This window comes from Nicotiana tabacum, chromosome 1, assembly GCF_000715075.1.
Source record: "Nicotiana tabacum cultivar K326 chromosome 1, ASM71507v2, whole genome shotgun sequence".
NCBI classification, from domain to species: Eukaryota; Viridiplantae; Streptophyta; class Magnoliopsida; order Solanales; family Solanaceae; genus Nicotiana; species Nicotiana tabacum.
The window spans coordinates 200,651,325-200,722,832 of NC_134080.1; the positions used below are offsets into that span (position 1 = coordinate 200,651,325).

Sequence of the window (71,508 nt, forward strand, 5' to 3'; positions counted from 1 at the left end):
GTATTTGACCTAGAAAGTAATACTACATTGGTTATATTATCTAAAAGAAACAAGTTTATCCACATCTTAATAACACAGCAAGATCATTGGAACATAATTAGCTATCCATAAGTTAATTTCCCACACGTAACATATTTTCCTTTCTACCGTTTTAAAGATATCATTCACTATTTTGTTTGTTTAACCATTTGATATCCGCAACTTAGTGGACGGGGTATCCTTAATTTTTGTCCCCATTTTAAAGTTTTGCAACTATGTATCATGTATTAAAGCTTGTCCTCCTTCTCATTCTTGTTCTTCTAATACTAATAAATTATGAGCACACAATTAAAATCAGAAAAGAATAATTTATGTATTGCACAATTGAAGACTCGTTGCTTATTTGTGATTGGAATTAACTGAGTAATGTTCCATTCAACTTTTATTGACTATCCCAAATAATCTGGATTGATTTGGTTGACGAAAAATTAAACAACATTATTATTGGATTCTGTTGAGTATAAAAAAAAACCCACAAAGCGTGTATTGACTTTTGAAAGTTCAGGTTGAATCTAACCACTATAATTGGAATTTTTATTAGACGTTTGATAGCAAATTTGGAATTGATTCAGACCACAATGGATTAACTTTGAAGTGAAAATAGGTTAATAAAATTTCTACACATGCAAGTTATGACAATCCCGTTAGAATTGCTGAACAAGTTTTACAAAAATTATGACCCAATTTGTACTATAGTCATGAGGATCTGTTAGTCCCAATAGGCACCCTACTGAAATTATGAGAACAATCAATTATTTCCAACTAGCAGAGCCATACCACCACAGACGCCAGTATTTTTAGAGAGCAATTTTAATAGAAATCAAGCAAAATACAATGTTCAAAGAAAAAACAGACAAATCTCTCAGGTATAGATCTCAGAGCCATAAATATACATAATGTGCATACCAGCAATTGAATCTGTTCTCCGGATCTCTGAACTGAAGCAGCCTCCAATTGAAGAATTTTAGGGGCATCCTTTTTATTCTGCATTTGTCGTTGAAAATAAAAATTTGTAATCACCGTCCATTACTATTTATGTAGTCTTCTTCTATTCCAACAAAGTAGCAGCTCCTTAGGAGATTCTGGCTTGCACCATTTAACTTCAAGCAAATTCAAAAACATGTGTCAAATCTTATTTGTGATTCTGCAGTGGGTCAAATTTGAGCAAAAGTTAAAATGGATTCGGTCAATAAACGGGTTTGACCGAACTGCCAAAAATCTACTTCGGCTAAGAAGGCTTGGATCCAGATGGGCTAAAGAATGGGTCATAGCTCAACCCGCCCAACTTGACCCAAGAGAAATTGCAGAAGCTGAAACCCTGAAGTCATCATTTTGAGGTGAGAGGAAAAGTGACTGGAGATAGGAAAACGACATCACATGTGCAAAAACCTTAAAAGATTACAAGCAACTCCTCTTATGAATAAACTGGTGCTTTGGAAGTTCTTCAAACAAAAGCCAACAGATTCAGATTTTTTTTGTTCTTCTGTATGTCAACAAGTGAAAGCACAAATACAAACAAATACATGGAGAATACAATTAAATCTTTCATGACCAGTTGATGAAAGACTCTAAACAATCAAACAAGAATAACGATTATCTTGTTCCAACATTGATGAAAATCTTTCAAAGTTTTAGACCTCCATGCTCAATGAACTTAAACATAAGCTCAAATATACTTTTGTACAGAAATTTCAAAACTGCTCCAATCGGGTAATATATGAAGTAGCCCTAAAAAGAACTAAGACAAAAAAGTAATAAATGAATCCTCACATACAGGTCATCTTTGACTACTGTTCACTACCAATAGGCACACCGATGACAAAATTCTTACTACACTGCTCACTAACAGCATTCAACATGTATGCCAGTGAGACCAAGAGTAAAGGCACCAAATTCACATGAGTTAAATATTTGCCCATGTCAGCTTGTTTGCATTATGCATTCTGCATTCCACCACTATTCTCCATTACGTAATCTTGTCAAGAAGACAAATATTAAGAACAGGATTACACTGCTTGATAATAAAAAGTCGAACCTGAATTAACAGCATTCACAGAAAACGCAACTTCGAGCTCAACCTTTCCAACGCCCAGGAAACACGAAATCGCACAACTGCACACAAATGATCAAATAGGTATCTAGTTTTCTCATTAGTCATAAAGTCTAAAACTTGAATTCCCCCATCCATCTTTCCATCATAGCAGAAAGAGTAAATAGAACTCAAATCCACCTCAAACTGCTACAAATAAATCCTCTTCTCAGTGGAGCTGCGAATGTGCTGGAGTTAAATAAAAACAATGCCAGGAAAAATTGGCAAAGAATTGGCTAAGTCAAATAAATGGCAGCTAATAAAAGTTTTGATTAGATGCCTTACGGTGAGATCGGATTCTCCTTAAAAAGAATAAAAGGAGTATAAATGCCCAACCAGCAAGAAGACACTTGCATGCCAATATCAGGCTTTGACCTTTCTGGGGAAGAACAGGGTACAGAATTGATCTGCAGTTTGCATTAGTATAAGAAGTTAACATAGCTGGCCAAGTTTTGAGAAAAACTCTATGCGTATTGGACTTTCAAAATTAAGGGATGTATATTGGACAATGAAAAGAAATTCTACCATACTAATATCAAAAGCAGCAAGACAAAAGTGGACCACTTTCTTTCATAATTTGGTGATACAGTAGCTCAGTAATACTTCACATGAGCAAAATATTAGGAGGCTATAACTCATACTCACATAGCTCTTTGTTTTGTTCATCTAAGATTCTTAATGTTTCGTATATCATTCTTCGCTGTGGATGAGAATAGTCACCAGCAGCAAATACGTTTTTCTTCTGTTCCACTTCAATCCAACTGCAACCAACTGGCTTTTTAAGATCTCTCGTTTTCATAGACTTCCTTATCTCTAGGACATCATCCCATCTTGCATTCGCAGCATACAGATTTGACATAACTATATAATTCCCAATATCATTAGCATTGACTTGAAGCAGGTGACCTGCCACAGTACGGCCTATATCAACCTCCTGATGGGTTTTACAGGCACCCAGAAGTGTTCCCCATATATTGGCGTCGGCTTTAAAGGGCATCCGGGTCACAAAGGAAAATGCATCTTTAATTCTGCCTCCACGTGCAAGTAGATCCACCACGCACGCATAATGCTCCATGCTAGGTTTGACTTGATGCGTCTTTTCCATTGAATCAAAGATCTTCAACCCTTCATCCACAAGGCCAGCATGACTACAAGCAGATAGCACTGTAGTTATTATAACATGATCTGGTTTGAAGTCCAGCTCAAGCATATGATAGAATATCCCAAGTGCTTCTTCTCCCATTCCATGCATAGCATACCCTCCAACCATTGCTGTAAATATAACAAGATCTTTGGCAGGAGATGATTGGAAAAGCTTGTATGCATATCCTAGAGTAGCACATTTCGAATATACATCTATGAGAGCTCCAACCAGATAAACGTCATCAAGGAAAGACCTAATCACATATGCATGACACTGCTTCAGCAGGTTGCTTGAGGCCGTTTGACCGCAAACAGGAAGGAGGCTCAAAATGGTCATGGCATCAGGCCTCATTTTGTGATGCTGTAACTCAGTGAACAGACTCACTGCTTGATCAGGACAATCATTTTCAGCATAAGCTCTAACCATCAGATTCCACGTGGTAAGATCCCTCTCGGTCATCCTCTTGAATATACCATGTGCGTCTTCATGTAAACCATAATTCACAAACCCTGATATCATCGAGTTGCACGTGACTACATTCTTGTTTCCTGATAAACTCTCAAATATTCTGTTAGCATAGTTCAAATTGCAACACTTTGCATATGCATCAAGTAAGGCATTAACGAGAGTAGGTTCAGTATCACTTAGCAAGATACCAGATCTTATTGAAAAACCATGTGCTTCTTTGACCTTATCCATTCTGGAAATGTTAGCAAAATAGCGCACCACAGCCAATAATGTGATGGAGTCAGCTTCCATCCCCTCTACAAACATCACCTTTAACAAGTTAATAAATTCTTCGTGAAGTTGGGTTTCTGCTAAGGCATCAAGCATAGTGTTCCATGATATCACGTCTTTGTTAGAAGTCAACGAAAATGTGTGAAACGCCTCTTTGATGTTTCCACATTTTGTATAAAAGCTTGTAAGGGCATTAATCACCGAGGTATCTTGATGGAGGAAACGGTGACGAATTACATAGCCATGGATCTGCTTCCCAATCAACACGTTATTGAGCTGTGGACATGCAGGAAGAATGCTCACAAGAGTAACAGAGTCTGGTCCACTCATCTTCTCTTTAGTGAATTCACGGAAAAAATCCAGTGTCTTCAACCATTTACCACTCGCTGCACATCCAGCAATTATTGAGTTCCAAGATACCAGATCTTTACTTTTCATATTCCGGAACAAAAACTCTGCTCCTTCAAAATTTCCAACCCTCAAGTAGCAGCTCAAAAGAGCATTGATGACGGTAACTTCTGATAGCAGATCAGCCCGTCGAAAAACATAACAATGTATCTGCCTTCCCAAGTGGTAACCAGCTATCCCTTCTAAACTAGGACAGATAGGAAGAATATTTGCAATAGTTGCATAATTAGGTAGAATGGAAGCTCTCAACATCAACCTGAACAATTCAAAAGCCCTGTCCGTAAGCTTATTCTCGATGAAACCTGCAATCATTGCATTCCATGAAACAACATCTTTGTCAGAAATTCCATGAAAAATAGCAGCTGCATCTGAAATATTCCCTGATTTTGCATACATGGATAAGAAAGCATTTCCTACCAGTGTTTTACAATCCAATCCGTGCTTTATCGCATAACAATGAACACTTTTTCCAGCAACCAAAGCTCCAGCACGGGCAAGCACAGGAATAACAATAGCAATAGTGACAGAACTTGGCTTAGGATAATGCGCTCTTTGCATTGAATTGAACAGCCTTATCATCTCTGTTTCATGAAACCGCGAACCAGCAAAGCCAGACAACACAATATTCCATGTCACTGTGTCACTGTATTTAATCTGGCTGAAAAGCTTTTGACATTCATCAAGATCTTTACATTTAGCATACATATTAAGCAAAGCCTTTGTAACAAATTGACAAGAATGATGGCCTAACTTAATGACAGAACTATGCAAAGCTTTCCCCAATATTCTATCTGATATGGCAGCACAAGATTTGAGAACATTTGCCAAGACTTGGTAATCAGCAACTGTTGGATTTTGGATTTTTTGGATAATGCCAGATAGTACTTCATTCTTCATGCTAAAAGATTCCAGTAGTAATTCTTTAGTCAATGCATATCGACTTTCATAATCCAAAACATACTCTCATTCTTCACGGAGTTACTGAATTATTCCAAGAATCAACTTTAACACTCCAACTGTACTTTCCCATAGGGCCTGTGATAATTCAGTCAATTCAGCGACAAAATTGTAAGTCTGCAGGAAGTACAAAACATAGAGAGACTTGTTAGCAAAATCGGAAGAATCAAGAAAACTAACCGAAGACCATATTAAAGGATATATGATGTATCTGTTATACATATGTTGGTTATTAGATAAGTACTTGGAGTCCAAATGAATCACAAATACTTCCTGTGTGTTTGCTCTATATATATGCTGATACTGGGCAATGAATTAATGAAGTGTTCTGCCAATTTTTATCTTCTCAGATAGTTATAGGCATCAAGGTACTAAGGTGTTGTCACGACCCGAAATTCCTACCTTCGGGACCGTGATGGCGCCTAACATTTTACTTGCTAGGCAAGCCAACATTAGAGGATCTTTAAGCCAATTTAATCAATTTCAATAAGTAAAATCAATTAAGCCAAAATGAAACTAAAATTGAGTGCGGAATGACATAAAAACCAATAATATCTAAGTACAACCCTGATACGTAGGCACAATTCACGAGCTTCTAGAGCTTCTACATACAGAATTTGAAATAAGCACAACTGTCTCGAATGATAAGAACATCAAATAGGGGGAAAGTGGAAGGGGACTTCAAGGTCTGCGGACGCCAGCAGATCTACCTCGAGTCTCCAAAAGCAAATCCGAGCTGAAACGCCTCACGGACAGTTGGGACCAGTACCAAAATCTGCACAAGAAGTGTAGAGTCTAGTATGAGTACAACCGACCCAATATACTCCATAAGTGTCGAGCCTAACCTCAACGAGGTAGTGACGAGGTTATGACAGGACGCTCACGTAAATAAACCTGTACAGACGGAAATATAGGAGCAACATAACAACAAACAAAGAATTAACAAGTACTATTGGGAGGGGACATGCGAAAGGGGTGTAAGAGAGCAAACTAAACCATAGATACGAAAGTTTCCCTACAAAGGGGCTGGCTTCAACAACCCATAAGGGACGGCTTGCCAAGCTACACAAACGGTTAATTTGCTTATAGTCGCAAAAGTTTTCCTACAAAGGGACTGGCTTCAACAACCTATAAGGGACGATAATAACAATAGGGAATGATAATAAGAGACAGTCAATAAGCCTTTAACCAACACGATGAACAAACATAATGAATAAAACTGCACGGCATCACCCTTCGTGCTTTTACTCTCAACCTCGCCATGGAACAGTAATAATGGCACGGCATCACCCTTCGGGCATTAACTCACAAATATGGCACGGTATCACCCTTTGTGCATTAACACTCAATCATGGCACGGCATCACCCTTCGTGCATTAACTCTCAAATATGGCACGGCATCACCCTTCGTACGTTAACTCTCAAATATGGCACGGCATCATCCTTCGTGCATTAACACTCTCCCTTACCATACAACAATGAACATATAACAAAAGGGAGATAAAATAAGCAAGAACAGGCCTTACATCAACAGTGGTTCCATAATACCAACCTCAACTTCGGAAACAATACTCAATTATCATAGGTAGCTCATAAATGCAAAAAAAAACGATCAATTTAGTAATTAACTAGTCTAAGCATGGATATCATGATCAAAGAAAGGAATAAATTACAAGAAACAAGATCCACCTGCATGCTTTAACCCAACAACAACGCATAAGTAGTCGTCACCTCACATATATGTTGTACCCAACAATTAGACATGTAGCAAATAGACAAACAAGTCCTAATCCTTCAAGTCAAGGCTAACCACGATACTTACCTCGCTCCAAAGACCAACTCAAAGCTCGACCACGGCTTTGCCTTACGAACAAGCCTCCGAACCAACCAAATCTAGCAAATTATCAACCAAACGATTCAAAATAAGCCTTACGAACTACCCACGAATGAAAAAGGTTCAATTTAGGTCATTATTGAAAAAGTCACTAAAAGACAACTCTCGGGCCCGCTTGGTCCAAACTTGAAATTCGGACCAAAACCAGATTACCCATTCACCCCCGAGTCCGGTTATTTAATTTGTTTTGAAATCCGACCTCAATTTGAGGTCCAATTCCAATTTTACAAAAATCCCTAATTCTTCCCAAACCCCCAATTTCCACCATGAAAATCCTAAATTTTAGGTTGAAATCTTATGAAATGTAATGGAAGATTGAAAGAAAATAGGTTAGAATCACTTACCAATGAATTGAGTAAGAAGGGATCTTGAGAAAATCGCCTCTAGGGTTCTTTAGGTTTGAAATTTGAGAGAATGAACCAAAATCCCGTTTTTCCCATCTTAAGTCCAGGTGCAGATGTCGCAATTGCGACCTGGGGTTCGCAATTGCAAACCCCGCAAATGCGAAAAATCTTTCACAAATGCGAAGTCTTCACACTTCTGCTGCCATCGCAATTGCGATGGTTTGTTCGCAAATGCGAACTTGGACTCCTCGGAATTGCGCCCATATTGATCGCAATTGCGAATTCTGTTAGACACAGCCCCACTTCATTTTCTCCGCAATTGCGATCATGACAGGCTTCGCTTTTGCGAACACTGACCTCGCAATTGCGAGGTCAGAGGCCTGCACCAGAATTGAAGCACACCAGCATTGATTCTAAGTCCAAACTCACACTGTAGCCTATCTGAAACTCACCCAAACCCTCGGGGCTCTAAACCAAGCATGCATACAAGTCCAAAAACATCATATGAACTTGCTCGCGCGATCAAATCGCCAAACTATCACATAGAACTATGAATCGGACACCAAAATCAAATGAAATTTTCAAGAAAACTTTAGAACTTCTATTTCAACCACCGGATGTCCGAATCATGTCAAACCAACTCCATTTTTAAACAAATTTGACAGATAAGTCATAAATATAGTAATGGACCTATACCGGGTTCCGGAACCAAAATACTGACTCGGTATCAACAAAGTCAAACATTGGTCAAACCTTCCAAGTCATTAAGCCTTTTACTATCAAATTTCGACAAAAAGCGATAACTCGAGCTAGGTACCTCCGAATTCGATTCCGAGCATACGCCCAAGTCCCAAATCACGATACGGAACCACCGGGACCGTGAAAATACGGATCCGAGTTCGTTTGCTCAAAACGTTGACTAAGTCTACTCAAATGAATTTTTAAGGCAGAATTTCATATTTTATCACTTTCCGGAAAACACCCAGACTGCGCGCGCAAATCGAAAAAGGCTTAAAGAAGCTATTGGAGGCTTTGAAACACAAATTTAAGGTTTAAACTCTAGATGACTAATTGGGTCATAGGTGTATGCACCTTCACCGATGAGTTTTGTTTTTGGGGCTCAACATCATATATATATATATAGAGCTTATTTATAATTTGTCCATTCTTTTGTTCAAATAATCATTGTTTGCATATCTAGTTTCATTTTCTTGCATTACATATCTATTTTTTTTATTTTTCTTCAGTGGCGATTTTCTTCGCTATAGCCCACACTTTAATTGTGTGTTGCGCTAAAAGCGAGGAAGTGTTACTTGTATGGATTCGAGTAGAGAAATATGCTTGGATCTTGAGGAAAGGTTTAGACAAGGCAATGCTCCAAGAATTCATCAAATTAAGTGTGAACTTGCACCGCTAAACCAAGAGCGAATGACTATGTTCTTGTGGTGCGGCAGAAGAGCAAATGCAATATCATGAGCATGAGAAATTTCATCAATTTCTTATGGGCTGAGTTTACAGGCTTATGGGTCAATCATAACTTAAATTTTTAACATGGATCATTTGCAAGGGTGGATTCAAGATTTGAACTTTATCGGTTATGGATTCTAGGACAGAATCTCAAGTGCTAGTAACTGGGTTATGAATTTAATTTTCATACATATTTAATGGATTTTTTAACACATATACGTGTTTTGGGCCAAAGCTACTGGGTTCGAAGCCTACACCCACCTCTGATCCTTTGCCAGTCTAGTGCAAAACCGTTGAAAGTCTGATTCGTGAAGAGACACAAAGAATGGTTGCGAGAACGCAAGAACCAATACATGAAGGGGCAACTTTCCATGTAGCAGGCACAAAAGGAAGGAACAGAGGGCAAAACAAGGTACTTTGCACTCACTGAGTCACTGTAACAAAGTGGGTCATGAAAGGGATAATTTTTATGAGCTCAATGGGCAGAGCTGGCCTAGGTGCACGCGCTGCAACATAATGGTCATGAAAATGAGGGTTTCTATAAGATTATAGGGCTATCCGTCAAAGTAGGAAAGAAGGAGGCCAAATCAAGAATGGAACAACAAAGGGAATACTGGTGGCACGGCACTCCATGCTACTATAAGGATGGAGAAAAGAAAAGATGGCAACATTAGTTTGAGTAATGCTGCAGGATCTACTCAAACACAGGTTGATCAACTTCATGTCGTCTTCAAGGAGAAACAAGCACAAAAAACCATGTGTGGTAAGGTTTTCAATTCATATGTGCTAGATTGGGTTTTGGATAGTGGTGCATCACATCACATACACCGCACATTTGAGTCATGCACAATGTGAGAAGGTTAAATGATTCGTTGGCCATTGTTGTCTTGTGACAAATGGTGAGATCTTCTAGGTGAATCTGGTGGGAAGGGTTCATTTTGGGGCTCATATGACTTAGCAATTTGTTGTTAGGTCCAAACTCCAAATGTAATTTTATTTCAATTCGGCAGTTAACAAGTGACACAAAGTGCATGGTAACATATTTCTCTAATCGTTTTGTTATCCAGGACCTCAACACAAAGAAGCTGATTGACAGGGGTAACTTGCGAGGAGGGGTTTACGAATGGGGCTTTCGGAATAAGTGCAGTTGTGAAGAGTCAAGAGAAGGTGAACTTATGGCATGCAAGAATATGGCACAGTTCATATGAAAATATGTCAAAGTTGACTGAAATTCTTGGGCTACAAACTAGTAGTTTTGTTTCTAGGAGCTGTGATATTTGTCACAGGGCTAAGCAAGCTCTTATTTCCTATCCAATAAGTTTCAATAAAGCAAGTGATCCTTTTGACCTTGTCCAAGTGATTTATGGGAAAGATATAGTACACCTTTAACAGTGGGTGCACATTACTTTCTTACTATATAGCAGCAGCATAACTTGTCACAAACCTCAGAAGTTAAAAATTTAAGATGCAACTAGTTATCACCTTCTTGTTGGCAAATTAAATTATTTGATGAGAACAAGACCTGAAATTACATATTGTGTTAACATATTGAGTCAATTGATGCAGGATCCACACCAAGATCATAGGCATGCAGCTATGCGAGTTTTGAGGTACTTGAAATCGAGTCTGTTTCAACGCATACCACTTCCAGCTGATAACAAGTTGATTCTTGAGGGGTTTTCGTGATTCATATGGGCATCATGTGCCATGATTGAAAATCAGTGACCAGTTATTTCATTAACTTGGAAAAGCACCAGTGCTTTGGAAGACTAAGAAACATTCCACTGTGGCAAGGTCTGAGTAAAGAGCGAAGGCAAATGCAACCAGCAAGATAATGCGGTTAAGAAGTTTGTCGGACTGTCTTGGTGAAACCCAGAACCACCCAAAAGTACACAACTAAATTGTGACAATCAAGTTGGTCCTCACAAAGCAACTAAAATGGCCACTCTATAAGAGAGAAGATTCAAATTGGTGTGATCATTGTTGAAGACATAATTAAATAAATAAAAAAAGTATGCTCTCTATAACAGCTTAAACTTTTTTATGAGGTCACACACTTCAACATGGTATTAGAGCAGGCAGAGTTCCTCATTTTGAATCTCACCGCCACCTATTATTAAAAAATTTCACGTGTTTGGCCCATGAAAAAGAATCCGGCCTGCATGTGAGGGGGCGTGTTGAAGACATAATCAAATGAATAAAAGTGTGTCTCTCTAAAAGTTTAAGCTTTTAGATATGATGGTTCACACACTTCATCAATCACTACAAGCTATGTTCCTACTAGAGAGCAAAAGGCAGATATCTTTATTAGGGCCAACAGAAAATTCAATGAATCTCAAGAAAGTTGGGCAAATTGGGGGTGCGGTGTTGTATTAAAGGATATATGTTTTATATATTATAGATAAGACTGAGATAGAGTACAAGTAGAGTAAGGATAAGTTTAGTTGCTTATTAAACAAGTATTTGGAGTCCAAATGAATCAAGAAAATTGGCAATGAATTAAGGAAGTGCTCAGTCAATATTTATCTTCTTCACAATTATTTATCAACTATGGTCTTCGGTTAGTTTCCTTACTTAAGAACCCAATTTCGGTAAAATAATGTAATCCTTTTTTGTAAGAAGATAATGTGAATCAATGAAATGAAAAGAGAGAAGAAAGGGAGAATGAACTTACAGAGAACATGAAGGAGTTCGCACAGGCGCGAAGCAGTGAAAGCTTGTGTGAGAAATGGAGTTTTTTATGTTCATGATATCTTGAGGAGAAAAAATTCAAAATAGTCCTTAATTATGAATATAAAAGTATTTTGGTCCCCTACGTATAGCAATGAACACAAAATATCCATTATATTTGCAAATGTGGACAATTTTGGTCTTATCTTTAACGTAACCCTTCAAATTAAAGGAAAAGCACATTTTAAGTTAAAATTAACGGACCTCTCTAACTAACATTGAGCATAGTTAATCTGAAATTCTTAGAAACGTTTCTCTAATGTAGAAGCTAGGAACCCTAATCAACCACAGGTATATATTTCATCAATGGGTTGTTAAACTGAGTTGGTGTTCACTTTCTCTCGTGAAGCATCATCTTCGAACGTTACTGTAGGTGTGATAATATCATATTATGTTACTCATAGAAAACACCAAATTCAGATTATTTTAGAACCCTTAATTGACAAAGGTGACAGCATACTCTCATCATGTACACACGAGATCCATATATACCTAGCCAATCAATTTAAGATTGGATAGACCAACAAACGCATGCACTTGCTTAGACTCTTAGAGAATTGATTTGTAAGTTTCTCCAAACAGAATTACAAACATATGCATAAGAAGAAAAATAAAGATATATTTTCACTATACATTTACTTTTACTCGATCTATAGAATAGCCTTTTATTTTCTAACTCATGTCCCAACTATGGATAGGTATCATTTACTGGTCAATAGACTCACTCCTTACTTTTATGTTTTCACAAATATAATGTTAGTTCTGGAGACAATAAGTGCGTCATAGTTTTACCTTCCTTTTCTTGTCTAAGATTAATTATAGTATTTAAACATTTTGTTGGGCGTGGTGATTTAGCCTATGTTTGTTATAAAGGAAAATAAATGGCATTCTTACTTATTTATGATTTTTGGTTAGTTAGCAGAAAATAATTTTTTGAAAAATATATAATCTAGGCAAATACTATGGAAGACGAAATAGGTGGCGGAGGGGAGGGGAAGGAGCAGGCCAGTCGGAGTTTGGGATAGGGTTCGGGGTCAGGTCAGGATAAGGTCGAGATTAATAATAAGGGGTCGAGTGTCGGTGTTCGAAGTCGAGGGTCAAAGGTACGACCTCGGCCCCTAGACCCCAAACATCGATCTTGACCGCGGACCTCGACCTTGATCTCAAACTCGAACCATGACACCAACCTCGACCCTAGAATAGACCCTGAAACCAGATCTTGACCCCAAACCTCGACCTTAAACCCCAACACTAAACCTTGACTTTGAACCCAAACCATGACTCTTGATCCCAATCCCGACCTTGGCCATGAATCTCGACCACAAACCTCGATCCTAACTCGACTCCCGAATTCGACCTCTGTCTAAACCTCTACACCAGCCCGACTGTGAATCCTAACCACGAACCTTGACCTCGGCCTCGACCCCGACACCTGATTTCGACCTAGATCCTGACCTATGTTCTTGACCTGATCGTGACTGTCACGACCCATTTTTTGAACAAGCCGTGACCGGCACGCGATCACTAAACTTGACCGAGCGAACCATTTGCGCTTATCAAATCTATTATAACTTCAAACTTTATATGCAATAAGATAATACTTTAACCAAATACTTTCAATTAATTTAAATATCTAAAATAAACCAACTCCAAAACTTTATCGTAGTAACCACTGAAATACTACTAAGTTATTATCGAAGACATTAGAATCTTAACACATCAACTGTGTCTATGAAACCTCTATTGATAAACCGATGCACTGCTCAGGACATGAGTTCCTGGCTAATTCTCCAAGTAAATAAAAAAATAACTAAATAAAGATGACTCAAAGGAATACTCCACGAACAAAAGTGGAGCTCACCAATAGCACTGGAAGGGAGCGAAGTCCTAACCAGTAGCCTGCTCGCCTGCAAAACAGGTTCCTACGTTGTACCGCAGACCAACATAGGTTCCCAAAAGAGAACGTCAGTACCATCCATTGTACTCAGTGAGTCTCAACGATAGAGGATGAACTTTAATAAAATATACATTACGAGCAAAGATTCTAAATGCATGGAAAACATAGAGCTTCTAAGAACAATTCTAAAATAATTGCATAATAGCAGTTTATGAATATTCTAAAAGAAATTCTTTTCTTTTTTTTTTCTTAAAGAAAAATAATATATTTCACTTTATACTTCGGGAGTTCCAACTATCCTTACCTATTTCTATCTTAGTCACCGTGTGATCGGCACGGGTTCGAACCCAACCTGATCGAATAGGCCCAATCCACGAGGTGTCACTCGCTTCATGGTTCTCAACGCTCATGTATCATACCTTAGCTTGGCTAAGTAAATTCTCAGCAACGAGATCCTCGGCTCGTGTGCTTCCTACTTTGGCACAAGTAGTTCAGGAAGTCAACACCTTGGTCAGGACCCTCGGCCTGGACGATGACCCCTTCTTAGAATAGAGGATACTCCCACAAATCTTTTTTTCTAAAACTTCTTCTTGTGACTCTTCAAGTCTAAATCTTTTCTAGAACATCCTATACATACTCATACTAGTATCCTTAAATGTAAAGCATGGCATAAGAATGAAATAAACATTAAAAAGTATTTCTAAAGATTCTTGCTTCTTCATGAATTTTCAACATGAAAATTGCATATAAGAATAACATAAAAATCTGAAAATTTATGCACATATATTGATAAGTGGGGATTTTGACGATTTATTAGCGTCTTTTAGCTTTCGTTTTAGTCCAAAAGTATTTAATTGTATTCCCAAAAACTGATGAAATATGCGTAATTGTAGGAGTATTGGAAAATGAGCCACTAAGATGAAATCCAACTCAAAAAGGAGTAATTTGAACTCAAGGACAAAATCAAGCACAAAAGCTCAAGTGCGGACCGCAAATTTCCATCTGTGGCCGTAAAATGTGAAGGAAATTACCAGAATCCTAGTGCAAATTGCGTACCATACAATTATTGTGCGGCCGCAGAAGCTATGCAAGAACTAAAGTTCAGAGAGTCTCATTTCAAGCTCAAAAGGAAATGCGGACTGCACAATAATTGTGCGACCGCAGAAATCAGCTACGCGGCAGCACTTAGAAATGTGCGGTCCGCACAAGAGCCCTGTGCAGCCGCATGAAGAATTATGCAGACCTCAGAACATGAGAGATGCGGCTGCATTTCAGAATTGTGCGGCCATAGATTCAACTCCTGTCAAAACTGAAGCAAAGTGCGGAACCCATATGGAATTGTGTGGCCGTAGAACCTCCGAAAGGGTATTTTGTACGAAAATTCTAGCTTTGTATAAATAGGATAGTTTCACAAAATTAGGTCAAGTTTTGAATATTCAAAGTGTTGTAGCCGTTTTTCCTTGCTTCTTTAGGCAATTTTAGCTCATTTTGGTGATTCAATATTGGATTTTTATATTTTAAGCTTTCAATAAGAGTTTTATCATCTTTTCTTCTTTAATTTCTTCTATACCCACTATGAGTAGCTAGATTCTCACTAGGGTTGTGACCCAACCCTAGAGTGTAAACTTAACGGATGTTTGATTTTTGGCTTGTTTATGGGTTGATGTTCATTATTTAGCTTTGTTCTTGCTTTTAATTATAGAATTAATGGTTGCAAACATAAGTTCATGCCTATTTGACTTGGTCTCTACTTAAGAAAGAGAGATTTAGTCTAGAAAAACTTGGCTAACAAGAATTTGGGACAAACTCAAGAGATTGATCGTTCCAATTAAAGGGTTGAACCTAGAGATAGTAAAACCCGACTTGAGCATTTTATCAGCTATTTTGTTCAGTACCCATTTGGACTTGAGAAAGTCAAATTGGGAAAAATCACTCTCTTATCTAGAAGTATTGAGTGGGTATGTGAGCGTTGATAGCTATAATACACCTCAACCAATGAAACAAGCTTTAAAGTTTACAACCCATTAGGCAAACACCTAGGTAAAGATTATAGCCCTAGGCCTTTTACATTATTTGAAAACAACAACAAAAATAATTTCTTAGTTTTAATTATTTATCTTGCAATCTTAGTATAAATTAGACCTAGAATCAACCAAATTTTGTGGAAGTGTAATTTAAGATAGTTCAAGCTCATTCACCACAATATATACTTCTAAATCTCATTCATATAGCTCCTTGTGGAATTCGACCCCGACTCTCTATTGGGTATTACTATTGCATCGACCGTTTTATAACCTCAAATAGAGGTGTGACTTTGATGAGATTAATTTTTGGCACCGTTGCAGGGGAAGCTAAAAATGGATTTAGCTATATATTTGGTTTTGTGTGTGAATTGTCTTCTTTTCCTTCCATGTTATTAATCTTTTTTGTGAAATAATTATAGGTGAAACAATGGCTCTCAACAACAGTGATCCTCTTAGAAACATTCCTATAGGGGATGTGGACGTGGAAGATGAGTAAGTTGAAGAGGTTCCTCTTGAACCTCAAGCAAATAGATGAGGCCGACCGCCTTAAGAAAACGTTCCCGTTCCACCCCCACCTCCACCAAGAGGGGCTCCACACTGTGTGTTGCCGAATGAAGGGTATGCAAGTGCCATAGTCCCGCCCTGCATTAGGGCGGGCAACTTTCAAATAACAAATGTTATGCTCACATTGCTAGAGCAACGGGGATTCTTCACCGGGGCTTCGAATCAAAATGCATACAGACACTTGAAGGGGTTTGTGGACACTTGTTGGGAGTAAACAGACAAACGTCTCCAAGGATGCTTTGAGGTTGACGCTATTTCCTTTCTCTTTACGGGGGAAAGCCTTGGATTGGTTAGAGAGATTGCCAAACCATTCTATCCATGCATGAGATGAATTGGCGGAGAAATTTATTTCCAATGTCTTTTCTCCTGGGCATATGGCTACTCTTAGAGACGAGATTCTAGTAATCAAACAAGAACCCAATGAGCTGTTGCATGAAATATAGGAGAGGTACCGAAATATGATGAAAGATTGCCCAAACAATGACATGACGGAGGCTATGATTCAACAAACTTTCTATCGGAGGATCAATACTACCAATCAATGCGTGGTCAACCAACTTGCTGGTGGAAATTTTATGACAACGCCATATGCGGAAGCTTGTGAGACCTTAGACGAAATGGCGGATACTTCATCGACATGGCAAAGTAGAACAAATGTTCCTTAAGGTGATCCAAACGTTATTCACATACATAAAGAATTGCATAATCATGGGCAAGCCATTGCCAAGTTGACCACCACGATGAATTAATTAGCAAAAGCTCAACTTCAATAAGTGCAAAGTCCTAAGCAAGTCAATGCAATGTAGGGAGTTAATATGATGGTAAACAAGAGAAGGCAAAAGGGTCCTCAAGTGCAAAATCGTGCGGAACATTATGTGTAAGAAGATAGTGGGTTTGATCAAGATGAATCTTATAATGAACAAGAGGAGGAAGTACAATATGTGAAAAAATTCCAAGGGCAAAGAAACAACTCTCAAGGCTCGAATCAACAGCAATGGTGACCTCATGGTAATCAAGGGAATTGGAATTCTAGCAACCAAGGTAATTGGAATAGTGGTAACAACCAAGGGAATTGGAACAATCAAAACAATCAAGAAAATTAGAATGGTCAAAATAACCAAGGCAATTGGAGTGGCAATAGTCAAGGATTGAGGAGGCAACAACCAAGGGGGATGGAATAATAACCAAGGCAATGGGGGACGGGTTTTCAAAGGCCCCAGATGTATCAACAATTGAGCAATCCCCTTCTTATCCTTCCCATGGTCCAATTTCTTCCAGCAATGAGATGGGACGAATTGAGAACATGTTTAAACAAATGATGGAGAAGAATGCCGACTCCGATATTCAATTGGGGCAAATCTCTCAAGTCCTCAACACTCGTCCTAAGGGAGCACTACCAAGTGACAGATGGTGAACCCAAAGGGTGGGAACAACACGGGACATGCAATGGTCGTTACTATAAGGAGTGGAAAAGGTAGGAATGCACCCACCTCGAATCAAATGAAATTTGTGGATGACGAGCAAATGGTTAAATCAAATGAGACCCCAGACAATGTGGTAGAATCAAATGAAAAAGTGTGGATAGATATTGATGATAATGTGGAGGAAACTCAAGAGGAAGTGAACCCGTCTAGGGATCACATTATTGACATACCGGAACCGGTAGTGCAAAAGGCTAAGGTACCAATGCCTAGGCCTCCTCCTTCATATACTCAAAGGCTTGCAAAGAAAAATGCCGAGAATCAATTCAAAAAATTCATTGACATGATGAAGAGCCTATCCATAAATGTGTCATTGGTTGAAGCGTTGGAGCAAATGCCCGGCTATGCAAAGTTCATGAAGGATTTGGTGACAAAGAAGCGATCGATGAATTGTGAAACTATAAAAATGACTCATCAAGTGAGTTCAATTGTACATTCCATGGCTCCCAAATTGGAAGATCCCGATGCTTTCATAATCCCTCGTACCATTGTAAGTGTTGATTTTGCAAAAGTGTGTGATCTTGGGGCAAGTATCAACTTAATGCCATATTCGGTTTTCAAAACTTTGGTAATCGGGAAACCAAGACCCATATCTATGAGGTTGCAAACCGATCGTACCATGAAAAGACCATTGGGAGTGATTGAGGATGTATTGGTTCGTGTTGATAAATTCATTCTTCCGGCGGATTTTGTCATTCTTGATTGTGAAGTTGATTACGAGGTGCCGATTATTCTTGGTAGACCATTCCTTGCTACGGGAAAGGCTCTAGTTGATGTTGAAGCCCAAGAACTTACTTTCCGGGTTGGTGATGAAAAAGTGGTTTTCCATGTGTGCAAATCTATGAGGCAACCCAATAGCAATGAGGTGTGCTCGTTCGTGGATTTGGTGACCGATGTAATCGTGGATGAATCAAGTGTTGTGATGAATGTTGATGATACATTGGAGGTCGTCTAGCTCAACTTTGATGATGACGAGATGGATGGCTTCATGGAATGTGTGAACTCATTGCAAGGAATGGGGGCGTACACTTATGAGCCCCGCAAATTGTCCTTGTATCTTGAAAATAAGCCAACTCCTCCAACAAAGCCCTCAATCGAGGAGCCTCCTATCTTGGAGTTGAAGCCATTGCTTCCACATCTTCGGTATGAAATTCTTGGCCCTACTTCTACTTTACCAGTTATTCTTTCCTCTTGTTTGACTAACGTACGGGTAGATTCTACATTGGCGGTGCTACAAAAGAGGAAGAAGGCTATTGGATGGACATTGGCGGATATTCGGGGAATAAGCCCCGTATTTTGCATGCACAAGATTAACTTGAGGGAAGGTGCCAAACAATCTGTTGAACATCAAAGGAGACTCAATGAAGCCAGGCAAGAGGTTGTCGAAAAAAAGATCATTAAGTGGTTGGATGTCGGGGTTGTTTAGCCCATTTCCGATAGTTCGTGGACTTCTCCAGTTCAATATGTTCCAAATAAAGGGGACATGATAGTGGTCACCAATGACAAGAATGAGTTGATTCCTACAAGACGATGGCCGGGTGGAGAGTGTGTATGGACTATCGCAAGCTCAACAAAGTCACAAGGAAAGATCATTTTCCACTTCCCTTCCTAGATCAAATGCTTGATAGATTGGCCGGGTGGAGAGTGTGTATGGACAATAAAAATCTTATTGCTCCGGAAGATCAAGGGAAAACCACTTTTACATGTCCTTATGGTACTTTTGCTTTCAAACGGATGCTATTTTGGTTGTGCAATGCACCGGAGACTTTTCAAAGGTTTATGATGGCGATCTTCATAGACATGGTGGAGGATTACCTTGAAGTCTTCATGGATGACTTTTCGGTGGTCGGGAATTCTTTTGATGATTGTATAGCAAACTTGGATAAAGTGTTGGCAAGATGTAAAGAAATAAACTTGGTGCTCAATTGAGAGAAATGTCATTTCATGGTTGAGGAAGGCATTGTCCTTGGCTACAAGATCTCAAAGAATGGCATTAAAGTCGACAAGACAAAGATTGAGGTGATTTCTAACTTCCACCTCCAACTTTAGTCAAAGGTGTGTGGAGTTTCTTAGGCCACACGGGATTTTACCGGGCGTTTCATCAAGGACTTCTCTAAAGTGGTAAACCCATTATGCAAGCTTTTGGAGAAAGATGCTAAGTTCCATTTCAATGATGATTGCATGAGAGCCTTTGAGTTTCTAAAGCTCAAGTTGAGTACTACTCCCATTATCACCGCTCCAAATTAGAGTGTTCCTTTTTAGCTCATGTTCGATGCAAGTGATGTAGCGGCAGGGGCTATTTTGGGGAAACGCATCAACAAGAACTTTCATCCGGTTTATTATGCAATCAAGACCATGAATAATGTGCAAGTCAACTACCGAGCTTCTTGCCATTGTGTTTGCTATTGAGAAGTTTCGCCCATACTTGATGGGTGCAAAAGTGAATGTTTATACGTATCATGCGGCACTTCGTTATCTCATAAGCAAGAAAGATTCCAAATCCCTGTTAATGAGATGGGTACTTCTGTTGCAAGAGTTTGATATTGATATTCAAGATCGAAAAGGGAGTGAAAACCAAGTGGCGGACCACTTGTCTCGTTTGGAGGGGGAGGGGAGGTTGCATGATGGCCTTGAAATCAATGACTCCTTCACTGATGAGCAACTCTTGGCTATTTCAATGAAATAGGTACCTTGGTTTACGGATCTAGCAAATTATCTTATGAGTGGTATCATTCTGGTTGAGTTCTCTTCAAACCAAAGGAAGAAGCTCAAACGGGATTGTCAAGATTACTATTGGAATAAACCGTACCTTTTCCAGATTTGTACGGACGGAGTGATTAGAAGATGTGTACCAGGGGAGGAACAAAGTGAAATTCTTGGGGCTTGTCATTCTTTCACGTATGGTGGTCACCATGGTAGAGCAAGAACGGCGGCCAAAGTGTTAAGTTGAGGTTTCTATTGGCCCACTCTTTACAAGGATGCAAGTGATTTCGTCAAGCATTGTGATGAATGTCAAAGGGCCGGTAGAATCTCAAATAAAAATGAAATACCCCTCACCACCATCATGGAGATTGATATTTTCAATATGTGGGATATTGACTTCATGGGCCCTTTTGTAAGTTCTTGTGGAAACACCTACATCTTGGTCGCGGTTGATTATGTGTCCAAATGGGTTGAGGCCGTTGCTTTTCGACTACAAGAAAAGGGACGTTTTGCCGCAACATTTAGTGGCGACTCTATTTGTTGCAACAAATATTATAAGTGATGGGGGTTCGCATTTTTGGAGGAGAATTTTTTTAAAAGATTTGGCACTCCAAGGGCTATCATAAGTGATGGGGATTCGCATTTTTGCAACAAAGCTTTCGACACCTTACTCACCAAGCATGGTGTCACTCATAAAGTTATGACCCCCTATCATCCTCAAGTAAGTGGTCAAGTGGAAGTCTCCAACCGGGAGATAAAGAGTATTTTATCTAAAACAGTGAATGCTAACCGGACGGATTGGTCAAAGAAACTTTATGATGCTTTATGGGCTTATACAAAACACTAATTGGGATGTCTCTATATCAGTTGGTGTTTGAAAAAGTTTGTCATCTTCCAGTGAAACTTGAGCACAAAATCATGTGGGCTTTAAAGAAGTTGAATCTTGAGTGGGATGTCACCGCCAACTTAAGGGTGGCACAATTGAATGAGTTAGAAGAGTTCTGATACCATACATATACAAGTTCATCCTTATAAAAAGAGAAGATGAAGTATCTCCATGATAAGTACATTAGGAACAAGGAGTTTAAAGAAGGTGATCTTGTGTTATTGTTCAATTCTCGATTACGACGTTTTCGGGAAAGTTGAAGTCTAAATGGAGTGGCCCGGTTGCGGTTGTGCGTGTGATACCCTTTGGTGCATTGAACTTGAAGAATAAAAATTATGAGATGTTTAGAGTCAATGGTCACCGGGTGAAGCACTATCTGGAAAAAGTTGGTGATGGCCACGTCGTGGCAGTGATTCATTTCAAGTGATGATGGTAATCTGTATCGTGTCGCGATGTTAAATCAGGCGCTTCTTGGGAGGCAACCCATGTTCTTTTTCTTTTTCTTTTTCTTCTTATTTAGATAGGTCGTGTTTCATGCTAACTGGTTTTGAAGTGTGTTGCAGGAATGAGTGTGCTTTGCAGGAACTGTGCTCAGAAAAATTGGCTAAGTATGGAAAAAGTGCGGACTGCACCTTTATTTGGAATGCACAGCAGAAGAGGATCTGCAACCGCACAACTGGAAGTCAAGAATTGCCCACTCTCTGAAGTTTGCCTGTTAGAGAAATGGCCAAAGTGCGGCCGCACAAGGAAATGTACAGTCCGCTCCAAAATCTGCGGCCGCGCTCAAAATTGTGCGGACCGCAGATCATCAAAGGGTAAATATGTAACAGGTAAAGGAGTGCGGATCGCACATGAAACTGTGCGGCCGCACTCATCTCTTAAACCCTTGCCTAACCCGTTAAGTGTAAATAGTGGCCTTCATTCTACTGTTAGAACTTTACACCTTGAGTCCAACTCTGACCTCAGACCCGGGATCCGACCCAAATCCAGACCACGGCTCCAACTCCCATAGGTCAGGGTCTAGGGCCGGGGTGGCGAGAACCGAGAGTGTGAATGGGGGCGAGGATGGGGAAGATTGAAAGAATATAGCATGATCTAGTTCATAATATATATTTTTATTTTAATCAAGTACTGTTATAATTGTTTCATCTTACGTGATACTATTACTATGTATTTATTAGGTTCTTAATTTTTTACTACGTTCAATCAATATGTTGTTCTTTAATTTCTTAAATTATAATCTATACAAAAAAATGAATTTTTTTCCAATATTATATTTTAAAAATAAAAAATGTTTCAGACTTTCAGTACTGTACACTGAAAGTTACACATTAATTTCAATTTTTTATTCCAATTCTGCCCTTCTTTTCGAAAGGACAGTAGTTGCTTAATGTAGTACATAAACATACCTTAGGCTGATCAGAAGTTAATCATCATTCTTTAGTTGTGCTTGGTGAGGTAATAGAAGAGTATATGATTTTGTGATGAGTTTAAATCCTATGTATTAACGATATAAAAATATTTGTACAAACATTTCCCCCGAAAAGTAATTGCAAATAAGTTTATGTAATAACATTGATTGATAACTTAGCATAAATGACAAGTAATACGTATAACATGTTCCATTACATTGATAATTAAAATATTATGGCTTTTAACACAGTATTTAGTACTCCATTCGTCAAAGTTTACTTGTTCAATTTTGACTTGGCACACCCCTTAAGAAATAATATCGTAATTTGACTATATCATCCATAATTAATATACATTGAAAAACAAATTTTGACTATTATAAATAAATAAAAATTGAAAAGATAAGGGTATAATAGGCAAATAGTTGACATTTATTTTTAGTATTGTGGATAAGTAAACTCGGACGGAGGAAATACAATATTAATTTATATAGCTTAAACTCTTTTGTGATTTGTGCTACTAACATATTTTTACCTTTTTTTTTCTTGTAATATACAGCGAGCTGACATACCGTAAAACTCAAACAAGACTGAATCTCGATGATGCAGTACATTATATTCTAAAACTATGTACTGTTACTATTCCCAAGGCCAGTTATAATTTTGGTATTTTAATTGAAGGGTGACATGAAATTTCGTACTTAATAATCGACTATATGGTGATAAATTCTATGTTTCAAATTAATACAGTTAGTTTATGAAAAATATATTCACCTATATTGCTACTACGGAATTATTGTCCCCCTTAAAGAACTTTCGAGTATGGAATTAATCGTTGCATATAATATGAGGGATTCTAATTAACTGTACTTTTAGATGACATTATTGTTGTTTGATAAAAATGTTTTGTCTTTGTTTAAATGTCTTTATTAATAAGAAATTGTTATTTATAGTATTTTTTGTATGGTTTCTTATCTCCTCCATTTTAATTTATACGACGGTGTTTGATTAGGTACGAAGATTGAGAAAGAAAGAAAGACAGACTTTTGCCATAACTAAAAGTATATGTAGATTTTTGAGCATATCATTAAGAGTAACATAAGAAATTTAAAGTTAAAGAGGCCTCAAATATAAGAATGCGTCATTCTTTTTTAAAATAGTGCAGAAAAAAATATATGTCATACTATAAAATGAAAAATAGAGAGAGTGGCACACAAATTTTGTTTTTAAAAATAAAAGAAATCCTTGTACGAATTTATAAAAAAATTTAAAAATGTCTTTTTGTACTTCGAACCTGTGCTATTTATTCTTGAAAGGAACAGTGTACTAAACAATTCACCTTTTTAATTTACCTTATCTTAGTTCAAAACCACTTACCAACAAAAACCAAAAAAAACAAGTACAGTATAATTTTATTTTCTTTTATATTATTGAGTCTCCCAACTATGCCACGTTCACATTTGGCACAACTCCAGTTACAAGAATGTACCCTATTCCTCAGACCAATTGTCTTACCTTCCCTTTCTTCTAAAATAGACTCCTTATTTCAAGCAAAATTCAAGATTTCCATACAAATGATAGTTAAACGAGAAAGATAGTGAAAATCTTTTGTATTTTTAGTCCTTTTGCATCCTCATTGCAATATTTTTAGAAGAAATGTACATGTTGTGGATATCAAAAGATATTGTATGTCTATACAAGGGAGGTAGCAAAGTAATCTATTATTGAGGAGAATATAACTTCTTCGCCAATATCTTTTAGCTTTCTTTTTATAGTGTGCTATTTCGTCCGTCCATGTCCAATCTGTGTCTACTCCATCTTTTTTTGAAGAAAAGAATATTGTAGGAAAAGTTAGATACGAGGAACTTCAACAAAGGTCGATGTGTTAGAAAGGTCTTTTCTCTTTCTCCTTCCATTTAACTTAACTAGGTTCAATTTGCAAGAAAGAGAAGACATTGTTTAAGTAGAAAGTCAAGCTATAGGCATAATAAGGTGTAAGGTATAGTAAATAACTTTCTCTCATTGTTCCATCATCCAACATAATTTTGTACTCTTAGTGATTTCTTAGTTCCTTTGCCCTATGCCTTTAGTCTATCGTCTCCACTCAAACACGACCTTGTTTGCTCGGAAGGACACAACCTTGGCCAACCTTTCGAGTTCTACTTCCAAATATGAAATCGTAAACTCTTTTCAGAACCTTAGTTTCACTTGCTTGGAGCAAATTTTTCGCCATAAAAAGGAATTTCCTCCATTAAAAAATCACGTTCAATCAACAAGTAAAACGTCTATCTTTACAGTACCCTCTGGCATTTGTATATTTTCTTAGCTTTAATGTGAAGATTATTAGTTAACTCTAGCTGCTGCAGTTCAAGACTATTATTATTATCATCAAGTTCTAATGTCAAAAGCCACCAGGAGCATGTTGCCCTTGCATCATTTCAGTATTCTCCTTATAATCACACTACTTAGCAGTGGAACGTATTCTCTCTCACATAAAGTCGAAGATCGGGAAGAAGAAAATGACCATCAAAATACTTGGCAAGAAACACATCATGAAGAAGCTTGTGGAGAGAAATGTGGGAATTTTCACATACCATTTCCATTTTACATGAACCAATCCAAATGTGGCTCTTCACTTTCTGATGCATTTCGCCTTTCTTGTATAAACTCCACTTCACTTTTCCTCAACATTGGTTCTCAAACGTATCAAATTTTTCACTTCTTCTCCGATGGAGTACTTGTGGATTTCCCAAACACCACTTTTTGTCGTCAGTACAACGACCTCAAATCCTTCGGATTTAAAGGAAATGACTACTTTGGCATATCTAGAGATAATATCTTAGGGCTCTATGACTGCGAGGATTCATCTTTGTGCAAGCCGGATTGCGAAAAAAACATAATGCCTCGTTGTGACGGGTCCCCGGGTAGCTACCCTGCGTGTTGCTACCCGTTATCTGATCACAGTGCTTGGAATGCTGATCAGAGAGATGGTTTCTCTACTTTTTCGCAGTTTGGATGCAGGGGATTTTCGTCTTGGGTTGTTTTATCTGGAAATCAAGTAGGGAAACGTGGTGTTAAGTTAGAATGGGCTGTTCCAAGAAATTCAACCACAGCAAGTTGTGCTACTAATGCTGATATTGTCAATGCAACTACTGTTGCTTCTGGGATTAGATGCAAATGCCAAGATGGATTTGTAGGTGATGGTTTTGCTGTTGGAGTTGGGTGCCTCAAATGTGAGTTCTTTTAAACAACCTTACTATAGATAGTTAGCAAACACAAGTTAAATTCCCATTTATAACGTATATACAATGATAGTGTTAAAAATAGATTTACATTATCAGTTCCTTTTAACCAGTTATAGCATGTTGTTTACTGCATGCTAGGTTACCAGATTAGAATTACTTATAGACAGTTATCTATTATTATATTGTTATAGGTCTCTTAGCCTGATAGTGTAAAACTATACACTGTTAGTTAATAGGAGTTAAAGGGTAGCCTAGTGCACTAAGCTTCCGTTATGCGCATGATTCGGAAAAGGGCCGGACCACAAGGGTCTATCGCATGCAGCCTTACCCTGTATTTTTGCAAGAGGCTATTTCCATGGCTCGAACTCGTGGCTTCCTGGTCACATGACAACAACTTTATCAGTTACGCTAAGATTCCCCTTATGTTAGTTAATAGAAGTTAAACTCCCATAAAATTTAACATATATATTGATAGTGTAAAGCATTTTAACTGATGATAACACATTGTTTACTACATTTTAGATTACCAAATAAGAATTACTTTAAAAGGTTATATCTTAACTTGATAGTGAAGAAAACCTGACACTGCCGGTGCACGGAAGTTAAACTCATGACTATATAACAGTGATATATTATCATCAATATTGCAAGATAGTTTATTGTCCATGATTGACTTGTAATGAATGTGAGTTCATTGGCAGCTTGCACTAAAGAAGGAAAGGAAGCATATGGAAAAGCATGTTCTTCAACAAATCATGGTAGAAGGAAAGCAGTAATTCTAGCTGGTCTGTACTCTGTACTAGTGACAGTAATTTCAATTGAATTCGGCATGTTTTAACTCATAACAGAAAGCAGGAGGTATTGAAATAACCAAACTGAATTTGCTATGCTCGATTGAACTCCTTTTTACATTATCACTTCTTGGAACTACACATTCATCTGTTATAAAATGGACCCGTTTTTTCCTCTATGAATAGTTACATGTTATCGCAGACCACATTTATTTGATGGTGCAAATGAAATTTACATTGTTATTGCAGAAAAGTTGATCTTGTGGTCCGGCCCTTCCCCGAACCCCACGTATAACGGGAGCTTAGAGTACCGGGCTGCCCTTTTAGCGCAGAAAAGTTGACTGTGTGAATTTTTATTTTTTTTTACACATTACTGCATTTTAACATGTTGTAGAATGTAATTTACCTTATTTTCTGAGTCATACAAATCTTACTTTTTATATACAATTACATGTAATTTGCCTTATTTTCCGAGTTACTAATCTTACTTTAAAAAAACACAAAGTGTTAGTGTATGGAAGTTAAATAGGAAAACGGGTCAATAAATCTATGCAGGTAGTCAGCCTTGATTGTGGACAATGTTGGGGATTTAAGTAATATTCACTGATTGTATAAAGAACTTTTATATTATCCGTATAATCTAACATGTTGCATCATGCAACCTGCCTTATTTATTAGGTTACTAATCCCGCTTTTTATGGGAGAAGATCACCTGTATTTTTCTTTAAGTGACTTGATAGTGTAAAAGATTTTTTTATATTGACAATGTATAGAAGTTAAACTCGCGATGTTGTGTCTTAAATCAATATTAACTTCTTTGATTTTTCTGGAGAAGAGAGACTCATAGCAATTGTCTACATATGCACAGGAGTACTCACTTCAGCGCTCACTATCACCTCCTTGACAGCACTTTTCTGTGTTCTAAGACGGCCTATGAAGACAGACATATTTGATCATCCTAGTATGACTCGGAGTCAGGGTAACATCTCATTCCAGAAACCTTGTACTATCCGAATGTTTACTTACTATGAGCTAGAGCAGGCCACTAAAGGTTTTCAAGAAGATCAAACACTTCTTGATCATGGTGGCAAAGCTACACTATATTCTGGAACTCTAACGGACGCATCAGCTATAGCTGTACACAGACTACAATGTGATAGTGAACAAGAACTAGTCGAGGTCTTGTCTCGAGTGGAGGCATTGCATGCTGTTTCACACAAGAATATTGCCCAGATTCTCGGATGGTCTGTTGATTCAGGATACACCCCATTAGTGGTGTACGCATATCCTGTTAATGGAATGCTCGGGGAACATCTTTGTCGAGCTAAAGATGAGACGAAAAGAGGTCTTGATTGGCACCAGAGAATAAACATTGTTGCTGAAACAGCAAATGTTCTTGCATTCCTCCAGTCTGAGGTTTATCCCCCCATCGTACATCATGAACTTAACGCTAGTTGCATCTTCCTAGATGAGGACTTAACCGTGAAACTCTTTGGACTCGAGCTCTCCACAAATGCAACCATTGATTACAAAAAGCAAAGCGACGTTTACAACTTTGGACTGGTCCTTTTGGAGGTTATCACAGGTAGCAGCTCGGATCATGTTCCATCAAAGACGGCTTTACAGAAGATAACAAGCGGGAAGTTGGAAGAGATAGTAGATCCACGTCTTTATTATCACGAGCAGCCTATTTTTCGAAGGGAGCAGATAGAGATAGTTGCAGACCTTGCAACAAGATGCATAATATTTGGTTCCCAAGATGGCAAATTTCACATGGGAGATGTTGCGAGAGAACTGGTTCACATATCAAAAGATGGAGTTGATGGTAGAAGTAGGAGGTGTCCGTCGACTCATAATCTTGAAGAAACTTTCTCCAATTCAAGTCTTCTTCAGATGATATCTATGTCTCCTGATTCAATACATGTCCCTGCCAGAGGCTTCGCTTAAGAATCTCTTGTTCTGAATAAAAGCCACTATCAAATCACATTCTTGGGCTTTTGTCATCATTAAACACTTGCTGTAATTATGTAGTTATCTCCTCCTGCTTTCTCTTAAGTATACACAAGCAATCTCTTGTTTTAATAAAATTTTCCAACCCTCAATGTCTTAAATCCGTTTGTCACAATAGCTTTTGTACATTGCTTAGTGTCAGTCGTGTATTTTCGTATTCCTAGACTTCTGTTATTTTTGATTGCATTACTTAGTGTTAGTTTTGTATTTTTGCTTCGGTTTTCCGTTTGGTTTGTTGGTTGTTTTCTCTTCATTTTATCTTTCCTGAGCCGAGGGTCTACCGAAACAGCCTCTTTGTCTTCTTAATGGTAGGGGAAGATCTGCGTACACACACTACCCTCCCAAACTCTACTTGTGGGATTACACTGAGCTTGTTGTTGTTGTTGAATACTCTCCATCCAGTTACCTGTCATTGAAACTATTCACTACAATGATATTCACTGTACCTCATACTAAGTAAATGTCCAGATCATGAGATCAAATGTTTCTATCACATTGAACTGGCGTTTCTCCGATTGTACAGCATATCTTTCCTGTTGTAGTAGATCATTTGCCAGATTGCCAATCTACACTTACTATTAACCAAAATTAGATGATAGTGTAAAAGCGAGTCAGTTTAAATGTCTTGAACAAGTCAATTGCAACCTCACATCCTTATTATTCATTTTTTTTGGATAACGGTGTTGTTTGGACCAACTTGTGCGCACGTCGATTATTTCACCGGATATATATTACCTCTCATCAACACATATACCAAATAACTCTGCCTACTTAGGCTTAAGCAAATGGAAAGAAACCACCTAGTATTTTTTGTCTTCAAATGAATTTTGAACCCCGTTCTCCAAAATTTGCACACAATACAATGAATGGCCTAACTCTGGGTCTTCAGTGCATATCCTTACACCAGTTTTTTCCCCGATGCATTAGATATTCTGTGTTTACGCATGATTCGAGAAGGGCCGCACCTCAAGGGATGTGATGTAGACAGCCTACTCTAATGAAAAAGAAAACAAAGAAAATGCTGACTGCTCACTGCTCTTTTCCGTTGTTCATCAAAGACCGAGGATGTTCTCGAGATCTACTTTTTGCTAGATGGCTGTTGCAAACAAAAATAATCTGCTACATCCAGTGTATTGGTTTCATCCGAATCCAATAATTTGATACATAAAATAAAGTTATGTGAAAAAATCAATTAAAATTAAATGGAACCTATAGAACTGAAATTCAAGATTTGCCGTTGGTCTTTTAACTTTCATTGGTACTAAGGTAAATTTGGAGAAGCTTGTTTCTACCAAATTATTGAAGTGGAAATTTGGAATTGGTGACATAGCACAGAAGTAAACACTTGAAGCCCTGATTGGCTGTCACGGCCCAAAATTCGACTAGTCGTGATGACACCTCTAACAACATTCTTGGGCTTTTATCAACATTAAACACTTGCTGTAATTATGTAGTTATCTCCACCTGCTTTCTCTTAAGTATACACAAGCAATCTCTTGTTTTAATAAAAAATTCCAACCATCAATGTCTTCAATTCAGTTACCTGTCATTGAAACTGTTCACTACAATGATATTCACTTTAACTTATATTAAGTATTCAATGTCCAGATCATGAGATCAAATGTTTCTATCACATTGAACAGGCATTTCTCTGATTTACAGCAGTCTTTTGTCCTGTTGTAGTAGATCACTTGCCAGATTGACAATCTACACTTATCATAAACTAACCTTAGATAGATGGTAGTGTAAAAACGTGTCAGTTTATACATGGCTGCTGCAAACAAAATTAATCTGCTACACCCAGTGTATCGGGCTCATCTAAACCCAATACTTTCGATACGAAAAATAAATTTATGTGAAAAAATCCATTAAAATTGAATTGAACCCATAGAACTAAAATCTAGATTCGCCTCTGGTCATGTACCTTCATTGTCACTAAGTTAAAATTTGGAGAACCTTGTTTTTAGCAAATTATTCAATTGGAAACTTGGAATTGGTGACGCAGCACCGAAGTGAAAACTTAAAGCCCTGATTGGCATTGCAGAATTTTAAATCATTGAAAAACAAAGTAATCCAATTTCTTTCCATAGGCAATTCATAAGTTGCCATGGTTGAGAAGATAATACTGTAATCAGTGTTATCCCTTGTGGCTTTATTACTTACTGTCCCCAATATTAATCATTTTGACAAGCTTTATTTGTTCTAAAATGTTATTTTAAAAGAACAAGCATTTATTGTTTTTTTCCTAACTCACCTTTACTGCTCCAATTAATAGAGTATTAATAATGAAATGTTTATGACGAGATAAAAAGTAGTTTAAACTTAAGTGTCTTTCTTAAGAGGGATGCAGCAAGAACCTTAACAGACAAATAATATGACCGTACAGTCAAACATTTCTATAACAGCCTCATTTGTCCAGAAAATGAGGCAATTAACCCCATGCAAGAATAAAAAGGGGCAGATCAGTTGGAGATTTTAACGTAATATTTGTCTTTCATTCCAAAGACTACATATTTTTGTGGGATAATGAGGCAGCTTTTGTTGGTTGCTAGTGACAAAAGCATATCTTACCAAGGGGGTTTAGGGCCCAAATTTTTAGTAGAGACAGACATTATGTAAGCTTGTTTTGCAGGGAATAGGTATCCTGATAAGCAATAGAAGACTGCAATATCTGTAAAAGAGTTCATGAATACCATCTATTCAAGAGTTCCAGTAGTAGAGATGCTGCAGAATCCTTGGCTTTCTTTACACTCGGCATAGGTTCTCCGATACATTCATCTGTCCATCCTTTGTCTGAAGTATTTACGCGTACACCATATGTAAACCTCTTTGCATGTGCTGGACCACCCTCGTGCACACTTCTGAAAAAGACCAAATTATTGATTCAGTTTGCAATTCAGAGTGAGGATACAGACATATTTTTGTTCAACAATAACATAGCATTTGCAATAGCATGTAGGTAGAAAGCTAAAATGTAAAAACTCTTCTTACCGATACAGTGGCATAGGCCAATTTCTACGTAAGCATATATCATTCAACGTCTGCCTGGTATACGACGGGTTTCCGTTCTTCTTTTTCTTCCCATCTTCAGCCTTCTTAGCTTCGGCTTCCTCCCTCTCTTTCAACACAACAAGGGCATTCCTGGCAGCCAACTTCTGTGCCATTTTCTTTTGAGGATTCTGAGCCATTCCAACCTGAATACCATCCACATATACTTCAACTGTAGCTATATTCCCACTTCGACTTGCTTTGTACTCTAAGCCTTGAGCTTGTTGTTGACAACGTTCTTGTAGTTCACGAACTGGATGCATCGGCAGTGTTTCTGGTGTGACCATTGGATGCAATAATGGTTGAAAAACCTGAGAAAATTCACGAATCAAGTGAGCTGACATCCCTACCAGAATTCATTCGCCAATAACAGGACAGCTGGATAATGAGGTTAATTATTACAAGGCCTTTGAAACTAACCTTCCACACAACTGCAGTATCACACCCACTGTCAAGAAAAATAGCCCCAGCAATTGATTCAAAAATATCACCAAGAACTTTAGGAGCTTTGCAATCCCCTAAACCAAAGGAGTTGAAACCTGGTTTCGATAGTTCATTTTTAACCTCACTCACAAAGTCACGAATCTGGACAAAAAGGGGGGGAAATGGCATTGGTATTTATTCTTTGCAAAAGGAGAAAGTCCAATACTGACAAAAAAAATGAGTATGCAAAGTGGAAGCGAAGTTAAAGAACCTGCTTTTCTAGGGCACTGGATCCATGACGAAGGTGTAAATGAAGGCCATGTTTAACCGCAACACGTGCAAAATTCTCATTGTTCACAGCTGCAGCTCTCAAGTCGGTTAATCGGCCAGGGGGAAGATCTGTGTATGTAAAGAACAAGTGCCTCGTGATGAGATGATCTAGTACTGCATCACCCACAAACTCCAGTCTTTGATAACAGGAGACCCCAGAAGACGGGCGTGAAGCATGAGTCATTGCTTCTAGCAGTAGGCCTTTATCATTGAAGCTGATGTTCAGAGCACCTTGTAATTTATCAAAGTCAACACTCCTGAGTACATTCTCGGGAATGCTATAAGGCCTAATAGAGTACTCAGTCTCTTTGAAGTCAAAATCAACCTCAACCCCGATCCATTTCATGAAATGGTTTGCAGCATACTTTCCACCATCAACATAATATACGCCAATCAGTGCTTCCACAACATCAGCCATCGTCTTGCTAGAGAGTACACGATACGAACCTGAATCGGTATCAAGCTCACCTTCTTCAGCTTCCTCATCTTCAAACTCATCAGCAGCAAGAGTCTTTGCTGCTACAGTCCCATTTTCTGTTATTTCATGACCAAATATGGATGATTCGTCTTCATTGATGTCCTCGTCATACACAGGCAACACCCCTGGAGCAGCCCACCTCGATGGAGAAAATCGATCTGCTTGGATGTATGATTGGAGTCCCTTATTTAAGGCATATTGGTACAATACCATGTTGCTTACCAATTGTTGTCTCATCCTGGTGAGTTGGCCTTCATGTTTCTGGGGATATTTAAGGAAAAGATACCGACTAACAACCCATTTCAGATAGGCATCTCCAAGAAGCTCTGCTCTTTCATAGCAGAAAGTCTCTTGGCAGGAAGCAGCTGTCAATGCTTCCAAGATCTGTATAACAAAAGGCTTAGGCATCAAATGAAGTCGTAAAGACAAACTCCAGAAAATAATCAGAGCTTTATTTTACCTTCAGTGCTGGGACAGGGTAACCAATCATATCCTTAAGCTGAACAGCAAGCAGCATGCTCTCAACCCTCCTCATGATCGAGGGCAATCTCTGAGCACCCCGAACAAGGGATCCCGGAAGTGGATGTAAAAAGCAGAGCTCAGGAGGGAGGAAAACATAATATGTTTTGTCAGTAGCTTCTTCAAGTTCACCCTCGTGTTCTACAAAAATTAATTCCACAATTACCAAAAAATGACATGAACAAGAGACAAGCTCAGTCAGAAAAAAAGGAAACAGGCAAAGTATAAGCAGACCTTCTGAATGTTCAAATCGTGGTGACAGAAGGTTCTTGCAATATGAAACACCACGGCCTCTTAATAGAGGCTGCTTTTTATAGACCAAATCAACTCCATACCTGCATACAAATCGGACTGGATAGCCAAATGCACCAAGGTTGTACTTGAAAACAATTGAAGAAAAGAGCTTCTCAAATCTAGGACTTCCAAATAGCGGATAAGGGAAAAAGTGTACGCCAGTTGCTCCAAAAAGCCAACTTATCCCGCCCTTGAAAGTAATTCAGCCTTTAAAATGAGAAGCCTTTTATTATTCAAGTACAACCAAGGTGCACTGATACCACCCAATCCTTGCAAATAATTAAGCATTTGTTAGCAGCAGAATTTAAGAAACCATGGTTCAAACTTCTGAGGACGTGGGAAAAGAAGAGGAGACACTAAGATATGGGTGATAACGTACTTTTGCTTGTAATAAGCAGCATAACTGCTGTACTCAAGAGGACCTAGGTAACCTTCTTTCCTAGGAAATGAGTTCTCTGCAGTCATATCATTGGGAATGCAATCAACATAAAATCTCTTTCCAGAATGAGCTGCAGTGACAATTCTTCCTACAATATCTTCTGGTCTAAGACAACAGTCAGCCATCATTATCTTGTCTTTACTCGAATCAACTTCAACCAAATCAAGGCTACTCCGGTGAGGGACCAATCCAGATGCTTTGACCACATCAAAGTTTGCAATAGCACCTCTAACACCGTATGTAGGATGAGACTTCAATCCAAATGCCATACCATGTCGCAATTTCGCAAAGCCATATTCCCTTCGATCTCCACCAAGAGCACGTTCACTGGTGCCAAGATATACATCTGGACGAGCTTTCTGAAGAGGATTGCTCCATACATCAGTTTTAGTAATTTTTTTAATAAGATCCCAGTTGATATCTTTTATAGGATCTCCAGATTCATCACCAGTAACAGGGGCAAATAGATATGCCTTTGCAGGGTCCCAAGGAGTGGTGGATGGCTCAACATCAACATCCAATACAATGCTCATCATTCTTACATGAAAGCTCTTAAGGGACGCCAACTGCCGGTCAGCAGAAATTAGAATTTTGTTAGTAGTTAAATGCTAAGCATCATAACTTAGATAGTAAAAGAAATCTCAACCTGAGACTCTGTAACTTCTATTGGCCCTCTGAAGACAAGAGTCGCCTTTGTTTCTACAGTCCGAGCAATAAATAAATCCATCGACATCGATAATACCTGTATCCAATACGAGAACAAGATGATTATTGAGGGAAGAAACATTAATAAATTCACATTTGGTAAATAGATGTTTAAGCTTAAGATATAAAAAGCAAAACAAAAGACGAACCTCTGCATCCAGCTCATTGCCAAACAGTATTGCAAACTCTGACACATCAGTTAAGAATGGGTCCTTCGAGGTGCCAATATTCACACATTTGATAGCATACATATAGAGGTGAGAGCTGTCACAAGAATCCTTCCCCGACAAAATCCATTCACCCTGGGAAGAAAAAGGAGTTGCACATAATTGTGTTGAGAATATTGAAAGGCAGAGATCAAACCAAAATTTGTTCCTTAAACTTACTAATGAGAAAACTGAACAGAAACTCTTCTGTAATAGCAGAGCATACATCAGAATGCAAACTCTTCCCCCAAAATCATCCACTGTCTTATACAAGAGAATAGTGTCTACAATTTTATAATTTACTAGTACTTTCTTCATCATTGCTCTCCTATTTTGTGGTGAACAGAGTAGGACATAATACATTCATTACGAAGGGTAAGAATAATCTGCAAAACGTATAGAGAAGGCTGGAGAAGCTATTCCTCAAAGTAAACTTTGAACAACGGAACCCTTAAATCAACAGGGCAAGCTAGAGGAAAAAAGGAGCTTTGACGATGGTCGAGGGTGCCAGAAAATGGACTATGGAGATTATTCTTCTAAGAATATGATGCTCACAATAAAAAGAATTCACGGTTCAGATTTGAAGTCTTGCGAAGATAGAGGGGGCATCTGGCCATAAGAATTTTTTGAAATAACTGAAGGAAAAAGCATGCTACGTTTAAAAAAAAAACTTTTTGGGAAGAAGAGTGCCTTACGGCGCTTTTTGAGTAAAAGATATCTTCTAGTACATGCAAAACACTCACAATATTTCACAAAAGCCTATAACTATCCAAACAAATTTTCTTTTGCACAAAAACTCTCTCCAAGAAACTCCTCTGTAACTATTTTTTGGAAATTGTCCAAACAGGTCTGGCGTTAGATTGAAAAGATGATTGAATTTTTTTTTATTTTTTTTGTTGCAAAATGCTTTTCAACTTTTGCAACTTTTTTTGCTTGCAAGTTTCCAGGAAAAAAAAATATATCGTATTCCGAACTTCGCAAAATTCTTTGGAAAACTGAAAAGCTACAAATAAAACTCGGAAAAAACGTAAAGTTGGTTTCTTCAACCAAAAAAACAACCAAGACAAACAAAGATTTTATTCAAAAAAATCATTTTTCCAACCAAAAGCTCCTCAAGTTGAAATATATTTAGCCTGAGACAATCAAATACTTCAACTTGCTTGGTTTTCATTTCCCTGCTTCCAGTGGACTGTTTCTCATTTGAAAAGTTTAGTCTTCAAACAAGAAAAGAGTACAGCAAAATATTTGATTAAATAATGAATAACAAAGGCACTAACCTTGAGAATATCAGCTACACCTTCAGGATAAAATTCCCTGTGCCTGGAAGTTCCGGGAATTGGATCACCTTCATCATCCTGTTCAACTTTCTCCAACTCCGCCCCACTTCCTTTGTCTGGCAAGAGCATGTCCGTAAATGCCCCCATCTGGTGGAGCTTCTTGCAAGCATCCAAACAAACAGCCTGCATCAAGACTACTTTTAGTTGCTGATATGTCAAAATTGTTAATTGAGAACAAAAGGAAACGGAGACCTGCTGGGCAAGGCGCATTGAGCTGCACACAGGGCCCTCAAGTTTCTCGAAAGGTGCATTGCACGGGAGTTGAAGCCTACATGAATATTCAGTAGGGCCACCTGGCTTCTCATGACGCTTCATTATAAACTCAGGACGGAGAATTGAGTACCTGGAATGAGACAGTAAACCAGTTAAACCAATCATTAAAATATATTTCTCAGTAGGCGTACGTATGTAATCCCACCTGTCACTTGGTAGCTGGGAGCAATAGAAGTGGATCAGCCCAACAGCAGAATTTAAGCTCACAACAGCTCCAGTGGACTCCACCTGATAAACTGAATCTGTTGGTGCCTCCCCAGAGATCAACTTGGAGGCACCTTTGAGATGACTAATATCAGTCCGCTCAATTGCTTCTTTCCGCAATGTCTCTTCACTGTTTCTGGCATTCCTCAGAAATGCTTCATGCGACAAATTATCTCTAAACAATGATTTATAATATCGCTTTAGAATTCATTACAATGCACAAGGAGGAGGATTAGAAGTGCTGAAATACATAAAGAATGCAGATACCTCTCTACCATCAAAATATAATCTGATCCAGGCTTACGGGCACGGCCCCTAGACTGGATATACGCCAAAATAGTTTTCGCCAGGTCAAACCGGATAACAACATTGCATTGCCGTATGTCAAGTCCTTCCTCAGCAACACTAGTAGCAACTAACAAATTCATCTGTAAAATACTTGCAAACAATTAGGAGAAAACAGAATTATCTATACACAAGCTGCTTTTGGCACAGTCAAAAGATTCTAGAAGAGAAACTTTCCAAAGGTTCAGTTGCGTGTAGAACGACTACATGAAATTAGGAATTCCCAACAGTAAGATGCAGCAACAAGGGCATAGAGATATTACTAATAGTTGGCCACCGAATGTAAGGCCCCGGAAAATTTTTCCAAGTAATTTGAGATTTCGTCGTGCCAAGGTAGGCTAATTATTTCATTTTGTGTGCAAATGAGGATTCATGATATAATGGGTATCAATCGGATATGTTAATAAGCATATAATCCATATTAGAGGTGAATTGGGGTCTAAGGAGAGGCCTAAGTCTAAGCCAAGTTAGAAAAGTTTCATATTAGACGAAATCTGTAAATGAGTGCGCACAAGACCTCACTTTGAACGATCATATCTCCAGTTCTATAAGGAGTTGTGTGATGCATAACCTATCAAATTAAAGCCCTTTGAGTCTAGTTTCCAACGCAACAAACCATTTGTCATTTGGAGGTGTATACAGAAAGTTATGACCATTTTACTGGGCAGGTGTCTCTAGCGCAAACATTAGCGCGAAGTCGCGCATTATGCTGAGTATTCTGCCTCCCGCGCGCGAACATAGCGCGAGCTTGCGCGCCTGGAAGGTTTTTAAATATCCTAAAGACCGGAAATAAGAGAATTTGAGTCATTTCTCAAGCTTAGGGCTTCCTCTACACCCCCAACTCGACCAAGGCATCCAATTGCACACCTAAGGTGAGTTTTTAAGTGTGTTTTCATGGTGATTTCACTTCTCAATCACTAGTTACAACATGATTTTGATTGGGTTTCATAGGGTTTCTTCAAAATCTCAAGAACACCCCAAATTTGTCTTTCAAGATTTGGTCTACAAGAGGTAATCCTACACCTTAGACTTACATATATGGAGTTATTATGGAAATATGAGTATGGATTAAGTATTGTAACTCATGGGATGGGGATTGGAAGTCATAGGCGCCTAACCTAGGTTGTGTTGGTATTGTAGAGATTGTGAGGTGGGTTATTGGGGTATGATTCTTGGGGTAATAGTATTATGTATACATGCATGTACAAATTAGGTTTGTGGGAAGATTGATGAATATAAATAAGTAAAGATTGGGTTGGGGAATGAAGAAAATCTTGTAAAAGGAATTTAAAATCAAGATGCTCAACTAGTGTTTGATAAAATGCTCAAATGAGCTGAAACCATGAATACCTTCCAAATTTGTGTTAATTTTGTTATGTCTCAAGTAGATTGGGATTGCTAGAATTTTCGAAACGTCGTAGTAACTTAAGGAAAGCTCAAACGAGGTATGTATGGCTAACTTTGACCTTTGTAAAGTCACTTTGTTTGGTGTACGAATATTTGGTATGTGATATCTACGTGGATTATTTGTGGCATTCTTGTGATTGGTATGATTTGATTGTTCGTGGTTAAGTCTCTCGATATAATGGTGTACGTAATTGGCAATAAACCAAATGTGTGATTGTGAATGTGTTATGTGGTAAGAGTTGAGAAACAAATGATGGAAGGAAATCGTAAATGATGCAGTTGGAACAACTGTGGTACGAACATATATGGCTTGTATTGGCAATTATCACGGTGACATAAAATGCATATGAGTTGTTGAATATGATGGAAATAGTATTGATGGCTATAGAAATTCTTTGAGAATTGTTGTTGTTGTTCTTTGTGAATTGTTGTTGTCGTTGTTGTTGTGTTGTTTGTGAATTGTGATTGTTCGGTGGGATCGAGTTGCGCGCCGCAACACGAAGTAATAAGGTGTGGGTTGTGGTGATAAGGGTGGCCGAGGTAATAAGGGTGGAAAAGTGATCGAAATCACTATTGAAATGAAAATATGAGAAAGTTGTGAAATCATTGATGTGAAAATGTTGAAGGGGAAATGGAGAAATTGTAACTTGTTTGGCTTGATGGTTTTCTTTCATGTGTATTTGATTGTTGGTTCCATGACTACTTGTTACTTGTGTATGGTTTGAGTTTACTTAGGGCAAGTTTGTTCATACATACCAGTACAATTCAAATGTGCTGACGTCCCTTTTGCTGGGGGCGCTACATTCGTGTTATGATTGTAGGTGGATCCATAGCAGGTACTCCAGAAGCATTGGTGAGCCCTTTTCCTCCCGGGGCCTTGCGTGGCTCATGCCGCTTTTTATTTCGGAGTCTTGTTTTGGTTTTTGGTGTAAGGTATAGTCGGAGCCTTGTTACCGGCAAGTATTGTATCACTCTTTTGTATCCCTAGAGGCTCCGTAGACAGGAAATATGGGTTATGTACTTATGTATTTTGGGCAGTATAACTTGTAAACCACGCTAAGTAACTATGTATGCTATGTAAATCTCGTAAGAATGTGTTTAAATTTATAAATGGCTATTTCACTTGGTTAATGGGAAATGGAAACGCGGGGTAACACGTGGAATAGGAAAGGCACCCAGGTCCGCTTGGCTGGGGCTGCCCGGTCGAGCGCCGGTCGCGCCCCTCGGTTTTGGGGCGTGACAAACTTGGTATCAGAGCCTAAGTTACTTCCTTATAGCTATTAGTACTCTGTTTCCAACAGCATAAGTTGCAGCAGATAATTCAAATTATATCTTGTTTTAGAATTACCTAATCAACTTACAACAACAAGAAGAAACATAAAATAAACCAACTTCACATTTCAAATCACTGCTTCATTTTCAGCAAAGATTCAATAAAGAACTCAAGAATAGCAAGGCCGGCAGTAAAGGTTTTTAAAAAGCAGGCATGTCACACATAAGAGTTAACTCCAACTTGAAAATGCATAAATAAGTGACGGCCGCTAATAATATCATATAACATTAATCTACTGCCAATACTAAAGAGTAAACCTTCTAAATGCTGCTGGTAGGCTACTGATGTAAAACTAATAACAACGATATTGAGTACATAGCTTGGTACTGAGACATACACGACCATCTCGAAATTTGGCTATCGTGTCCTGCATTTGGCCTGTTCGCATTTCTTGACTATTGTTATGCCCAATTAAACTTGATGAAGTGATAAAACTTAGTGAAGGGAGCTCCTCAAAAACCTGCATGCTTAGCAAAACTTGTCATAGGATAGTGTCATGGCAATGCCCTTTCCTGATAAGAAAGTGAAAGAAGCAGCTATGCACCTTCGGAAGAACCAAGGCTGTCACAACACGTTCAACAAATATTATAGCACGAAAATCCTCTGTATGCTGATACTTGAGAAGTATCTTAATTAATGATTGAACTTTTGGTGTCACTTTCCCATCAGCCACAGCAGCTCCTAAAGTCACATCTACATGCTCTCCACTAGATACAACTGCAATAGACATCTCCAATTATGTCACAGATCATGAGTACACTTTTCTTATGAAATCATGAATACATTTTTCTTGGTAAAAGGCCTCAACATGTATCACTTTAATATACTCAGCAATGAACTTTTTACATTTGTTACAAACTTATGCTTCTCTTGATGTAAGAGCATACTAAGGCATAAGTGTTACATCTGAGGCATATCAAATATATACCCCCACATTTGTGAAGGTAAGACACGACAAAGAAGCTAGCACAAAATGGGTACAGGTAAAGGGCATATATACAGAATATCCAACTGATTGAATATGGTCACTGTGATACAAGATAATAATCGCACATATGTTCTCCACATTCACAGATTAAATTTTAGTGATATAGAATACATTGAACACAGTAATGTCTGGCAAAAATTGAATATATGATCTCTGCATTCACAAAGTTCAACGTATGATTTTTAAGCAATTCTTGTATTATGGACACATGATTAAACTACTGTAACAGGTGCTTACCATGACTTTCAAGAAGCTCGCCCTCCTCCATCTCATCAGGCCTATCACAATCACTATTCGGATTGTTACTTTCATCCATCTTACCATTTTCTGCAACTGCTCCCTCTGATAACTGGCATTGCAAGAGAGAGACAACCTTATCCAGGTAGGATTCTTGGAACTTGACATCAAGCTGGTAGCTTGCCCTTTCATCATTTTGTAAAGCTGTTAAAAAAGAGCGTGCTACCTACAAAATAAAAAGGGCTTCAGGAGATGCTGCATGCGAAAACAACCCATTTACAAGAAAATAAGGAACAAAAAGAAGTGGTAACATTTACTACCTTATAGGCACACCACTGTCCCAGTTCACCAAGAGCATAGTTGATAGCCCTCAACTTTTGAATTAAATTAGCAGCCCCATCACTTTCAGTTCTTTCAGATACACCATAGACTTGGCGCAGCTCTTCTCTAGCTCCAGCATCACGAGCACCCATAAATTGCCATTTACTTCTTCTGGAACTTGACTGCGCAGCTTCTTCAACCGCTGATTCCATTTGTTTTATTTGTTCATGAAGGGACCACAAACTAGCGGCTTTATCATACTCCACTACTACTTCTGACGGCATTGGCACATGTTTCTCGAGGTCCTTGCGGTCCTTTATGGTAAAGACGACAGAATCTAATTTCGTCTCCAAATTACGAATCTTTATTGCACAATCAACTTGGCTGGAAACACCTATATCAATCGCAGACATTACAAATTTTGTGAAATGCAGTAGCTCAATATAACTGGCAATAAGGATACAGAGAAACAGAGCAGAAATAACATGAATAAAGTCAAGTTTAAGATTTAATACAAAAAGGGAAGAGCAGACTTCGCTCACAAATCCCTTTCGACAGAATCAATACAACTCAGAAAATACAGAGCAATACAAAAGGAAACATATGACCAAGCCGAGTTTGAAATTTAGTAACAAAGAAGGAAAGAGGAAACTTCATCTGCAAAGCTATCACTTTTGATAGATTCAGTCTTATTAGGGCAAAGAAAGACTACCCTTCAAGTTAACAGGTGAAGCAGTCATGCCAAAAACAGATGGCCTTTTGTCCTTTTGCGTTGTATGATAGAACTCAGACATTACTAAAGAATACGGATGCTTCTTCACAGCATGATGGCATTCATCCAGAATAAGGAGATTAATTGCTTCCATTTTTATTATACTGTGCCTCAAGATGTTCAGAAGAATCTGAGCAGTCATAACCAAGACCTGCAAAAAGCAGAAGCACTCGAGTGAGAAGGAATGGAAAATTCAACCGTCAACCAACTCCCACATCTCAGTGATGTGACAGTTATTCATCTTATTTTTCATACGTACATTAGTGAGCATCTGAAAATCAGATCACACTGATGCACGCAGCAAACAACTGTAGCTGTGTGTAAAGACTAAAGAGAAGAACGCCTCTTTGCACAGATAGTTGGCTAGACTGAATAGAAACATGAGACTACACAAACATCCATACTGTAAATAATATTTGATGCTATCTTGATGTATTATTAGTCTAGCCAACTTATCTCATGAGGGGGGAAGTTATCCCATGGATAATTTTGTCTATTTCTCTCTATCCCCCTTCTCTCACTCACGTGCCACTCGCTTCCTTCATCTCACAATACATCAAATCCAGGCAAAGTACTACCTTTTTCTTTTGTTCAATAAGTTCTCTTTTTTGTTTAGTTTTATACCTAATTTCATAGATAACATGTCATGTTGATTTTTTTTTGAAAAGGTAACAATGATAACATGTCATGTTGATATTACATAAATATTTATCCAAACAAAAAATTTAATACTATATTGAATTGTTTATCCCATGCATTAACTCTTTTTTTTTTTGATTGCACCGGGTGTCCGAGTCTCTATGAGCCCCGACTAATCCCGGGGATGCACAGGCCCTCGGCAAGGAGTTTCCCGCAAGTGCACCACGGTTAATTCAGGTTTTACCCAGTCCGATGGCCCTCAGAAATTGTTTGCACCCAGTGGGTTTCGAACTTGAGACCTTGAAAGGGAACAAACCCCAAGGCTCAAGTCAATTGCCACCAGGCCAACCCCTGAGAGTTGCATTAACTCTTAATCTTGTATATAGCTTGTCTTTAGGTCATAATTAGTAATTACCAGTGTTTTTGAGAGCGAGAAGCACAAAAAAGCGACAGGGGATCGCCTCGCTTCAAAAGCAAAGCGCGAAGTGAAGCGCAATTCTTAAAAAACATAATGTAATGTAATGTAATGTAATGTATATATATATCAAATAAAATTAACTTTATAAACTGAAATACACATAAAATTAATAAATAAAGGCTAAATAAGAAGAAAAAAGGAAAAGAAAAAGACGTGCATGCCCTAGCAGAAGAGACGAACGGGGAGAAGAAAAAGAAGAAAGAAGAAAAAAAGAAATGAGAAGAAAAGGAGAAGAAGAAGAAGAAAGAAGAAAAAAAAAGAAGAAATTACCTGGACCGGAGGCAGCTAAACGGAACCCTAGAAGTAGCATTGAGGTCGATGGAAGGGAAGAAGAGAAGAAATGTCTTCAATTCACTTTGGGGTTTATGTTTAGTATAATAAAATAAAGATTGGGTCTCTTTTCAAAAAAAAATTGGCCCTTGTTGACTGAAGCGATCGCTTTTGCGCTTCTCGCTTCTGTGTCGCTTCTCACTTCAACACCTGAAGTGATCGCTTTTGCTGGTCGAGCCGCCTCAACTTCAAAAAAGTGAAGGCTTGTCGCTTCGCATTGCTTCTCGCTTAGAGCAATGAAGCGAACGCTTTTTAAAACACTGGTAATTACTACATATATTTACAACAAGGATATTTTAGTTACGAAAATCCTAGTCCCATCTTTCATCCTTTATGTACAAACATGGGAGAAACTTTCCTTACTCTCTCATTAACTAGCACCTCACTAAAATGGGAGTGTCACATCCCACCCTATATTTGCGCATGAAACAAAGGAACCCTAATCACAATTCACAAAAGGATCCGCAAAATTCAACAACTTGTCCAAAAAAAACATGTACCCATGTAGACCCCAAGACAGCTTTAACTAATTCATCATGTGCATTGCAATCACATCAATCATAATATCAGCAGATTGTTGAAATTTCAGCTCACTAGCACCTGAAAAATTACGTTACAACCATAGATTAACTATAAATATGTACAATCTCACAATATACAGTCCATTCCTTTCGCCTCTCTGCTAGCCAGATGAGAGATAAGTTGATTGTGGGACCCTACAGTGAAATATCCGGGCAAGTGGTAATTTTATAATACTGAAGACTTGGAATCAAAACTTTAGCGCCTAAATAAGTTTTGCTTCACAAAGGATGATGAAGAATTTGGGGAGGGGAGACAACACACCCACATCTGTCTAATATAGCTCTTTCCCCGCCATGGTTAAAATAACTTAAATGTCAAGAAACTCCAACATCACAAAATTCCAATCGAGGTAATGTTGCACATGATACTGAAACTTCATATAGAAAGACATTCTCCTTCTACTTGTACCGATGAGGAAGCTATGTTTGTGTTGACATATACATTTAAGGACATTTACAAATGCATTTATGCCCGGGGTCAAAGTCGCGGCATCTAAGTACAACTTCAGAAGTAAGTGTCCAGAGAATTGACAGAAGAGAATTGAGAGAATAGTTAAATTATTCACAAAATCAACAAAGATTCACAAATGACTATAGTTACACCAGTTAAAAGTGAAACCTAAGTTAACAATGGCAGTTCACGGAACCAATTGATGATTGGCTATGCATGGTGAACAATATACTTACTAGACGTTTCAATAAGTCTGTAATAGCACAATATGTGGGTTTTTTAGAAAATAATAGGAGTATCAATATGTCGTTTGTAAGGCATTGGATGAAGGATATGATCATACAAGTCCAACAGGGATTACCAAATCACAGTTATGTTCTTCCCATTTGGTTATTGCATCTATTGCCTATTGGTTAGACCCACGGCTATAGTTGATACTTCTGAAGCAATGTCAAGATGAGATAACAGACATTAAAAAATTCCTGACATGCTGAGGAACAGTGTTGTCAAAAGCTCATTTGAGGCACGCTTAAGCCCTGAAGCTCAGGGTTGGCGCTGCACCTCACTTTGGATGCACCTCTGTGTTGGCATGTCACTAAGGTGTGCGCCTCTTGAAAAGAGAGGTACTAAATAATAAATACGATTGACAAAAAAATGTATTAATTGTATGTTACCATCTCAAAAAAAGAAAAGATATATTAATTGGTAAGGAAATCATTATGAACGAAGTTGTTACTTTTTTCCTTGCATCACATATATGTTTTTATGATTTTCATTGTTTCGGCTTCTTTTTTCTTTTAGCTTACGAGTTATGACGAAGTTCTGATGGAGGTTTTAGGGAAACGATTGGAGGCTAGCGGTGTTCCAATAGAGTATACTAGGGTGATTAAGGACATGTGATGGAGTTAAGATTCGGGCGAGGACTGTGGGAGGAGACTTGGAGCATTTCCAAGGTGACAGGGTTGCACCAGGGATCCGCTCTTAGCCCGTTTTTATTCGCTCTGGTGACGGATGTGCTGACGCGACACATTCAGGGTAAGGTGCCATGTTGTATGCTATTTGTAGATGACATAGTGCTGATTGACGAGACGCGAGGCTGGGTAACGCTAGGCCAGTGTTTTTGAGAGCGAGAAGCGCAAAAAAGCGACAGGGGCTCGCCTCACTTCAAAAGTGAAACGCAAAGCGAAGCGCACACTTCATTGAACTGAAGCGCAATTCTTAAAAAATATAATGTAAACCTTGCAAAGACACAATATAAATAATCAAAAAGTTCAATTTAAAAACATAAAAGTAGGTACCACTACCACCAATTCCTCCATAAACCATAGGACAAGCAAAATCACATAAAAATTAACTTTATAAACTGAAATACACATAAAAATTAATAAATAAAGGCTAAAATACTAATCAAATAAACTGAAAATAATATATATATATATATATACACACACACAATAAAAAATTAACTTTATAAACTGAAATACACATAAAAATTAATAAATAAAGGCTAAAATACTAATCAAATAAACTGAAATATAATATATATATATATATATATATATACACACACAATAATTAACTTTATAAAGTGAAATACACATACAAATTAATTAATAAAGGCTAAAATACTAAATAAGTAGAAAAAAAGGAGAAAAAAAATGAAGAAAGAAAAAAAGGAGAAGAAGAAGAAAGAAGAAAGAAGAAAAATTACCTGGAGCTTCTCTGTTGAAGTCTTGAACCCTAGCAGCAATTGATTTTGAAAGATGGTCTTTACTTAGGTTAGGGGTCTATTTTGTATAATAAAAAAAAAGACCCAAACTTTTTTTTAAAAAAAAAAACTGACCCAAACTTTTTTCCCTTAAAAGTGACCCCCTCCACCACAAAAGCGAGCGCTTTGTCGCTTCTCGCTTCTTCTACTGAAGCGACCGCTTCGTGTGGTCGCCTCGCCTTAGGCATGGAAAAGCGACAAGACATCGCGTTGCTTCTCGCTTAAAGCGATCGCTTCGTCGCTTTTTAGAGAAAACAGAAGAAATAATATCAAGTGTGTGAATACTTGGAGTGTAAGTTCAGTGATGGGACGCACGAAGCAGAAGTGAAAATTGATACACAAGTCATCCCCAAGAGAGATAGTTTCAAATACCTTGGGTCTGTAATACAAGGCAACAGGGAGATTGACGAGGATGTTACTCACCGAATTGGAGCGGGGTGGATGAAATGGAGGCTTGCATCTGGGGTTTTGTGTGATAAAAATGTGCCACCAAGACTAAAAGGACAAGTTTTACTAGACCGACCATGTTGTACGAGGCTAAGTGTTGGCCAGTCAATAAATCTCATGTCCAGAAGATGAAAGTAGCAGAAATAAAGATGTTGAGATGGATATGCGGGCATGGCAGGAAAGATAGGATTAGGAATGAACTTATTAGGGACAAAGTGGGAGTGGCACATATGGAGGACAAGTTGTGGGAATCGAGGTTGAGATGGTTCGGGCATGTGAAGAGGAGAGACATAGATGCCCTAATTAGGAGGTGCGCGAGGTTGACCATGGCGGATCTGGGGAAGGGTAGAGGTAGGCCGAAGAAGTATTGGGGAGAGGTGATTAGGCAGGACATGGCATTGCTCCATCTTACCGAAGACATGACACTAGATAGAAAGGTGTGGAGGTCGAGTATTAGGGTTGCGGGTTAACAGGTAGTCGAAAGTTTCCATTAGTCTTACAGTAGTATTAGTACTATTCTTGTATTTTCCTATTCTTAGATCTTTATTATTACAGTTGTGCAATTCACTTACGCTATTTTATTACGCTTTGCGCTTAAGCCTCGATACACCTACATCGTTTTTAAATGTTTTTCGCCTTTGACAACACTGCTAACGACACCTTTGTTGTTTTCACAAAATATATGATGGGAAATTAGGAAAGCTTTAATTTTTAACATCAAAACTACAAACCATGCAGCTTACGGAAACCACTCAAAAGGAAAGCAGAACTAAAGAAATTTCACAAACAGATTCACCCAAAAAAAGGATAACAAGAACATTTCATCAGCTAACTTACACCAATATGACTTCATAAGCAGCCATTACTTATACTTCCAAGTGGTTAAGAAAAGGTATGACAAGGTCGATAAGAATATACTCCCTCCGTTTTAATTTATGTGAACCCATTTGACTGGGCACGGAGATTAAGGAAAGAGAGAAGACTTTTGAACTTGTGGTGTAAAATGAAGCACATATATTTTGTGTGGCTATAAATCATTGCATAAAGATAAATTGTTTCCAAATAGGGAAAGAGGTCATTCTTTTTAACACTGACTAAAAAGGAAATAGGTTCCCATAAATTGAAACGGATGGAGTAATAAGATACAGCAAACACATGTGTGAACAAACTTGTATTTTGTGCACACTTATTTTTGCTGAATTTCATTATACTCTTGGTGCTATTTTTTTCTTAATACATACCCTTCTCCCAAAAAGAAAAGGTGTGCACAAACTTGTTGGTATTAATAATCATATAATTAGAATAGAGAAGCATTAACCAACCTGTTTAGTTTCAAACTCACGCTGCCACCTTCGTGCATCCCAAAAATCTTGGCCCATCTCACCACAATAATGGCCAACTTGATAACCTGTTTGCTCACGAATAACTTCTGCTTGCTATGTTCCAAAACAACAAACCAAATTCAATTCCTGTTTACGCGATTGTGAAAATGGGTAAGCGGAAGACGTGCTAAACAAATACCTGATAAACAAGTGGAACTTTAGGGACCAGAAAGACAGCCAGCATCTTCTTGTTCTGTTTGTGCAAGTCATTACACAGACTCTTCATGAGGAGGATGCCAATAAGCGTTTTTCCTGCTCCTGTTTCAAGAAAAGCAATTGTATTTTTCTTTCTGGCATGCTCAAGTACATCCAACTGATACTTGCGTGCTTGCTCCTTGGGAGCTTGTTCCTTTGGTTTAACATCTTTCTTCTCAATAGCTCCAGAAGGTTCAACGCTTCTCTCAGTCGATAACTTCCCCTCTCGATTTCTATCCGCTTCCCATGAACCCACCCGAAATACCATCTCATTCTTTTCTTTGTCCCTTTCCCAGAAGCCCCTTCCTTCCCTCCATTCTCTATCTCTCCCACCATGATTTTCCCTTCTCTTCCTTTGATCCCTATCTACTCTATTGATCTCATCATTCTCGAGGTCGCGGAATCTCTTCCTCGCCGCCAAAGGTGGTCTATCACGGCCTCTCTTCTCGCGGCTATCACCACTAAGTCGTGCCCTTTTGCCATTTCTCTCTTCTTTACTATCATGATAATCTCGTTCCTTATGCCTAGAAAGTCCATTTCCTTCATGCAAATACTTCTTTCCCCTGTCACTTCCGTTTTGCTTAGTATTATCCTTGTTAACTTGTGGCTCATTGTGCTTAATAATTTCAGCTGCAGCTGAACCTTTACTACATCCATTACTATCATTGTGATCCACACAAGGTACAGAATCATCACCACTCTTTAATTTTTCAAGAATCCCATCAATTCCACCGAAGAAACAAGGATCAACACTGCCATCAACCGGACCCAATTGATTCGATGGCTCAACGGGGACAAAATCTTGGATTAAATCATCACAGGAAATATCCTCACAAGCATCAAGCCAGTATGAGGGTTTCTCAGAACCTCGACCATCATCAACCTCCATTACAGTATTGTAATAATTTTTACCAATTCATGCGCACCCAAATGAGCAACAAAATATACAGTATTATAATAATTTTTACCAATTTATGCACACCAAAATGAGCTACAACTACTCTATGAACTGCATGAATAAAATAACAGACAGCCCAGATACTGTATTAAACCCTAGAATCAAAGTTTATTCTTCGGCATAAAAAGGGATCCAAAATTCGAATGGAGTGAATAGAACCGGGTAAAGAAGGAGAGAGGAAGATTGCAGATTGGCGTTGGATAGACCGTACGAAGCACGCAAATATAGTGGACGAGCCAACAAAAAAAAAAAGAATCAACTTGATTTATTAGTGCGATTTTTCAAAGATTCGCAAGGTCTATCTTACGCCGATTCTGCTTTCTACTTCTCTTCTTCTTTTGGTCCCAACTAAATTTTGTTCCCAAAATATTCTCTGTTTCTCTGATAGGTATAACAGTTTTGAAGTGAAGTGATGGAGAAAGGGGGAAAGGGGCGGCCGTTTTGGCAACTCAGGAAGAAATTGCACCCTTCTCCGCTAGCCCTAGCAAATAAGTAAAACATGTAGTCAACCCTATATAAGGTTGCATTAGCTGATTTGAATTAGCTTATAAAAGAATTGAAACTGATTTAATAAATAAGCAGTTACGCGTTTGGATATAAGTGTTGAAATTGATAATAAGTTGTTGTAGTATTTGATAAAAAAGTGCTGATAAGCTCTTTTTCTGTTAAAATGACTTAAATAACCTTAGAACTGTTTACACTTATAAGGGCGTAGTTTCTTCAAAATTTTAGATTCCAGATCGATTCAAGTACAAAATATTCTATTTGTCATTTTATTTTAAATACAAATGTGCTTAGATAAGATAATTTTTACGTTAAATATAATTTATTTTACGATAAGCATATAATCATAAGTTATAAATAATTAATAAATTGACAAAAGTTTCTCAGTAAAAAATAAACATAAATAGAAAAAATTATTTGAAGAGAAACAAACATTGTCTTCATCACCACAAACACTTAGAAAGTAATACACCAAAAATTTGATATGTCCTCAATTATTACATACAGTTCAAAGATTAATACACAATCACATAGATATAAGTATGTAAAGGAATAGAGAATTTGTTTATCTTAAATAGTCAATGAGAATTGCAGATTTGAAGAGGTTGGGGTGGGGAGGGAGGGGAGGGAGAGAGGGGTTTAGGTTGAATATTTGAGGTAGTGAGTATCGATGTAGGAGTTTTGTTCCAAAAAAGAATATTTTAAGGATAAAATAGTAAAAATCTTGGTCAAACTTTAAGTGCTTATAAGCTAAAAATTCATAAGCTGGGGGTGACCAGCTTATGGCTTTTGGATTATTTTTGACTTATAAGCACTTGGCCTATAAGCACTTTTAACTTTACCAAACGCGTAGATAAGCCGAAAAGTGCTTATAAGGCTTAGCCAAACACCCCCTTTATCACTATCTACTATTTGTTGTTTTTTCATCTTTGATTATCTTATCTCTTACCTTATTAGGGGTCGCTTGGTATGAGGTATAAGAAGGTACAAGGGTGGTATAAAAAATTAATACCTCCTTAATACTTTGTTTAGTTAGCAAACTAGGTATAAGTATCCCAGTATTAATTTTAACATTGGGATAACTTATACCTTATAGAAGATGGGGTAATTAGCACCGGTATAACTTATACCTTCTTCTTAGAAATTATGCAATTGTCATTTTTAATACAACATACCAAACAATGAATAAACAACAATCCTAGCATAACTAATCCCAACATAACTTATCCTAATATAACTTTGTCACGACCCCGGTTCGTCCTCCGTGAACCATCGTGACGGCACCTAGTCCTCTACGACTAGGTAAGCCTAAATTGCGGAAGAACCAAAGTGCGGAATAAAAACAAATTAAAACAGAATGAAGAGTGATAAAACAGTGTTTTAAAGTGCCACTCGACATACACAATATTTAACTCTCAGAAACCAATACATATTTCCAAGACCCAGAAACCTATGAATCACAAGCTAAGGATCACTACACAGTACTCTAACTCTAGAATATCTAACAAGGAAAAGAAATACAGAAGGGCAAATGTTTAAAAGCTAGAATAGAAAGGGACTCCTCGGTCTGCGAACGCGGCAGATATACCTCGAAATCGCTGGAGCAATCGCATCGCCTCAAGGGTGATAGGACTGAGTCGCAGTACCTAGATTTACACATGAAAAACATGCGCAGAAGGGGCATGAGTACACCACAACGGTACTCAGTAAGTGTCAAGTCTAACCTCGGTCGGGTAGTGACGAGGAAGGTCAGGACCCTACTGAGATAAAATAAAGAATATAAGACATGACAGTATAAAATAAGCAGTACAGTTGAAAACTAACGATAAGGATCTAATATAGGAAAACAAGGAATTCAATAACTGAAACAGCGGCAAAAACAATCACAAGGAAATAACTGGGGGATCTCTTAGTACCCTCAATATATGTCAGGGATCTCTTGGTATCTCGAGGATCTCTCGGTATCCTCAATATATGCTAGGGATCTCTTGGTATCACAAGGATCTCTCGGTATCCTCAATATGTGCTAGGGATCTCTTGGTATCCCGAGGATCTTTTGGTATCCTCAATATACGTGACGGGGATCTCTCGGTATCCCACACCTCAGTTCAAATCATAAATACGTACAGGGGATCTCCCGGGATGTCGTTCCATAGTTTCAAAGTAAAACACACAGCAGTAACACAAGAATACTCAATTAAGTTCAATTTCGTATCAAGTAAACAGGTAATTCTAATCTAACATGCTTCACAAAATTCAATTAAGGCAGTTAAAGCAAACAAACAATTAAGTCAATTAGACATGCTTTTTCTAAGCTAACAGCAAGCTTAAATTTCAAGTAAAATGAAACAAGAAAAGAGACACAATTGAAATTACTTAAAGAAAACCGGATTTTCAACAATTAGCTCAAGTACGCACTCGTCACCTCATGTACAAGGCATTTCAAATATCAAATATACCGAATCCTAAGGGGAAGGTCCCCCACACAAGGTTAGATAAGCCACTTACCTCGAACCGGCTCAAAATCAACCCGAAATCACGCTCTTGCCACGAGTACTCGACTCCAAATGGCCCATATCTATTCAATTCAATTGCATAATGTAAATAACACTTCAAGTAATTGATTCTACAAAGAAATTCTAAGCTAATACGCGAAATTAGGTAAAATGACCAAAATGCCCCTCGGACCCACATCTCGGAATCGGGTAAAATTTATATTTTCAGAATCCTCACACTCTCTCGAGTTCATGCATACTAAAATTATCCAAATCTAAGGTCAAATTCCCAATCAAAAGTCGAATTCTAGGTCTAAGAACTTTCTTCCAACTTTTCCCCAATTTTCATTTCCAATCTGAAATTAAATGATGAATTCATGTTTGGATTAATGGGTTACAAGCAAAAAGGATTTAACAATCGTTACTCAATCGATATCTCTGAAAATTCCTCAAAATCTCGCTCAAATCCGAGCTCCCAAGCTTTAGTTTTCACAAAAATGGCTAACCCTCGACTTTGAAATTTTATATTCTGACCAGACGCGTTCTTCTTCACGAACGCGAAACTACTATCGTGAACGTGAAGCATAAAGAAATCTACTGGCCAACTTCCTCTTTCGCGAACGCGTAGCTCACACTGGTAGACCATACGCAAACGCGAAGACCAACGGGTCCATACCTTTGCGAATGCGGGACCTCATCGCGAACGCAAAGCATGATTCAGCTGCTTCACCCAGATGCTCTACGCGAACGCGAGACCCTCTTGCGAACGTGATGAACGTTTCCTCTGCAACACAACAGCAGAAAATCTGCAATCTTTCCAAGTCCAAAAATGGTCCATTGAGCATCCGAAACACACCCGAGGCCCCCGGGACCTCAACTAACCCTGCCAACCAATCTTAAAACATCATTCAAACTTGTTCCAACCTTCGGAATGCTCAAAAAAACATCAAAACACCTATTTTTCATCAGACCTCAACTAACCCTGCCAACCAATCTTAAAACATCATTCAAACTTGTTCCAACCTTCGGAATGCTCAAAAAAACATCAAAACACCTATTTTTCATCAGATTCAAGCCTAAAAATTCCAAAAACTCTAAAAATACGCTTTCGATCAAAAAGTCTATCAAACCTCGTCCAAATGACCTAAAATTTTGCACACACGTCACATTAAACACTACGGAGCTACTCCAACTTCCGGAATTCCATTACGACTCTCGGATCAAAATCTCACTATCGAACCGGAAACTTTAAAAATTCAAATTTCGGCATTTCGGGCCTAAATTAGCTATAGACCTTCAAAACACAATCCGAACATGCTCCTAAGCCCGAAATCACCCAACGGAGATAACAGAACTATCGAATTTCCATTCCGAGGTTGTCTTCACACTGTTCCGACTATAGTCAACTTTCCAACACTTAAGCTCTCATTTAGGGACTAAGTGTCCCAAAACTCTCCGAAACTCAAAACCGAATATCCCGATAGATCAAAATAGCAGAAATAAACTTGGGAAAAGCAGTTAATAGGGGATCGGGGCATTAATTTTTAAGACGACCGGCCAGGTCGTCACAAACTTATACCGGCATAACTTATACTGGTATAAATCGTATTCTAACCAAACGACCCCTTAGTGATTTATTGTTAATGTTTGTGTTATTGCTCTCTCTATCTTCACAAAGATAAGGGCAAGGTCTATATATATATTATCCTCTCATATCTCACTTGTACAATTTTACTAAATTTGTTGTTATTATTGTAACGCTTTACACTTCAACTTGAGACTTAATTTAGTCCGAAAATCAAAAAAAAAAACTCAACATTAAAAAATAAATATTAAGTATTCGAGCTTTGGTTATTGCCTCTTTTTTCTTAAGGAGGCTTTACCCTTCAATTTGAGATTTTTCATGTATATCTGAATTTAGCCCGAACACCAAAGAAAAAATCTTAACATTGAAAAATAAATATAGACGCAATGTTTATTTTTATCCCCAAAATATTGGTATATTTTAATTTTAATTATTGTGTCGCGTGATATAAGGTTAAAAAGTATGTTTTAATTTTAATTATTGTATCGTGTGATATAAGGTTAAAAAATATTTCATTCTTAACTAGGGGTCAATTAGTTTTTTGACTTTTTACAAACTTGTTTTTAGTTTTATGACCCTACCTTTTTTTACACATGGAAGATTTAGTGCAAATGGCGTGTGGTAGCCACTAAATAAGGTGGTGTTTATTTTTATCCACTAATTCTAATGTTGAGCAAAAATAGCCACTACTCTATTAAAATTAATATGAAAAGACATTTTTACCCTTCCTTCTATTTCTTTTATTCCCAAACCCTTCCTTTATACGCTTCAGAGCCAAAATACCAGAGCCAAAATTTCAGAAGCAAAATTTCGCTCCCTCTGTATCAGTCTCGTTCCTTGCATGCGAATCATTGTTCGATTTTGTTCGTGCCCAGCGATTCTCTGCGTGTATTTTGTTGCATTTAATTTCTTCTCCTTTGTCATCTTCTCTGCGTCGAGCCAACGAACTGGTTTGTTTTTTATTTCGCTTTTATGCATTTTTCTTTTTGTATAACTGTAATGGCGATCAATGTCGTGTTTGGCATCAAGTATGTGTAAAATTTAAAAAATATTGAATATAATTTGATTCAGTGTGGAATAAGGAACGGATTTTTGTTTGGAAGTTATTCAGAGCTTTTTTGTATTGAAATGTGTTTGTGGTTCAATTAATATATTTGATTATATAAGGATATTTCATAACAATAGTCGTATGAATTCATAAGCTAACTGTGTTTATGAATTTTTAGTTAAATGTGCTTCTATAAAAGTTAAGGACCAAGTGTCCTTAACTTTTGACCTTGGAAATCGAAGTTCAGGACCATGTGTCCTTAACCTTTGAACTTGGAACTTGAAGTTCAGGACCAAGTGTCCTTAACTTTTGAACTTGGAACTCAAACTTCAGGACCAAGTGTCCTTAACTTTTTAACGTGGAACTATGAGTTAAGGACCAAGTGTCCTTAAGTTTTGAACTTTAAACTTGAAGTTTAGGACCAAGTGTCCTTAACTTTTGAACGTGTAAGTCCTTAACTTTAAGATGCATTTTACTTAGGTCCTGGATTTTAGTCCTAATTTTTATGTTGTTTTTCCTTCTTTGTAGTGTGATAATGGAAGGAGATCGTATTTTCGAGTTTGATGTTTGGCGTAATTCGAATAGCTATTGAAAGGAGATTTACAGTATAAAGAAACAATAAAAAGTTTCTTGTCTAAAAGGCAATGGAAGAAGTTGAGGGATGATATTTTCGGAAACTTTTTCCGATTACAAAGTGTGAAGTTCTGTTTTAAACTTATTCATTGTGTGTTGCTTTCAAAAATTGTAAGCAATGACCCTAATTCAATGACATTCAAAGTTTTTGACCATGAAGTACAGTTTACACGTGATGCGTTTCATATAATTATTGGTTTAAAATGTTCTTCTTCAGTGGACTTCACAGTTTTGCGTGAAAAAGAGAATAGGCTTTCGAAAGTCTACTTCCCTGGAAAATATAGAATTGAGTCAGGTGATTTGTTTAATATTCTTACTAGTCACGCAGATCATACAACTGCATCATTTGTAGGTAGCGATGATGATGCGGTGAAGTTGGTAACAATTTATTTTGTTGAATCTGTTTTGATGGGGAAGCGGAAGAATCAGAATGTGTCCGAGCAGCTAATGAAAATTGTAGATGACAATGAACTTTGCTCTTCTTTCAACTGTGGCTCTCTTTGTTATGAAACGTTAGTAAAATCATTGAAGAGTTCAATGAGAATGAGAATGAGAATGAGAAAGAGAAAGAGAAAGAGAAAGACAAGGACATTTATACTATACTTGGCTTTCCTTTCGCTTTTTGTGTTTGGATTATGGAAGTATTCCCAATTTTCCAGGAAAAATAATTTGTGAACTTCCCAGAATGTGGGTATCCTCGGATGTTATGTTATTCAGATATGAAATCTCCACAATATGATTCTCTGTATAAAAAATACTTCCATAATGAAAATGTAAGTTAATATGATTACTAGCTATTTCTTTTGTTTATGTGTTTTAGTATTGAATACTTACATTTTTTTCTTATATAATAGTTGTATAAGTTGATCGAAATGGCACCGTTTATTTCTATTGAAGAAGATGTGGAGCCTGTTAGTGTGCACGAGCCATTGTCTCAAGATCAAAATTCAATACCTTCCTCCACACAATGTGATGAAGCATTACTTAAGGAAATTGTTAAAGTAGTCTTTGAATAACATTAGTTTTTTATTTGATTATTTTTTACTTAAGAGACTTTTTTGTTTTTATGGTTTTTGATTCAGAGATTGTCGGAGAAGTTAAAAAGGATATGTAAGCAGAAGTTACTAGAATAAATCAAAAAATAGTTATATCAGAAAAAAAAGATTCGAAATGACATCAAGGTAATATCATTTATTTCATGCTTGTAATTCTAAGTTAAGGACACCATGTCCTTAAATTTTGAGCTTGAAACTTGAAGTTCAGGACCAAGTGTCCTGAACTTTTGAACTTGAAACTTGAAGTTCATGACCAAGTGTCCTGAACATTTGAACTTGGAATTCAAAGCTAAAGACTAAGTGTCCTTAACTTTTGAACTTGGAACTCAAAGTTAAGGACCAATTGTCCTTAACTTTTGAACATGCAACTTAAAGTTCAGGACCAAGTGTCCTTAACTTTTGAACTTGTAGCTTGAAGTTTAGGGCTACCTGTCCTTAACTTTTTAATTTAATTTCTTTCACAGGCTTTAAAGAAAGACCTAGGATCAAAGATTGATACTTTGTTAAAGATTCTTGTCAAACTTGATGAAAGGAACATAGAGAGAAAATCTATTGTTCCGAGTAGTAAAGATGCAGTTGATGATCATTGTGATGGTACAGAACCTACTATTCCAATTAACAAAGATGCAGGTGATGGTCAATGTGATGATACAAATGTGCATGCAGAAGATCATTATGAAAGCGATTATAGAGATGTGCATCTTGAAGATGAAACTGATATTGGCACTGAAATTGGAAAAGGTTAGATATAAATTTGTTGTCATTGAAATTTATATTCAACAACGTAATATATATAAACTTTTTTGTGATTACAAATATATGTAGAATCTAATGATGGAGTGGAAGTTCAAGATGGAGTGGAAGTTCAAGATGTAGTAGAATGTCAATACCAGGGAAATCCAAAAGAGACAGAAGTATCAGAAACAATTTGTAAATGTGGAGTGCAATCTCAGGATTTAGAAAATCCACTGGGAACAAGTGTAAGTGAGATTGTATGCAAATGTGTTGAAGGAATATATGATCTCTCTACACCTCTCTCACTTAAAGAGAAATTTGGAATTCAAAATGATGTCAATCAAAGTTTGATAGAATTTTCATGATATGTTGAATGTTAGTTTTAGTAAACTACTAGTAAAGGGAATTAATTGTAAATGTTCCAGAATCTTTTGAAGTTGCAAGGGAAGAAAATGGAGTGGACTATCAAGAGAGAAGTGGAGGACAATCTCAAGACTTAGAAAATACCCAAGGAACAAGCATAAGTGAGATTATTTGCAAATGTATAGAAGGAACATATGATCTCTCTACACCTCGCTCTCTTACCGACAATATTGGAAGCCAAGAAAATGCTACTGAAGATAATGATTTAACTGGCATGATATTGACAGTTGCAAAAGGTTAGACGAAGTTCTTTTTTAATTTTATGCATGCTTGTTTTAATCAAAGATTAGTAACAAGTACTAATTGTGTTAGCTCTTGTAAATATTTTGCAGAATCTTGTGAACTTGCAATCGAAGATCATGGAGAACAGTTGCAAGATAAAGAAAATGCACAAGTTGCAAGATGAAGAAAATGCAACCAATATGTCAGGTCAATTGTCTGTTGAAGAAGTACAAGAAGGCAGGGTAGACAACACAAGTATTGATTGTGTCCAAAATATTATATCCATAATTGAAATTGCCAGTACATTTCAAAAATTATGTCCGTAGTTTTTGTCTCTTCATTTGACAATTTGTTCTAGAATTGACGACTTGCGGCAAACTAATGTATATAGTGGTGTCTGTAGAGCAAAACAAAAATGAAGCCTCTAACCATTATACTAGGAAAAGGAAGAGAGATAGTATCGGTTTTGATGGTCTATCATTTTCTATTCTTACTCCTACTCATCCAACTACACAAATGAGCAACGATGAGTGTTTGTCTATGGAGGTTGAAGGAAATGTTGAAGAAGATCTTGGTCGAGGGAAAAGGAATAAGAAGCTTAGTTGGCAATTGAAATATCCTTTTGAACAGGAAAGAAAAATAGAATCATCGATGGCACACAATGAAAATACTCCCAAGAATACGGGCTGGATAAAATCAAAATATACTCGTACATGTATTTTTCATTATGCCAAAGATGATGCAAACTTATTGAAGACATTCATTGGGTGGTTGGGCAAGGAGAAAAGGAAAGGACCCAAAAAAGCGTAAGCCCCTAAATGTATTTCATTATTTATTAATTGCTTAAATTCATGTCCTGAACTTGTAATTTTAAATTCCTAAAGTTAAGTGTCCTTAACTTTTGAGATTGCAAGTCTAAGTTCAGGACCAAGTGTCCTTAACTTTTGAACTTGTAAATGTAAGTTTAGGACCAAGTGTCCTTAACTTTTGAACTTGTAAATGTTAGTTCAGGACCAAGTGTCCTTAACTTTTGTACTTGGAACTCAAAGTTAAGGACCAAGTGTCCTTAACTTTTGAACTTGGAATTCAAAGTTCAGGGCCTTTTGTCCTTAACTTTTGAACTTGGAACTCGAAGTTCAAGACCAAGTGTCCTTAACTTTTGAACTTGTCAAACCGATGTGTCCTTAAGTTTTGAACTTGAAACTTGAAATTCAGGACCTATTGTCCTTAACTTTTGAACTTGGAACTCAAAGTTCAGGACCTATTGTCCTTAACTTTTGAACTTCTTAGCCTAAGTTCAGGACTAGATGTCCTTAATTAGGAAATGAGGACTTACTTCTAACTTTGATATTTTCAAAAAATTTAGGGGAAAAACTGACATATATGCTGACAATAATGGTGTGAGAAAGAATCCATATAAATTGTACCATCAAAAGATCAGTAGCAAAATGTTCTTCCTTGAGCTTTCAGATAGTAGATTTGTACTTGATGATAAGGTTTGATAATTTGCAAGACATTTATTTTCTTTATTCTTAATTTATTGTTTTTAATTATTTATGACTGATGGATTTGTTTTATTTTTTTTGCTTTTTATGAAGCATATTGACATTGCCCTGTATTATTTGAGAAAGAAGGAATGCTACCATCCTCGCGCCCATCCTTTTCGTTGCACAACTACAGATATACTGTTTGATAACTATATGGTGCTTGTATATAAGGATTTCAATGAAGATGCTACAGATGAGTTTTGGTGTGGTGATAATCAATTGTTTCTGACACCATATGTGTGATGTGATAGTCGTAGATGTGGAATTGCTTGGACTGAGGTTGACAAAAAAAAATCCATGTCGGCTTCCTTCAGAAGATGATAATGTTGTGACACATTTTCTTTTGGAGGTATTGGACTTGAATGAGAAAAAGATTGATGTGTACGATTCCATATATAGTGAGCCATATGAGGCAGGAATGAATCACATTGAAATGTATGCACGCATGATCCCCCACTTGCTAAAGTTCTCACAGTTTGAGAAAAATCACAAGTCTTTTGGAAATGCATTCAACAAATTTGTTATTTAGTCGAAAAGATCACCACACCAAACTGGATCGTACGTGTTATCATTTGCTATATAATTTATATGTACTTTAGATTTATTTTATTAAAGATATTTTTTAATTGACTCCATATCTTACATTTTTCTTAGGACTGATTGTGGTGCATTCCTAATCAAGTATGTGGAGTTGTTGATGATGGGAAATGATGTGGAGAAATTCCAACCTGAAGACATAACAAACTTTAGAAAAGAACTTGCAGTAAATCTTTGGGCACATGGAGAGTGGAAAAGATATGCTGGTTATGATACACCACCCGAAAATGTTGGCGACGATTATGATAGTGAAAATAAAACTTGCTGCCCAAAGGAGCTGTAGTTTAGTTGTAAAGAAAGTTAGTTGTTGTTGATGTTTTGTATAAAATTGCTGTAAAATTGTTGTAAACAAGACACTTTTATTTTGTTTGCATAGCATAATTTTTTGTCACAGCTATGCCAAATTACATTTTCAGAAGTAATATGAAGGCATCATGTTATTAATTTCTTTGTTTCTGTCAAGTATTGATTTGTGCATTTGCAATCCCTAAATTAAGTGTATTTAGCTTGCAAGTATTAGTTAAGGACCAAATGTCCTTAACTTTTGAACTTGGAAATAGAAGTTCAGGACCATATGTCCTTAACTTTTGAACTTGAAACTTGAAGTTCAGGACCAGATGTCCTTAACTTTTGAACTTGAAACTTGAAGTTCAGGACCAAGTGTCCTTAACTTTTGAACTTGGAACTTGAAGTTCAGGACCAAGTGTCCTTAACTTTTAAACTTGGAATTCAAAGTTAAGGATCAAGTGTCCTTAACTTTTGAACTTGGAACTTGAAGTTCAGGACCAAGTGTCCTTAACTTTTGAACTTCGAACTCTAAGTTAAGGACCAAGTGTCCTTAACTTTTGAACTTGGAACTCTAAGTTAAGGACTGCATCCTTAACTTTTGAACTTGGAACTCAAAAGAAATAAAAAGCATGTAAGCGCAAAGAAACTTTGAATATTCAGGACATCTGCTCAAATAAAAACAATGTAAATGAATCCAATTTATAGCAAAAACGTAAAAGAGTAGATAAACATAAGTGTATATATCTACTATTCTCTATGCTTCCTTGAAAATGGATGGACTACCGGAGAATATATACAAGCTGTTCTATACCAATTCTTCTGCAATGACCACATTTGAATGTTATTTTTGATGACTCGGTAGCTGCAACGACCAATTTTTCTTTTGCCTTCTACCTGGTGGCACTTTGAAATCTGGAGGTTTAATAATTTGTGACTTAACACTCTCTGGTACAATCCAAGAATCAGTATGTCTTACAGGATGTATTTGTATTTCATATGTTTTCAACCAAGATTCCTTTAAGTACCAGTGCGAGCAAAAGTTGGACTTCTTGATGTTTCTCTTCTCGATAACTGCAATTGCATGTATGTATGGTAATTCATCAAATTGAAACTGAAAACAGTCACATGTTACTTTGTTTAAGTCCACCAAGAAAGTAATTCCTTCTTCCTCAATTCTAGAACGCCATGAATCAACAGGGAAGGCCTTCAATGTTGAAAAATATAAGTTAGTACATTATGTTAAATTATCATTAAAATAATAAACTAAACAAAGAACATAATACTTACATTCAAAGTAAATGCTAAATCTATCTTTTTCTTCAATTCCTTTTCTACCAACAAGAAACGTCATAAAAAATTCCTTCTGTTTCATTTCTTCTTTCATAAAACCAACGTTGTAGTTTCACTTGGATGAAATTCATCATTCTTAATATAGGCAACTCCCTTGCTTCTAATAGCACATAATTCATTGACTCAACTATGTTTGTTGTGAGTATGTCATATCTTCGTCGTGGATTACAAGAAAGTGCCCACCTTTCCGGTGGTTCTTCCATCAAGTAGTCATAAGTATTCTTATTTACTTTTGTTATATCTGACATGTATAGATCAAATTCTTTGCACATGTATACTCTTGCAGTACTTTGAAAAAGTTTTATGACCTCACTTTTCACTTTCCTTTGCTTTAGGTTCTGCTCCAAATGATAGATACAAATCCCATGATGGCTTTCAGGATATACCTTTGCAATACCATATGCAATAGCTTGACGCCTGTCTGATAAAAAAATTAAATTCTCACGGCTCCCAATTGCATTGCAAAGCTCACTAAAGTACCACTCATAGGAATTGTTATTTTCAGATTATGCAATTCCAAAGGCTAGTGGGAAAATTTGGTTATTTGCATCCTTTGAAACTGAAATCATTAAAATACCACAAAATTTTAACTTCAAAAAAGTTGCATCAACAACAATCACTGGCCTACAATGATTCCAACCAGTTATTGATGATCCATATGCATAAAACATATAAAGAAACCTGAAAATATAGTATAACAGAAGTTAAGGACAGGTAGTCCTGAAGTTAGACTTCCAAGGTCAAAAGTTAAGGACACTTGGTCCTTAACTTAGAGTTACAAATTTAAAAGTTAAGGACATGCAGTCCTTAACTTAGAGTTACAAGCTCAAAAGTTAAGGACATGGAGTCCTGAACTTAGAGTTACAAGTTCAAAAGTTAAGGACAAACAATCATTAACTTAGAGTTCAAAAGTTAAGGACCAAGTGTCCTTAACTTTTTGACTGCACACATCAAAAACTAGTTAGGGATAGCATGTCCTAAAGTTTATAAAACAGACTAATAATCTCTTTTTTGATTATTTACATGTTGTTGTCATCTATCTTTATGTTAGTATATATTCTCGGGTTTTTACTTTTCATTATATACAAGTATGAAGACAATAATTCATAATTCTCTTCAAGAGTTCCTCTTATTAAAGCTAAAGCATGTTAAATAGCATGCCACTCCTTGTGATACCCAATGTCTAGTCCATGCAATTTTTGCATTTCTGCCATGACAAAAGCTGGTGTAACTTCAAACCTTGGGTCTCGAAGATTGTCAATAATGTAACCACTAATCAACTTTGAAGTTTCATGCCTTTGATCAGCTTTCATAGTGTTAACTGAGTAGTCATGATTTTTCTCAATCTTTACTATCTTGAATAGTGTTGAGTCTTTAACTCTGAAAGCACGCACACACCACCCACACCAATCATCATTGCATTTCAACGAATATCTTGTTGAGCTTGATCTAACAACCTTGAATTCAAAATGTCCTTTAATTGCTATATTCAAAAAACAGTTAATTATATTTTCTTTTTGTCAAATATTGATCCCACTTTTATTTCATCCAACGAAGCATTTTCTCTTAATATTGTAGTTGGGGATTCTTTTTGTTTCGAATTTGAGCTTCGTCTAGTTAGTTGAGTAGAGGTTTTTTCAGCAACTTCTTCTATTACCGGTGCACTCTCTAAGACTTGAATACCCAAAGCTTATTCGTTGTCAATCTCTATAATACTTTGTCCTTCCACTTGAATATAATCAAATGTTTGAAGCAACTCTTCAGTTATTGGTTTAAATTCAACCATATCTAGTTCCATTATCTGTTGGTATTTGTTTTGATTGTCATGTTGATTTTCTCTGTTGACATGTTCAAATGTGCTTGTAGATCCAAAATTTCTTTCCGAAATATCAACAATGAAACGACAACCCTTGAAGAGTGAATGAGTTTTTAGTAACTCTATACATGTGTGAAGGTCTAAATCTTTGGATACAATCATTCCCTTGCTTGTTCCCAGGTTGATATCAAACCATATCATTGCTTCAAACTTATCTCTATCTAATTCAATAACTTCAAAGATCTATTTAATGAAATCCTCAAATCGAATTATCTCAGGTACTATAACAAGCTTTGTTTGATGATCAAGATATTTATAGTCTTCAGTCCATCTACCATTAAAAGCAACTATAATACATATTATTTCCATCCTGCAAGTCAAGAGAATGGGAAATTCCGGACATATTTATAGAGCAATCCTTGTATAAATTAAGGACAGGAACTGTAAGTTCAGGATCAAGTTAAGGACCAAGTTTCCTTAACTTTTGAACTTGGAAATCAAAGTTAAGGACCAAGTGTCCTTAACTTTTGAACTTGGTATTCAAAGTTAAGGACAAATGTCCTTAACTTTTGAACTTCAAACTTGAAGTTCAGGATCATGAATCCTTAACTTTTGAACATGGAACTCAAACTTCAGGACCAAGTGTCCTTAACTTTTGACCTTGTTAGTCTAACTTCAGGACCATGTGTCCTTAACTTTTAAACTTGGAACTCAAACTTCATGTGATGACCAGGCCAGTCGTCTCATGAGTTACCGCTCTGTTTTCCCCATTTCTTCTTCTTTATGCTTTGTTATCCATGTTATGTGGTATCGGGTCAGTCGGATCGAGTTCAGAAAGGATTTGGTAAGGTTTGAGACACTTAGTTTCTTTAGAGTGAGTTTAAGTTGGAAAAGTCAACCGGATGTTGACTCATGTGTTAAAGGGATCGGATGTGACTTCCGATGGTTCATTTAGCTTCGGGAGGTGATTTGGGACTTAAGAGCGTGATCGGAATGAATTTTGGAGGTTCGGAGTAGATTTAGGCTTGAATTGGCGAAATCGGATTTTTGGCGATTTCCGATTGATAGTTGAGATTTTGATATAGGGGTCGGAATGGAATTTCGAGAGTTGCAACGGCCCCGTTGTGTCATTTGGGATGTGTGTGCAAAATTTTAGGTCATTCAGATGTGGTTTGGTTGGGTTTTTGATAAAAAAAACGGAATTCAGAAAATTTTGGGAACTTAGGCTTGAAGAAAGGAAGCTGTTGTGTAAGCTGCTACTGCAAGCTCCTGTGTAAGCTGCTATTATACCATATATGGATAATTTTCTACTAAGAGTAATGTTTATCCATAACGAAGTACTGAAAGGATAAACTCATTGTACCAGGTATAGATAATCTTCTACTGGGGGTAATGTTTATCCATAACGGAGTACAGAAAGGATAAGCTCATTGTACCAGATATGGATAATCTTATACCGGGGGTAATATTTATCCATAACGGAGTATCGAAAGAATAAGCTTATTATACCCGGTATGGATAATCTTCTATTGGGGGTAATGTTGATCCATAACCGAGTACCAAAATGATAAGCTTCTTTAGGAGGTTTATTTCCAATAGAGTACTAAATAGATAAACATATTTACGGCGGAGTCCCATATGGATAAGCTTCTTCAGGAGTCTTATTATAACGGAGTACTAAATGAACATCCATAATATAATATATTTATAACACTCCTCCTTGGATGTTCATTAAAAGATAATGTGCCTCATTAAGACCTTACTAGGAAAAACCACGTGGGAAAAAATCCTAGTGAAGGAAAAAGAGTACATATATTTAGTAATACGCATTGCTAGGTGCCTCATTAAAAACCTTATAAGGAAAACCCTGTGGGAAAAAACCTTAGTAAGGAAAAAAGAGTGCATCGCGTATTTTACTCCCCCTGATTAAAATTTTGTTTCAAATATTTGAGTCTCCGTATTCTAATCTTGTATTTGTATAACCAATACGATCTGCACCACCTTTGTTAGCATTAGCAAGATACATAAATGCATTACAATTGCATTGAGATAGAGTATTTCAGGATCAAGGAGTTCCTCATCCTCTTCTGGAGGTCGGAACGGATCCTTATTCATTTCAAGTGATCGAGCACCCATTGGTCTACTTAATGGGTGCGCTTTGTCCATGTAAAAGCATTTAAAGACCCTTTCTATATAGGCAAATTGATGGATAAACATCTCGTATGCTAAATATTCAATTTGCAGACCAAAGACAATTTTTTATTTTTCCAAGATCTTTCATCTCAAATTCTTTCTTAAAATATTCAATTGCCTTTTTGGAGCTCTTCTGGAGTTCCAACAAGATTTATGTCACTAACATAAACAACAAGTGTAACAAATTCTGATGATATTTTCTTTATAAAAATATATGGACAAATAACATCATTTATGCAACTTTCTTTCAGCAAATATTCACTGAGGCGATTATATCACATGCACCCAGATTGATTTAAACCGTACAAAGATCTTTATAATTTGATCGAGTACATTTATCAATATTTTGAATTATATGCTTCAAGTATTTTAAATCCTTCGGGGATCTTCATTTAGATTTAATCAAATGAGTCATCAGGTTATAGCTTGCATTTAAATGGCATGACATCATGTGTCTGGACGACTGGACTACAGGTCCGATCCTTCACAATCTTTTACAATATTGTGCACTATATTGTATCAAATATATCGTCGACGATCATTTCATATCGGTTCGCAAGCGACATAACTTGTTGAGATCTCATCACTTTCTTTATTTTCAGGTACCTGAACTTCTTCAGGAGTTTCATGAAATGTTATGTCGTGGGCTCTTCTAGAGCTTATTTCCTCCTTATTATGATCATTTTGATCATTTGCTCCTATCCTTTTCAAGAATTGTTACCTTTGGAACCGATTTGTCTACCATGCTTCATGCGTACAGTAAACTCCATCCTTCAGGGACTTTAATTTTAATAGGAGCATTTGTAGCTGAAATATGATATTTAATTTTGGATCAACAAATGCTTCTGGCATTTGACTTGAATTATCTTATAAGTGAGGATCATATTAATGATAATTCGATTCATGTAGCATATTTTTTAACTGTTTATTCCATTCCCCAAATGTTAGAAAAACTAACATATATTCCCAACCTTCTTTGGGAAACATATCTTTGTGCATTATGGTAGAGAAATTAATCAAATACCACACATCAAAAGATAGTAAAAATATTTGATTTCTGATCCTAAACCAATTGTGAGGGGAGGACTTATCATATATTGTTGGTCTGATGCATACAAGTGCTATTATATGTAATTTAGAAAATCTTAGACCAACACATGAAGCTTTGTCCTCATAAGCAATGGTTTAACCATTAATCGGAGGTATTCAATGTTAAACCAGTTTGGATATAAACCAACATCATCAAGATGAACTATCTTGATTTAATAATCTGAAAATTATTCTCATAACTGAGAAAAGCAATTTCACATGCCAAACTGCAGGTTGACAATAATCGCACATGTAACCATCTCATATATGCATATATAAGTGGTTCACATGATAGGTGAATGAGCCCATATTCACCTTTTGTATATTTCAGAATTAAGGATCTTAATCCCAACTTTAGCCGGTATAATCAATTTATTATAAGAACAAGCAACGCAAGAGAATTCTTGAAGAATCTTCTAGTTCTTCAGTATATGCTTATCTGAATTCTCAAATAGCTCAAAAAATGGCAAATGAAAACTTCAAGTTTATCATAGCATGTACTATCTCTTAGTAAATTTCTAGTTTACTATGGCATAAACTTTTGCATTAGTAAACTTCTGGTTTACTATGATACATGATGTAGTACAAATTGAAGATATAAGGCGGGTAACTTCTCATATACATATTATTTTACCCCCTATGATTGTGGAAACGTGAAGATTTTCAATCTTTCAATCATTTTTAGTCTCAATATGATAGCCAGTTGTATTAGTAAACTTCGGGTTTACTACAACATAGGTTTTGACCATAGCATGTGCTATCTCTTAGTAAACTTCTAGTTTACTATGGCATAAACTTTTGCATTAGTAAACTTCTGGTTTACTATGATACATGATGTAGTACAAATTGAAGATATAAGGCGGGTAACTTCTCATATACATATTATTTTACCCCCTATGATTGTGGAAACGTGAAGATTTTCAATCTTCCAGTCATTTGTAATCTCAATATGATAGTTATTTGTATTAGTAAACTTCAGGTTTAATACAACATATGTTTTGACCATAATCATATAATATGAATGACATATTTGTATATAAGCTCTTCGAGAGCCTTCATTATTATCCACAATCTAATATTTATCGGACACTACTAGTGTCATGTATCCTCTAGGAAAACAGCTAGCTCTTCAGGAGTTGTTGATACATTTTGTACTATCAAATATTGCTCAGACACTTCTGGTATCATGAGAGAAAATCACAATCAAATAAACAATGTAAAACAATTGTTTAAGCACACAAAAACTCCTTTTCATAATATTTTCCTACTTCAGGAGGCAATTTCAATTGTGTTACTTCTTCAGGAGCAAATTTAAAATACAAAATATTAAGTATATATTCTCTCAATTATATTACCTCTTCTGGAGGTGAATTGTAATATATTCACATCAAGCACGCGTTCATATTTACCCGACTTATTAATATTGTCACATTCACTTCAGGGAATGGATTAATACTATCAAAAGTTCTCATCTTTCAGGAAATCAAACATAATTATCTGAATGCGCATTAATCACATCAAATTGTGATGCTTCAATCTCTTTTAAAATATTTACTACTTCAGGAGCAAATCGAGGCGTGCATTTAATATAGAGAATATTTATGCAACTTATCTTCAAGTATAACCATAGAAAGTCTAAATTATCACTTCTGGTGATCATAGGCATATACCACTTCTGGTGGTTAATAAAATATAGTTACAATGAGATATACGAAATATAACCACTCCTGGTGGTTGTATATTTCTTGCAAACTCTGCTAGAGTTTAAGTTGATCTAATAATGTTATCCATATTCTTCAAAATGACATAAATACGATATATTATAGTAAACATCATTATCAAATCATAACTTTTATTTATGTGCAATAATTACATAACCGTACTATCTATTGCAAACAATAAAAATTAAAATATTTACATTTCTACAGATTCACCACTGATCACATGGACTTGTTTCTCCATCAGGGAGTGTAAGATAAAGCTACATCCAAATGCATGAAGTCTAAATTATCTTCAGAAATAAAATTTGCTTCAGCATTTTTCTCCGTCTTCTTTAGGGAGGCTTGATAAAGCTCAACCAGGTGCTTTGGCGTACGACAAGTACGTGACCAGTGCCCTTTTCCTCCACATCTATAGCATGCATTTTCTGCATTTGGTGCTTGCACCGCTTCATGCTTTTGTTCCTTCCTTTTCCACTGCTGGTGGTGAGGAGGGTTCTTTGGTGCATTATTATTACCATGATTAAAATTTCTTCCCCGACCATGGCCATGACCACGATTGGGGCCACGACCTCTTCCACGCTTAGCTTGGTGGAAGTTCGTCTCATTCACTGAGATTTTAGGAAATGGACAAGAACTAGTAGGTCGGCTTTCATGATTTTTCATTAATAGCCCATTATGTTGCTCGGCTACAAGAAGATGTGAGATAAATTCAGAATACTTTTTGAATCCCATCTCTCGATATTGCTGCTGCAGGAGCATATTCGAGGCATGAAAAGTGGTGAAAGTTTTCTCCAACATATCATGATCAGTAATATTATCACCACATAATTTCAATTGGGAAATAATCCTGATTATAGCAGAATTATATTCACTTATAAATTTAAAATCTTGTAGCCTTAGATGAGTCCAATCATAATATGCCTATGGAAGAACGACCATCTTCAGGTGGTCATATCTATCTTTCAAATTATTCCACAATATGACTGGATCTTTAATAGTGAGATTTCCATTTTCAGGCCCCCATCAAGGTGATGGCGTAGGAATATCATTGCTTTGACACGGTCTTGGTTTGATGCCTGATTTTTATCCTTGATGGTGCCTACCAGACTCATCGCATCAAGATGAATTTCAGCATCAAGCACCCAAGACATGTAGCTTTTGCCCAGTATATCCAGGGCTACAAATTCAAGTTTAGAAAGATTTGACATTATATAGAAAAAGAAAGTTCGTACCTCAGATACTTTCAAAGTATTTGCTTGAGATGACAGCGTTTCGTGCTGATAACGTGTTATAAAATAAAGATTGTAAAGTAAAGACAAGTATAGAGAGAAACTGATATATTATTCGAATTCAAACTGATGTACATAATGAACTGAAATCTCTTCTATTTATAGAAGAAAGGAAGCTGTTGTGTAAGCTGCTACTGCAAGCTCCTGTGTAAGCTGCTACTATACCAGATATGGATAATCTTCTACTGAGAGTAATGTTTATCCATAACGGAGTACTGAAAGGATAAGCTCATTGTACCAGGTATAGATAATCTTCTACTGGGGGTAATGTTTATCCATAATGGAGTACAGAAAGGATAAGCTCATTGTACCAGGTATGAATAATCTTTTACCGGGGGTAATATTTATCCATAACGGAGTATCGAAAGGATAAGCTTATTATACCCGGTATAGATAATCTTCTACCGGGGGTAATGTTTATTCATAACCGGGTACCAAAGTGATAAGCTTCTTCAGGAGGCTTATTTCCAATAGAGTACTAAATAGATAAACATATTTACGGCGGAGTCCCATATGTATAAGTTTCTTCATGAAGCTTATTTACAATGGAGTACTAAATAAACATCCATAATATAATATATTTATAACACTCCCTTTGGATGTTCATTAAAAGATAACCTAGGGACCAAAAATGTTGTTAGCCCTTAATACAATATTTGTAGACTTATAAATGAGATTCATGAGAGCCAAAAAAAATTATGACAGAAATAAATGTGCTGAGTGTGTTATATTAATGTTAATGGATTGATTAATGCCAATTGATATTTGCGTGAGCGTGACGTGCATTTATGTGTATTGTGTATTTTCTGTTTCATATAGTATTTTCAAACATAACATTCACTTTTCATGTTAAAATAAGTTTGGTAGTGTTTTCTTGCCGTGACTTTTGTATTGTGCAACTAACCAAGAGCCAAATGTGGGTTTTGTTGATTCATGAATTTTTCAATCATCTTGTTAGGATTTCATATTTTGCGTGAGTATTATAGTAATTATACCAGACAAATAACCTTATCGAGTCATTAATTATAATCTAGCATACTATTTATGTACAATTATTAATCGCATAATAATTCATTTATTATAAATCTATAACTAGTTCATGAACCAAACGACTTCTAAAGAAAAATTGAAATACCTGATAGACAAAATGAATTCGAGCAATTAATGGGAAGATCTGGGCTGGATACTTATAGCTTGATCTAGTAGA

The 71,508-nt window shown here is 37.0% G+C and overlaps 4 protein-coding genes across 10 annotated transcripts; 1 reads left to right on the forward strand and 3 right to left on the reverse strand.

Moving 5' to 3' along the window:
• Positions 1-770: 770 nt before the first annotated feature.
• Positions 771-11,880, reverse strand: LOC107793739 (putative pentatricopeptide repeat-containing protein At5g08490). Of its 7 annotated transcripts, none has more exons than XR_012710911.1 (7): positions 11,755-11,880; positions 7,198-7,268; positions 6,086-6,150; positions 2,774-5,492; positions 2,414-2,535; positions 2,075-2,151; positions 771-1,139 (listed from the first exon to the last, which is right to left on the reverse strand). XR_012710911.1 is itself a non-coding variant. In XM_075255856.1 (4 exons), the coding sequence occupies exon 4, from the start codon at positions 5,313-5,315 to the stop codon at positions 2,757-2,759; it is 2,559 nt and encodes an 852-aa protein (XP_075111957.1). In that variant the 5' UTR covers positions 5,316-5,492; positions 6,086-6,150; positions 7,198-7,268; positions 11,755-11,880; the 3' UTR covers positions 2,632-2,756. The 7 variants fall into 7 exon arrangements, 1 of the variants encoding a protein (XP_075111957.1); XR_012710910.1 differs by lacking the exon at positions 771-1,139 and adding an exon at positions 1,649-1,982 and having other exon boundaries at positions 2,075-2,306; XR_012710913.1 differs by lacking the exon at positions 771-1,139 and adding an exon at positions 1,850-1,982.
• A 12,583-nt stretch (positions 11,881-24,463) lies between these two features.
• On the forward strand, positions 24,464-28,923 carry LOC107793742 (probably inactive receptor-like protein kinase At2g46850). The gene is made up of 3 exons (XM_016616157.2): positions 24,464-26,010; positions 26,724-26,807; positions 27,682-28,923. Exons 1-3 carry the CDS (start codon positions 25,176-25,178, stop codon positions 28,758-28,760), a joined length of 1,998 nt encoding a protein of 665 aa, XP_016471643.1. The 5' UTR covers positions 24,464-25,175; the 3' UTR covers positions 28,761-28,923.
• A 2,275-nt stretch (positions 28,924-31,198) lies between these two features.
• Positions 31,199-50,195, reverse strand: LOC107793743 (endoribonuclease Dicer homolog 1). Its single transcript, XM_075255868.1, has 20 exons — positions 48,698-50,195; positions 48,499-48,612; positions 42,423-42,633; positions 41,710-42,104; positions 41,390-41,615; positions 40,709-40,881; positions 40,502-40,624; positions 37,347-37,507; positions 37,021-37,254; positions 36,795-36,945; positions 36,543-36,725; positions 35,209-35,361; positions 35,001-35,096; positions 34,295-34,920; positions 33,856-33,956; positions 33,563-33,762; positions 32,566-33,486; positions 32,292-32,456; positions 31,815-32,182; positions 31,199-31,684 (listed from the first exon to the last, which is right to left on the reverse strand). Exons 1-20 carry the CDS (start codon positions 49,640-49,642, stop codon positions 31,507-31,509), a joined length of 5,724 nt encoding a protein of 1,907 aa, XP_075111969.1. The 5' UTR covers positions 49,643-50,195; the 3' UTR covers positions 31,199-31,506.
• An 11,489-nt stretch (positions 50,196-61,684) lies between these two features.
• Positions 61,685-64,210, reverse strand: LOC142164637 (uncharacterized). Its single transcript, XM_075222815.1, has 5 exons — positions 63,910-64,210; positions 63,370-63,676; positions 62,771-62,874; positions 62,250-62,614; positions 61,685-62,047 (listed from the first exon to the last, which is right to left on the reverse strand). The coding sequence occupies exons 1-5, from the start codon at positions 64,208-64,210 to the stop codon at positions 61,685-61,687; spliced, it is 1,440 nt and encodes a 479-aa protein (XP_075078916.1).
• Between the last annotated feature and the right edge of the window lie 7,298 nt (positions 64,211-71,508).

What these genes read in the sequence shown, in the direction of transcription:
- LOC107793739 (XM_075255856.1), bottom strand. Translation starts at nt 5,315, where the DNA reads ATGAAGAATGAAGTACTATCTGGCATTATCCAAAAAATCCAAAATCCA.
- LOC107793742 (XM_016616157.2), top strand. Translation starts at nt 25,176, where the DNA reads ATGTCAAAAGCCACCAGGAGCATGTTGCCCTTGCATCATTTCAGTATT. An exon ending in TGGAGTTGGGTGCCTCAAAT is followed by an intron (nt 26,011 to 26,723) that starts GTGAGTTCTTTT and finishes GTTCATTGGCAG; the next exon opens with CTTGCACTAAAGAAGGAAAG. An exon ending in GAAAGCAGTAATTCTAGCTG is followed by an intron (nt 26,808 to 27,681) that starts GTCTGTACTCTG and finishes ACATATGCACAG; the next exon opens with GAGTACTCACTTCAGCGCTC.
- LOC107793743 (XM_075255868.1), bottom strand. Translation starts at nt 49,642, where the DNA reads ATGGAGGTTGATGATGGTCGAGGTTCTGAGAAACCCTCATACTGGCTT. An exon ending in AAGTTCCACTTGTTTATCAG is followed by an intron (nt 48,613 to 48,697) that starts GTATTTGTTTAG and finishes TTTGGAACATAG; the next exon opens with CAAGCAGAAGTTATTCGTGA. An exon ending in TTCACCTGTTAACTTGAAGG is followed by an intron (nt 42,105 to 42,422) that starts GTAGTCTTTCTT and finishes CGATTGATATAG; the next exon opens with GTGTTTCCAGCCAAGTTGAT.
- LOC142164637 (XM_075222815.1), bottom strand. Translation starts at nt 64,210, where the DNA reads ATGATATGGTTTGATATCAACCTGGGAACAAGCAAGGGAATGATTGTA. An exon ending in TTTGAAGTTAAAATTTTGTG is followed by an intron (nt 62,615 to 62,770) that starts GTATTTTAATGA and finishes TTTTTTTATCAG; the next exon opens with ACAGGCGTCAAGCTATTGCA. An exon ending in GAATGATGAATTTCATCCAA is followed by an intron (nt 62,048 to 62,249) that starts GTGAAACTACAA and finishes TCAACATTGAAG; the next exon opens with GCCTTCCCTGTTGATTCATG.